At 43.3% G+C, this 72,089-nt stretch overlaps 1 protein-coding gene and 1 long non-coding RNA gene across 2 annotated transcripts; one reads left to right on the top strand and one right to left on the bottom strand.

Moving 5' to 3' along the window:
- Window positions 1-21,798: 21,798 nt before the first annotated feature.
- LOC121610719 (TGF-beta receptor type-2-like) lies at window positions 21,799-58,274 on the top strand. Its single transcript, XM_041942960.1, has 10 exons — window positions 21,799-22,047; window positions 30,732-30,876; window positions 30,992-31,185; window positions 43,409-43,707; window positions 43,814-44,062; window positions 44,248-44,361; window positions 44,969-45,106; window positions 47,509-47,650; window positions 55,541-55,668; window positions 57,110-58,274. Exons 1-10 carry the CDS (start codon window positions 21,963-21,965, stop codon window positions 57,368-57,370), a joined length of 1,755 nt encoding a protein of 584 aa, XP_041798894.1. The 5' UTR covers window positions 21,799-21,962; the 3' UTR covers window positions 57,371-58,274.
- Window positions 58,275-63,630: 5,356 nt separating this feature from the next.
- LOC121610697 lies at window positions 63,631-65,439 on the bottom strand. The gene is made up of 3 exons (XR_006007048.1): window positions 65,269-65,439; window positions 64,416-65,010; window positions 63,631-64,329 (listed from the first exon to the last, which is right to left on the bottom strand). It is a non-coding gene; the product is annotated as an uncharacterized LOC121610697 (long non-coding RNA).
- Between the last annotated feature and the right edge of the window lie 6,650 nt (window positions 65,440-72,089).

Below are 72,089 nucleotides of genomic sequence, written 5' to 3'. Positions count from 1 at the left end.
ACCTATCCTGGTTTCAGATTTGGTCACCCAAACCCCAGGTGTTATGATAAACCAAGCTTGCACAAGCACCAGACCCTAGAGGTGAATATACTCTGCCTACCTACAGCAGACTAGAAGGAAGTTACCCCCAGATGTCAGAAGTCTGAAAGCACACAGTTTTACTATTGCATTTCTAAATCTTGCTGATGCAATAAAACCCTCATCAGCAACAGTACAGTAAATAAGTTCAGGTCAGACCATCAGCTGAGTGATAGCAGGTTCTACCTAATTTCTGGTGTTAAGTTTCATATCATTTTGACATACAATGACACAGTAATCCTCTCTCATAAGAACACCTAAAAAACAGACAGAAATAATATTCTATAATGTTGTAAAAACCACATATTGAATCCTTCACACTGAGGGTGGAAATATGCTGAGATTTCAGATCTTGCAGACACTAAATGCTTTGCAAACACTTAATCACTGATATGTGTTAACCAGCACAGATGCATCTGTGTAATTGCTAATTAAATTATTTGTACAGGCTTGAGAATAGTTGCATCAAAAAGTGAAGGGGGGCTCTGAGGCTGCTTATGTACAGGGATGAGATTTCAGTGTTCCATGTCCTGTCCATGAGCATCCACATGTGGACATTACACCACTGACCAATGCAGTCAGCAGAAAAATCCTGTTTTGATGCCTCTGACTGGTGAGTCAAGTTCTGGCTTCAAACTCAGTGTCTCTCCCGGCATTCACGTCACACACCGGCTTGAGAAGAGGTTTGGCGTCATCATCGTCAAAATCCTACAATTGAAAACCTGCGCTCAGTGTACTCAACTTTCTCCCACCAGCAGGTCAGACATGTCTTCAGCAGTCACCTCAGGTGGGAGCTGTTTCTTCTACTCAAAAACTCACAAAGCAGTGCAGTCTTAGATTAACAAGAGTTGATGTGCCAGCAGATCTGCAAGGTGTGCGAACACCGTGATGGCCCTGTAGATGCCTCTGCCATGGAAATGTTCTATCTGTACATCACAATACAGAAGAAGATAAACTGTCAATGCACTAACAAAACGATTTCACAAGAATAGTACGTTGAACGATAGAGACAAGAGTGCTCAAACACAGTTGATCCTCCAGGCACAAATCAACACATGAGTGTGTTCAGGACTCTCAGATTCTCACTGCTGAGTCACTGAACTCAATGTTATAGAACTCTTTCTTTTTCTGTAACAACACAGAAAGATCAGCACGAACTCATGGTGTTATGTTATCTGAATGTATATAAATGACTCTAACAATGCAAATGCGTTCATACTCCCCACTGCAACAAAGCCAAACATAACACAAAGTGCATTTTTTGGTGAGTTCCTCCCAAGAAAAACAACAGTGTCGGTCACTTCAGCAAGTTCTCCAAACGTATGATGGGAGCAAAGGAGGGAGTCTTTCAGAGAGACAGAGTGTGTGTAGTGGGAGGTCGGGGTGGACGGATCAGACTTCAACACCGCAGACAGCTGCTTATTACTTGTTTCCCAACGAGAAACAACAAAATGTTTGTCCGTGTTTTTTTGACCACTATCGTTCCCCAACCGTCACCATGTGTTTATTATTAGAACCATAACAACCAAGGTCCCCTAACTTTAACAAAGTAAAAATTTTAACCCAAACCACAACGTCTAAACCTGACCAAGTTATTTTTGTGCCTAAACCAAACCAAATCTTAACCATCGCATTGTCACGTCATAAAACGCTTATTTTCCAGAAGTGATTTGACAAAGTTTTGGGAGGAACAGACAGTGATGTGGTCCTGCTGAGCATCACTTGTGTGTGTTCGCAATATTCACAGATTCTAGTTTTCTAGTTTCAATGTGGTCTACCACCAAATATCTCCATTCACCTCCAGAACAGGAATATTGATAAAGGATTGGCCAGCGTTGTACTGAGCCCTTTAAACATATCTGCATCCATGACAAATATTTCCTTTACTCGCAGAGTCCTGATCATTCTCATAACCTCTGGCTCAATAGAATTCCTTATGCTTTCAGCTGGCTCCATTGAATGAACTGGACAAATATTCACGCACTCAGCTGAAAAACATTGTGCAATGGTAGCTTCAGAATCAGTAAAGCACTGATTAACAGTGCATCATTCATCAGCGGAAGAAAAACAACTGTAAGTGAGCCACGAGTTCCCTAATCCTTGAAATACTGGCCTAAAAATAACTGAAGGCCCATGTACTGTACATGTCCTTGTGATCTTTCCACAGATTGTTTCACTGACGTGACTCATCAGCTTCTGATTTGTGATATTTTTGTTTGGACAGATGATCATGACATATCATCATATGAGCATGATTCCCAAGCATAAGCTTAGTCATTATTTAAAGCCTGTATTTCTGTGTTCATCTTAATTTGATTTACTTCAGCCACTGATGCAGACGTTGGGGCTTTCTCCTCATGTGTGTTCATGTACACAGATCTGCTGTGGGAGTCGAACTTCCTCTCCTTAGTATCTGACTGCTGATCATTTCAAGAACCGTCGACCATCCTGCCTCACTTTTGACTCCCTGTCTCAATATGTTGAATTGTGTAGGCAGACTTCTGCTGCTTGTGATCACCTTGCACCTTCATTTCAGCAAATCTAATCAGTTTTAAAATCTTATGTTCTATAGTGTGAAGAACAGATAGCTGGAGGAAAGACATGAGGAATGAGAAATGTATAAACCGATCAGGGCGTCAACTCTTCAAACTGGACAGGCCAGATAAGGTCAGTATGTTGGTAATACAACAAGCTGAAAAAGCAATACAACACATAATTTTACTGTAAAATATGAATGTGAAGAAAAATATTCTTTTTGTAGCAATTTTGAGTCGGCTAGTTACTACAGCCAGTTATCTCGTCGTCTTGGACTCAGCAGAGTCTAAAGCTGAGACACGTAATTGCTCCAGAGAGAAGTTGAGATCTTTGTGCTCTGCAGCAGCTTCAACAAAGACTTTCATCTGTCCCTGAGGAGTAAACTGTTGGTGCACACTATGATGGCACATCACAGCCTGGCCGTGCCTTAGTGTTTGTGCCACTGGTGGATGTAGCTTGAACCGTCTCTTATGCTGCCTCCTACACTTGCAAGGAAACTAATTGCAGAAATAGTCACCGTAATGCCCCCTTTTTCATTTGACCATCACAAATGTTTCCTGGATGACATGTTCTTCCATTACATAACAACACACACACTGTAGGTAATCACTGCAGCACCCAACGTGGATTATTCTGCCACTGAAAATAGTCCAAACAAACACTCCATTTCTTCTTTTTACTTGTCAAAAACTACACTTTTACTGTTTTGGGAAACTATGTATTAGTGACCCAAGACTTTTGTCATCAGATGGAAGGAATGAGCTGGAGGCTGAGGACCACAGACAGAAAGTATAAAGAGACAGACGAAAACATTGTTAGTTCTGGTCTTTTAATGCAGCCCAGTATCCCTGTTCATAATGTGCATGATGGTTTGGGGGTCGGGGTGGTGGATGGACGTGTAGCACTTCGGATTTTTACGCAGGAGGCTGAAGTTTGTGTCATAAATTTGCATTTATAAAACACAGTCTTTGCCTTACCGTGCCGCAGTTGCTTTGTGCAGATGTTGCAGAAAGAATTTAAAAAATGCTCTTGGTGGATAAACAGTAATTAGGGTTTTGCTGAAACATCTAACATCAACCATTGCAATAAGGTTGTTTTATGGGATTTGTTGACAGCAAGAAAAATATGACACGTAAAACAAGTAGAACCAGCTTTATCCTTTAACTTGTAGTTTGTAAAAACAAGAATGGTGTTTTGTGTTTTCTGTACTGCCATGAGATGTTGAAAAAAACGAGAACAGCCCAAGGAAAGGCATGCACTTGTTTAATACAGTAAGCACGATGTGCCTGTCATGAAAGTGCATTCAGCAATAAGCAACAGGTACAGAAGAATGTGATAAATAATGCAGAGAAACTTCAGAAAATAAGAAAACAGGAGAAAAACACCAAAAAACAAGCAAACAAAAAAAAAAAAACAATGATGAACCCTGGAATTATATATTCCCTTTCATATGAACTCTTCTTTTGAAGAAACTAAACACCAAGTCTCATCCAGAGCTCCCTCTCATCTTAAGATGCAGATGTTTAGGGCTGCATTCTTGTAAGAAAGCATATTAATGAACTGTCTGCACAAGTGATCTATTACAGTGTGTAGCATAACTCCTCTGATCTATTGTCCAAAATCGCTTGAGAAAATAAAATCAAAAGGCAAGGATAATTAAAGGCAAACTCAAATCCCATAAATTAAAGGGAAAAAAATCTAAATTATAACAATTGAATTCTACAAAATTGAAGGCAGCGTGAGAACAGCCTCCCTCTCTCATCTCCTGCCCTCTCTCCCCTCCCCTCTCAGGGGTTTAGTCTTGGCTGCAGGAGCAGAGCTGCAGAGGTTAGGAAGTAGATTAACAGCGGCAGCGGGGAAATCACAGGGCGGCACCGTGCACAGATCATGTTCTGCTGACTGATGAGCCCCTGCTTCCCTGCAGCTCCGCCAGTCTCTATTGATTGTTAAAAATCTGTGCAACATGCAGCACGCACGTCCTCCTTCCACGTCTGTGCAGTACGTCACTATAAAACCTTCTTACTGTAGCGTGTCTTTTGTGTTATTCTGTATCAGTACCTTCTTCATCTTTCTTCCTTCTGATCTGCACTTCCTATCTGAATTTCTTTCTTTCTTTCCGTCTCCAGTGGCATTTCTCTCACATCAAAACATCTCTTGATTTTCACTTAGCGCCATGTTAGCAGAGTGTTTGAGCAGATGCCTTTCTGTGTGTGTGTGTGTGTGTGTGTGTGTGTTTGTGCGTGAGCGTGTGTGATGGTTTTGCCAGCTGAGCACAGAGCGCTCCTGTCCTGCCAGCTTGAGAAATGAGAGGAAGCATTTTACAAGTCGTGTGGTTGTACTTCCATAACCTGACTCATGCTGTACATCTCAGCCTCTGCATCTGAATGCGCTGATTGTATGGCATTAAGAAAAAAAAAAATTTTACCCTCCAAACTGGATCCATCTTCATCTGTGAGGTGTGGAAATGGGACAACTGTGAATTATGGTCAAGCTCAGTTCTTCATCTTTCGCTTAATCTTCAAATCTGACTTTCAATTGAGAAATGATTGATTTCTAATTAACGATTAACAAGTGCACTAAGCCCATGTCTGACTCATTTATGGACGCAAACACAGCCAGTGTACAGACATTTGCTGTAGCTGGCTTGCAGACAATGTACATACCAACCCTATGAGCAGATATGTCCTTCACACTGAGACATGTCCAGCTCCTGCTCCTGGTACCGTACATGCTGGCTCATTGTCACGCTGCCACAGCTTACAGTGACACTTGCGTTGAGCCGACTCAGCGGTAATGTTGTTAGTTACACCTGTGTTTTTCCTACTGATACTACTCATACTATCTGCTGTGAAAAAGAGCGATTGATCAGCCTTAACTCCTGTTTATGATCTGCCGGTTACTAATTGACAGGCTGAGGTTCACTCAGGGAAAAATGAGACATCATCTGATGTAACCTGCTACCATCATCACACCCTTAACACATTCACACACTTTGCAAATCTGGGTCAGACTGGGAGTCTGACTGCACAGGGACTCCTCTTTAATGCCGGTGGTAAGTTTATTGCACATACACAAGCATATACACACACGTAGCAGTGCTTACATGTGCTTATTTGACTCTCCATAATGTCTGTCAGCTGTCTCTCTCTGTCTTTTTGTGTCCTCTCCCTGTTTGAAGCAGAGGCAGCTGGGATAACCAGGAGGACCAGGCTGGTCACACATGGTTAAGGTCTGTGTGTGTGTGAGAGAGAGAGAGTCTACATGTATGTACAGTATGTGCAAGCTTGTCCATTTGTCAGCACATGTGTGTGCGTACCGTATACTCTCTGGTCCATGAATCAAGCCTGAAAGCAGATCATTATCAGTCTTGCTCGTCCCTCCCATCAGGACTCACAGTCTAAGGACTCCAAACAGCAGAGGTGAAAGGCCAAACCTCTAAAAGCAAAGCTGAGCCGTGACATCTGATGTCTGAGGTACACCACAGACGCACATTCACACAGCCAGGGAGGAGGAGGAGGAGGAGGAGGAGGTGGTAACTGGGAGTCAAACAGCACACGGCGGCCAAACCGAGGCAGGAAGGGTTACAGTAAAAAGCACCAAAGAGACAGGAGGAGTCCAGGCTCAGTGCTGACTCTCATCTCTCGAACTTGCACAAGAACAAATGTGACCTTCCAGTAATTGCACGATCATTTCACCAGCAGTGTCAGTGTTCATTAGTTTGTACCCTGAAGATTAAAGTTACATCTGGTCAGAGACTGTGTGCACACATTCCAACAAGCTGATTAATCCTGGACTAGGGTTTACATCATAAAAGCAACAGCAATAACCAGAATCATGACTGTAATCATGATCAGAATCATATCTATAAGCACACATGGAACCCAGACCCAGAATTGCTTAATCATCCAGTTTCACTTTATCTGCAACAAATCTTCCTGCTTGGATTGTCGTTCTAAAGGATCATGCATTTACATTTTGCAGGGGAGATGACTTGAATTTGTGCTAATGTACTAATTTGTGCTAACATTGTGCTAATGCTCTGTGATAAATCAAAACAAGTTTTTTTTCTCACCAAGGATAAATGTTTAAAAACTTTTCTATTCTTTTGCAACTTTTTAATTGAGTGCTTACTTTATAATCAAAGCTTTGAGTGAATAGCCAACAGAAATATCACATAAAGTGAAGCCAGTAACCACTCAGATATTTTGCTGTAGCATGTTTTATTCTGCATCAAATGACAGTAAAGTCCAGAAAGTTTGCTGCAAATGAAGGGAATGTTATGTGTATAATATGCCCAACAGTCAACACTGGTTTCTTTAAACCATGAGCACGATCTTTCCCTAACTCCAACCGAGCAGTTTGTGTGCCAAAACCAAACCAAACCGAGTGGAAACTGATCAGAAAACAGCCATCTGAATAACTGTTGTAAGAGCTTTTTTAATGGTTTTGAAAGGCACTGGCAACGAAGGTATATGTAATATACCAATATACTGATGACTCCCAGAAATTCTGTTGATATACATAACATACATTCAGAGAGAAACACAGTGCCTCCCGATTTAGGTGATTGTTTCACATTATGAGGAAACAGTTTTGAAAAGTAAACAGCACCCCCACCATCCACCCCAACCACCTCCCTATGAATCTAGCAAAAAATAATAATCTTTCCAGGATGTTAAATCAATGCAACAATTATGTAACGTAGCTGACAAAACGAAGTATGGAAACATCATTTTTAGGAGGCAGGGTCGGATGTCGACATATAGTCTGCGGCTTGCATCAATCCCCTGATCACAGCCAGCGTTGATTTCTTTGAACTATGAACTATGTGTTAGGTATGAATACTGCTGTATGTAGCAATCTGGGAACAAATCATGACAATTGCTGAAACAATTTCTAAAGTCAGACACAGGAAGATTCCTGCAGTTCACTGAGCTTAGCTCTAACCTTCTCTCTAGGTTTTGCTTAACGAGGGCCTTGTTTCCTTTAATTTCCTTTAATTTCCTGTCCTTTCCTTTTCTCCAGTCTTCTTCTCTCCTTCTTCACTCTCACCTACACCCTCTGTCCGGCTCTCCCTCAAAGTGACCGAAAACTGCTTTGACAAGCGTACAGTTTCTCAGCCATTTCAATCCATTAAACTTAATGATAATAGACCTTCATTCTGCATCCAAGCTCTAGCTCCTCTCGCTCCCTATTTGTTATGAGTGATGTAGCGTTTGGCACTAAATGCTCTAATCTGTCTCCATCCAAAAGGCCCTGCTCTCCACGCAGCCTTTCCCAACAACGCCTCGCACTTTGTTGCTGACGTCTGTCTTTCCTGCGTCCGTGCCAGGAAAACCCAGATAAGTGATGAAGTAGAAAAGGAAATGCAGGAAGGACCAAAAGAGATTATGTGGAAAGGCTTTTCTCCTCACTGACGGGAAGCTCCTTGTTGTGAGTAATTAAACAATAAACTTGATTTTTATATGAGAAGTTTCCTCCATCTGACAAGCACAATGTAAAGTCTGGACTGCTGTTCCTTTATAATGGTCCAACATGATTTATTGACAACAATGCTTATGACCTTTGTACCCTGTAAATTTTGTGGGTTGTTAATGCACTATGAGGCAAGGATGATGCTCTGTGTGTGTGTGTGTGTGCGTGTGTGTGTGAGGGAGACACAGAGAGAGAGAGTTGATGGTATGAGCAGTGCAGTACAATGGAGGCACATTCCATTCTTGTGGGGGCTGGACGACTCCTGCAAGAACAAATGCTCGCCTTCTACACTGACACACACACACAGAAATGCAAACACATGCACAACCGCATGTGCACGCACTCCACATGCTCCTCCGCCCACTCTTATCAGCTGTTACTTGTTCCCATGCTCAAAAGGACGGCCTGGCACAAGGTGCAATTCATCACTGGGGCTAATATGGGAATGAGCCGGTGGCAGGACGACAATACAGGGTCGCAAAGCTGAGGAGTTATGAGGAACACACAAACAAATCAAAGTGCTTTACATGTGCATTGTCTGAAGACATCCTGCCGGCTCATCTGAGCCACCAAGAAGTCTCAGCGTCCCGGGCTCAAATCCAGAGTCCACTGCTGGATAAAGCATCAGTCTCTCGTTATTGTGAACGTCGCCATAGCAAGAAAAAGCCTTACCCAGAGTCTTAACATATGCCATATAAGTTCCTGAAAAACATTTAGGACGCGTGCAAAGTGCTAATCTGTTACTTGGAAGTCATCTTACAGGGCTGACAGTCATGGCAGAAACTCAGGATTGTCAGTATTGTATTTCAGGATGTTGTGTTGTGACACTCCCATTACAGGGTCTTAGTCACACTGTGACTTTGTAATCGCGGCTTTAAAACTGTGAAATGATCTGTGGCATTAAGTTAAAGGAAAAGTACGCCTTTACAACGTAGCTTTTCTTTTTTCCAGGCCAGGCAACAATCCTATTGGTTATCATGACGCTGCACTCACCAAAGTAATTGCTGAGATCTTGGAATGTGACGGCGTTTCTAAAAATAGGTTTGACGCTGCAAAAAAAAACAAGCAGTCACATGATCAGACTGGTTGTAAACAAGTTAACTGGAAGAGAAAACTTAGACAAACATTAAAATTATTACCCCAACTGTCTGTTGTAAACATCCATCAGAGTTTTCTTGTGCAACAGTGCAGATACCAAGAGGCTACTGTGTCCGCCAGGTTTATTTAACATCTGTGTGACTGTGTAATGGATGAGATCAAAGCTATAATTTAGCAGAATCACCCTTTAAGAAGAGTGTGTCTGGTTGGTGAAAAGGGCTGCAGGTTTGTCTGTGAGTCTCAGACAAACACATCCTGTCACAGACACATGAGTTCCTGTTATCCAGTAGGCCTAATTGCTATCTAGCTCTGATCCCAAAAAGATCCCATCAAAAAATTACAGAGGAAGACACGATGATCCCTGGATTACTTTTGAAGGTTTCTGTAGAGACAGCTGCTGGATTACAGTTAGCTGAGCTTTCCCCAGAAAGGCCCCTCAAACAGAATTTAAATGTGTGGTCACTTAACATAAGCCACGAGTCTGCAGGTCTCATTCCCACCATTTCGCTGCTACATTTCCCTCAGGTTCAGACAAGATGTAAACACATTATTAGTACCAAGAAGCTGCACCGAAATCTTTTCTGACATATTTAGAAGCATATCCGCTGTTATTCTCCATCCTCTTCACCTTCCTCTTCTGAGTTTCTCTTGTTTCTTGGCTTCAGGTCTTGCCCTTCCTGTCAGCAACATTCCATAGGGCATACCGAGCCGCTCCCCCTGCATATGATGGTTGTTGTTGAGAAAAGCGCTGCTTTCCCTGCACAAACACTACCAGCATACGGGGTATGAGGTGGAATCAAATGTTGTTTGTCTGTGGGAGGAAAAAAAAAGAAGCAAGAGTCAGGAGTCAGGGACAGCGTTTGAAAGCGAGTGTGTGTTGAACCGACCGTGATTATGTGGTAGTCTTACAGTAGCCTTGCTTCACATAGTTTCCCTGAAGTGATAAGCACAGACAACACGGGAACTCAGAGGTGACATCCTGCACCTTAGACCCCTTCAAGTTTCTCAAGATAATACTTCTGCTATCAGTGTGTGTTTGCCCTCCTGGCCTTCACCCACTGCCACCTCCAAACAGGACAATGGTGTAGTGTAGCATGGACAGGGTGGTCTCTGTGATAGCGCTGACCCCGATACACTCCACATTTCCACTTCCTCCACTGCTCCCAGACTATGCATCATTCTTACCATGTGACAGCTACACTGTCAGCTCCATATACAGTTTTCTCACTGGGGACCGTTTCGCTTTTTCCTGCCTCTGTCTGTCTGCCTGTCTGTCTATCTGTCTGTCTGTCCTTCTGTCTGTCTGTCTGTCTGTCTGTCCTTCTGTCTGCCTGTCTGTCTGTCTGCCTGTCTGCCTGTCTGTCTGTCTGTCTATCTGTCTGTCCTTCTGTCTGTCTGTCTGTCTGTCTGTCTGGATGTAAACACACCTTCCAGAAGATAATTTAAGTGTGCTGCTACTGAAGCCGAGGGACTTTTACACGTTTCTCTGTCACCATTCTATCAGCATCAGACTACACAGCCTTTATGTCTTTCTGGATTGTCACTTTGTCAGAATATTTGAATATCATGCTGCGACTTGCCAAAGAGACTTGTCAGACTAAACATTGAACCGTGACAATTAAGCTAATTGTGACAAGAAGGATCCTGTAAAATTCAGGATTGTGTTTAATGATGTCGTGTTTTTAAAATTCAAATCCCAACATCCAAATTCTCACTTTTTAATTATGATAATAATAGTAATAATATATAATAATATGAGGGCTGGAAGCAGACTTCCAGGGTCAAAATGTAGATTTTCACTGACAGAAGGCATTTCAGGTGTTCTAACTGCACGCTCTGTTGTCTTCCACTATGACATACTACACAGGATAAAACTGATCAAACTGTGAAATTGTCGTGTCTGGCGCTTATTTTCTTGGTGTCCCTAGTCTGTTGAACTGCATTACATTAACTTTAAAGAAGACTTTCAGTTCAGTTAGCCACAGGTCTCGAGGGACTGCATTGTTTGTTCGGTTGATCGGCTGGCCTGCCATGTGGTGCAGACCAAAATATCTCCACCGTTACAGGATTACCATTAAATTTTGGGTGGTCCCCTTTTTATCATCAGCTCAGAATTTTTATTTGTCCAATACTGTTTCTTAACGAAATACCTGCGTTTACCTTCGCATCAACCTTCGCTGTACTGATCAGTCTTCATAAACAAATGTTTGCACACCAGTAAGCTGAACTAAGATGGTGAATATGGTAAACATGATATATGCTAATATCAGCATTGCTGAAGGAAACACTGCACTCTGTAGACTCTAGTCTTGTTTGCCCTCCTAATTATGTGACCTTTTCAACACAATGGTTGCACATGTGAGACCGCACAACACCAAATCTGCCATAAGATTTCATTTGGATACTCGTGGTCCCCAAAGGATCAATTTAATTCTGGTGACTCCCTGACCTTTCTTCTGGCACTGCCATGCGGTCAAGTCTTCCACATTAAAAATCAAAATAAAAGCAGAGCGGTATGAAGTTCACTGAGTTCAAATTCATGCTCCACAGAGAATGAACCCTTTCCACGGCCTGCTGCGGCCTTTATTCTCTCACTGTCCTCAGCACAAAATGTCAGCTATGCACACAGTGTATCTCATGATGAAGAAGCACATTCATGCTCCCAAAGAGATAAACCCTCTGGATTTGAATGACTTCATGACCAGGAATGCTGGAATTGGAAATGCACGGAGTAAAAACCCTTTCACTGTTGTATTTCTCATTGAGCATTATGAGAGGAGCCAGTTCACGAAACAATGCTCGCTCCTCAGCGCTGCTGGGTGGAGGATTCCACTGGGTGGGAGAAGAATTAGGGGTGGGGGTGGAGGGTACTTCCCAAAGCATTAAGAACCGCTGAGTGAGTATATGATGAAAGGGTCTTGAGTTTCCAGTGGGGCCGATGTGAAATGAATGACCTCTATATTCTTAGCGAGAATGGCTCTTTTCTGGACTCAAAACAAGGCTGTGAACAATGGACAGAGAAGCAAAACATGAGGGGAAAAAAGACAGAAAAGCTAGCAGCGATGGCAAATGTCAGCTGAAAGTAATAAGAGTCCATTGTTGGATGGTAATGAGATCTATTGTTGTGCTGTCTTACATAAAATTACCACTAACACTTCTTCCAGTCAGCCATAAGGGATGTGGCAGATTGACGATGAGGCTATGATGGGAGAAGCTGTATGTAAACAAGCTGCTGTCAACAACAAATCATTCATTCACCCGTTTCTTCCTCTGTGCATTGTATTTTGGTTACTTGATGAACATTTCAGCCTCCAGCCATATGCTGCGACATTAGCTTTCCCTCAATCCGCGGGGCAGCAGGTGGGGAGGCACACACCAAACGGCTGCTTTCAATTAGTGGTGTGAATGTGTGTGTGTGCATGTGTGAGAGACTGGGGTTTACATGCACGGCCATTTTCGTAACCCCATGTGTCGTACTAATCGCCTCAGGGTGTGTAGATTAAACAGTGACACAAGTGTGTGTGTGTGTGCGTGTGTGTGTGTGTGTGTGTGTGTGTGTGTGTGTGTGTGTGGCCAATTTTTGTCGGAGTAATGGGGCTGCTGTAGCACCTCACATTAGGATAACAACACAGAGAAATGACTCTAAGCCTGCTGACTGTTTGGATTGTTTTTTTTTTTCTTTTATCAGTTAAACCCTCCCGCTCCCTGCTGTGTTCAAGATCAGGATGAAGACAAACTGCTCTCTATGACAATATGGCATGTGTGGGCTTGTATGCAGGGTGAAAGCAATATGTGTAAGTATGTGTCTACAGCATGGGCGGGGAACATGCGGCCGCCGGGCCATTCACGGCCTGCAAGACCATTTGATCCAGCCCAATTCATAAATACAAAACAAAATTGCTTATGAATATTAGATTCCATTTCTGCCCACAGATCCCCCTAAATCTTACATTTACTATACTATTTCCCTGTTTTATGATATCATATATTTAACATCTTTTGTGAAGATGTCTCTGAGGGCTCTTGGACATTGACTAAATGTTAACTGATTAATTAAAAAAGGATTGACCAGTTAATTGTCAACGATGACAATCGTTAAAAGCAGTAGCTCATTTTTCTATAGTATACTATTTAGTGATGTGCAAACCATTTGTTTTGTTATATGCTTAATTCGTATTTGTACTAATATTGTACACCATGTAGAGTTTTGATCATGAGGTGGACAGCAGGAGCAGCATTATTTGTCCACTAGCTACGACCCTAAGCAGCTTGAAAACAGACAGATCGATGGATGTTTGCTACTTATAAATATTTGCACAGACTTAAGTGAGTGCGCGTGTGTGTGTGTGTGTGTGTGCGTGTGCGTGTGTGTGTGATTGTGTGTGATAACATTATGAGGTTTGGTTTCTGTGTAAATTCTTTCAGTCGTGTCCACAGCTGTTCTCAACATTCCACACTGGAGTCTGCTGGACTTCCAGGAGCTGGTATACACACACACACACACACACACGCACACGCACACACACTCACACACACACACTACTGCATTGCACCACTATGCACAAAGGTCAGCTGTGTGCTTTGGCAGCCTAAGTTAAAGTAATACCAGTAATACTACGGTTTATCGTAAGTGTTTTGTTTTGTCATCCAACAGTAAAACACAGAGTGTCTATACTGGTGATTATCAACTGGTGGCCCACGGACCAAATCAGGCCCACCAAAGCTTCCCATCTAGACTGCAATTATTAGGAATTTAGAAAATGTTCACATTTATTTATTCACCAGCGGCAGAGGCCTAGGTCAACACCAACACCTGGTAATGAGCCAAAATGTCTGTAATTCATAGTTCACCTGTTCTACAGAATCAGAGTCTTTGTGCTCTGTGGACTGCTCGGTTCCCAGGCTGAACGTTCCCTGGAGCCGACAGCAGCGCACTGACGAAGGAATCACTAAACTCGTCTATTAGTGGCATCACTTGGGTTTATTTTCGTTGGCCAACTGTTGTATTGGGTCTCAAACTGAGTGGTTTTTTTTTTTTTTTTTTTTGAGATCAGGACTCATTCACTGCTTGTTGGACTGTGGGTTTGGTATCTAGTCCAGTATCTAATTTTCATTACGGATTTTCCATCATGTTTAGAGTCTGTTCACACTGATATACAGTCTAATAAAATTGACATTCGTTTTGTAAGAAAGTGAAAATATTAAACAGTAATAGGCTAATTAGGGCTAAATACATTTTAGTTTTTTTATTTGAAAGTGCAGCCCCCACACTGTCTGCTTAGAGAAGTTCTGGGCATTGGACAAATGTAGTTGAGGACCCCTATGTGGAGATCTGCAGTCTCCTCTCCCTTTATCCTTTTTGTGCTCCTGTGTTTTCCCTTCCTCTTGTCATCCATCAACCATGAAAATCCACCGTTTTTTCATGTATCCCGATTAAAATCTGTCACTTCCAGCCAGCAATAAAACAGTTTATTGTACATACTCCTGTACTGCATTAGAGTCTGTTAAAACCCTTGAAAATAATTCTTCATGAAGGACTATTTTTTATTTTTTTTATTCTTTTTTTTTTTATTCACTCTAGTAATCCCAAAGTGGGAAATTAGTCTTTGCATTTCACCCATCACTGATTTACTGAAACACACACATGCACATGCAGTGAGACACACAGGAGCAGTGGGCTGCCGCATCAGGCGCCCAGGGAGCATATTGGGGGGTTAAGTGCCTTGCTCAAGGGCACATCAGCAGGCTAATGGAGGGGGGGGGGGGGGGGGGGGGGGGGGGGTGAATACTCCACCACACCCGAGTTTCTCTGCCAGTCCGGTGGGGGGAATCGAACTGTTTTTTAAATTTTTTAAATGCTAGTGCTACAACTGTGTATTTGCATTAGCTGCTAACATACGTACCTGGCTTGAAAGCAGAGGTCAGAAAGTCGCTGCTTGTTGAGCAAGTTGTCATGGTGAGCAGTGATTACAACCTATAGGAATGCAGCTGTGTTGATAGAGAGAAGGAGAAAGAAAGGGGGCAGATCTGATTCACCTAAAAGCTGTTTCGGTGATGTGTGACAAATGTGTGTCTTGCTTCATGCCGATGCGGCAACCAGTGGGTGTAAGTGTGTGGGTCGCTGTATGTTTTGTGTCATGAGTTGGGCAAATAGGGACTTTACAGATCTGTCATATGCCGTACGGTTCAGCCCTCACGTTCACCACATCGATACCAAAAAACATTGCATGTTGGCTTTTACCTGGTTCTTTCTCCTGCCACAGAGCCGGCACTTTCACTTCACTTTCTTCTTCTTCTTGTCCCTTCAGCACCACAGAAAAGTGCTTGCTTAAAGATTGATGCCACACCCCTTCCCCTGCTTCAGAATTGTGGTCAGGACTAAACATAGTTTGAAGTGAATGTTTCCTATATCCCCTACAATGCAGCATGTAGCCTGACAACAAAGAGCAGGAAAGAGCCAGATACCAATGATAAATGTTCAAGTTATAATTGGACATTAATCTGTCAGATCAACTAGAACCTACTTAAAGCGTGCACTAATCTCTCCAAGTTTTCCTTTCCCCAGCCCTCACTGGGAAATCCCTTTGTTCACAACTTCACTTCAGTCAGCAGTTAGGAGAACAGCCCGCTGTCATGATGTCAGCCATAAAGCACTCTGAACACATAAACAAGAGCAGACAATGGCTGGAGTGAAGTCCAAGGACTCAGAAACTGTGACTGGCAGTGTTTCAGTCCAGACAAGTGTTAACATTTGGAATAAAAAAAAGAGAGTGTGCTGGTAAGTGTTCTGAAAGCTTTTGGCGAGCTCACCCACAGCTATTGCATAATGAGGCCTGATGAGGGAGAGCATCCATAATTTCACATTACCTCTAAAGAGTTTGCTCCATGTTGAGATCCTCGCTAGGTAATTAATTGGACAACAACATAAAATCATTTATAAACCATCACTGGGGGTTAACTACACTGACTGTTTCTGTATGACGGGTGCAGTTTAACAGCACTGTGAGCTGCAGTGAGGGAGAGAAGACAGGTGACAAGATGAAGGAAAAAGTCACCTTTTAAACATTCTGTTATTCATTTCCACATCCTGGAATTGTCATTAAAAATGGATGACCTCAATATAAATTCATCAGTCGGCTGCTGGATCCACCACTTTGGTCCTCACTGAAAAACCTCAGTATCTACTGGATGGATCGGCACAGCACTTGATAAACACACTCATGGCTCCCAGAGATGATCCTAATGACTTTAGTGATCCCCTGACTTTTCCTCTAGTGCCACCATGGGGTTCACGTCTTTATTTTGCAGTACTATTGGAAGGATAGTGATAATTGTGCAGGTCCTGGGTCGGGCCTTGGGTCCTCGGGTTCAGGTCTACCCATGAGGACCTCTGAGACAGAGAGAGGAATAGCTAAATGTTGTTAACAGGCCCCAGTGTTGGTAACGGGTCAAATTTTATGTATTGTTAATATAAAACTTAAACTTACAACTATAAAATGACCACTTGTCATGGGCCAACAGTGTTAAAACTATCTACTTCAATCAAGGCAATTTGACTCCTAATGGTTCACACGTTCTGATCATTGGGGTCAGCAGTTCTGTTCCACTCTACTTAAAACTTGTGCCGTGCTCAAATCATGCAAACAAACTCAAAGAAACAAAATGTCAGCAATCCATCAAATGCAGGTTTTTTATCTTCATGAAACTGAGGCTTTATTTGCAAATTCATGCAGCAAAAGAGCCTCAACCATGTTTGTATGTTTCAGCTGTCAGCAGGCAACTCAAGTTCATTCTGACGAGAGAAGCAGGAACAGAAACGAGAAGAACAAAGGTTTCTGTGGTCGCTTGGTCAGTCAAACCACTCTGGATGTCCGAAATTTGCAGTCTTTGGTTTGTCTTATCAAAATGAGAGTATGAGCCCTACTCATTCATTACATGGTCTTGGTTGCACAAGACTGGTCCACTCATTCAGCTCATGGTGGCTGACAGTGGCTGACGCTTCAGGGGTGAGAAACTAGAATGAACATCCATCACAGTTTACAGGCCGGCCTCTTTATTTCCATCAGTCCAGTGTAGGAGCTTCCATTTACTTTGCTGTCTGTACCATCATCCTCTCACAACCTGACTCTCTGATATTAAAGATCTTTCTTTTGTTGTAGTGCCTCAGTGCTTGAAAATCAAACAATAAAGTCAAACACTAAACATATCATTGTGAAGCATAATAAATGTGCTAAATTCAATACACACTAAAAGAAAAACATATTGAATAAATAAAGTTACAGTAATGGGGGATCACATTATGTTTTGGGGTTTAAGGACCTTTAATTGAATTATATGGTCTCTATGATCACACATATTGGAATTATTACTTGAATGACTGAAAATCAACTTACCTGCTGCTGCAATCATAGCTGTCAACAGACACCTGCAGTCTGATCTTTGGATAACGGTGTGAAACACTGTCAGGAGGCTCAGTCAAAGGACGCTGCCATGGTGACTGCCATGGAAGCTGTTTTGTGCGTTGACAAGTTTCATTGTGGTTGGTTGCTGTCAATATTAATTAATGAGAGCTGAAACTTTATAGTAAGTGTAGCTGCAGATAGCAACAATGCTACCAATGCCTTCGGCTCCCTTCGTCTGTCACATGACCATCAGCTTGCAGGTCGTTGTGGTCCCAGAGGAGTGTCCCATACAGTGACGAATTGTAAGTGATATTTTGGGAACACTTTGTCAAGATTTTACCTCAAATAAAGTGGTTTAAGTAATCTGCATATGAAGGCAACTGTTGGTTCAAAATGTCTTCATCTACTCTAAAGACCACTTTTTTTAAATCACCATCCAATATGCCTCATTAGAATAAAAAGAACTAGTGTTGCAGCACTTGAGAAAATGAACAATAGGGGAGTGCAAGGATGATTTTGTCCCAAAGCCAGTTCCCCGAAACATGGTGTATCTGTTTTCACGTCTCCCGGGGCAAAAGAAACAAAACAGACACCACATGAATCAAAATAAAATATTCTTTTAATAGCGCGCTCAGCCAACATGACATGAAAAAAAGTCTATCCCTTCTGTGTCCAAGTTTCCATTATGTGACACTCCCCTGGCAGAGAGCGCTTCACACAATGGACCAGAGAGCTGCAGGATGTTAACCATCACACACAGCGAGGACATGATGAACAACTAGACCTGATGGAGAATATAGAAAGTGTCACGAGATTTACTGAAGTCAGTCGACAGGTGTTTACCACCATACTCAGAGCGCATGGAGCTTGTTAGAGATGGACACACACACTGACACCTCCTATACATATGTATCATATCACTGTAGCTCCAGGGAATCTCTTTGGCACTAAACCCTCTTAATTTGGAACTTGGATGCATCCGGTAACACCCAGGATCTCAGTGTGCCAGTTCTGACTCCAGCTGATCCACATTTGGAAGCTTTTGGGAAATAAATTGCTCCCTGATTTCAGAATCTCTGACTGACAGCACAGTTATGACATAATATTGCAGCAACCCTGCCTACTCCCCTCCTTGAGCAATTCTAATCCATCATATTAGTCGGCGGTCACTGAGATTTACAGGGCACAGCACTGTATCATTTACCAATTCATGCATATAAGGAGATGCAGTGTGGTTGATAGTGATAGCATAAGGATTAAATGTTGGATTTTTTTTCCTGCTGCTATGTGTCCACATTATGTATTGTCATCCTTATGGTTCAGGGGTCAACTGTAGGTCCCTGAGACTGGAATCTATGAGGTTTTTAGGTCTTAGTATACCTAAAGTCGGTGCAAACTAAATTATTGTATGAAAAAAGATACTGTTTGGGTTCACAGGATTTGGTTTTATTTCCCACTTTTGGAGGACAGAGAGGATTTGAATGAGGCACAGCTTTGGTCTTCGTTTGGTCTCACCACCATGTTTACAGTAGACAGCATCTCAAATACAGCACAAGCCGTCAGACAGGTTTGAAACAGTTGTCTTAATCACTCTCTGTCTATACAAATGGAAAGATAAGGCTGCTGTTCTGTTCTGTTCTAAACACTGTGTGTGTGACACATCTTATTCTTCTGTGCCATGAGGCTGCACTGATGTCCAAAAACTGAAGTGCACATCAGTGTGCCAGACTGTTGTACTGGGTGATATGGTCCTTCATTAGCATGAGCACACACACACATACATACACACACTGTAGTTTATTTGTGTTCAGTCCTGCTGGAAATACTCACTAAAGCAGCAAGTGTCTATTCATCTCCAAATAGTCCCCAACAAAAATACATTTCTTCATGGGAAACTGTGTATTTGTGAGTCACTGGGAACTGCAAACTCATGAAGAGCGAAGAGTTAGTAATAGTACTTATTGAATATCTCTGACTCTCATAGGAGAATTACAGGACATGCCAATCATTTACTTGAGAACTCTGTTGGAAGTACCAAAAAAAAAAAAAAAAAAAAAAAAAGACTTCCCCTTTCTACTTATTAAAAAGGGATTTCTTTTTAAAATATAAGCCAAACTTATTTGTGGTCCCAGGCTATAAAACATATTCTACTACGGCTTCCATGTGGGACCCAAAAACAAACAGAGCTCCGACCCAATGGGCCTTGACCTGATGCTGAAGGAGCTGGACTCCAGAGGGCTGGTGAGGAGAGGGGTCAACGGGGGCTGTGGGACTCTAGAGAGTGTGTGGCTCAGTTCCAGTGTTGGTAGAGAGCGGCATGTCCAGACCTGCTGCCTCATCCGAGCAGGCAGACAGGCTCAGCTTTACTATCTGTCACTGGGCTCGGTTTCTGTGCTGCCATCAAAATACAGCTGAGATCACTGCCAGCAAGCTCGTCAATCACACTCAACACACACATGCCCCGAAACACACACACACGGAGGTAGGTGGTGTCCCAACTGCTCATAGCATGTACACTATCATTCCAGATAAAAGAAGACAATCAGCCCAACAAGCCTAATCGAAAGGATTGAATTGAATACTTAAAGACAATTAGACATCAGCATGACGTAGCAAAGCTTCTGTTACTACTGTTTTATGTAGCTTTGAGTTAAATCATCGAAAAATTCATTTGATTAAGTTTATTTCAAATCTTCCATAAAATGAGAGCTATGATTAATAACAACACTAGAAAAAAAATCATTCAACCGAAACAACAACAAATGCAAGAAATGCTAGGATCATGAGTCATAATCTCCCGAGAACAACCCTCCCACCTGTCACCCCGTAGACTTTACGCTTCTTTATGTTCTTTACAGTCTTTTTTCCAGAAAATTCTAATTTTTTTATTTCCGATACAATTTTCAATTTTATATCGTGACAACACTGTGGTTAAGGCGTGGTTAGGCTTAGTCACAAAAAACACTCAGTTAGGATTAGGAAAGCATGTTTTGGTTTAAAATGTCCAGTTCTGTCGCCACAAACTCAGCTTGAACAGTGCTGTAATGCTTGGCAGTCCTCTCACTAAGCTGTCACCATCGTTGCCTCCCCACAACCATGTTGGTCCGCACTGAAAAATCCCAACGACTATTTGCGTTGTGTAAAATAGATTGCCAAAAGCAATCTGACATCTAGAGCCACCATCAGGTCAAAAATGTCATTTGTCCAATCATTTTCTTAAGGATGAAATACCTGCAAAATTAATTAATTAATTCAATTTAATTATCCCAATTAGCCAATGTTAGCATGCGACCACACTAAACTCATGAACATTGTAAACATTTTACTTGATCAGAATGCTAACACTTTCATTGCGGGCCTGTTGCCACACTACTGTCAGCATTTAGGTCAAAGCACCACTGGGCCTATAAGCACTCTCCCGCAGTGTGTCAGCATTGCTGCAGACTGCAGGCCTCATCTTGTTTCTGTGCACCGCCTGCAACAAAATTCACAGAAAGAAACACTGAATTCTTCCATCTGTTTTAATCTACCGGCCTAAAGGTGTTCAAAGTCAAATATGCTGAATCTGAACACACGCATGCCTGCTGGAGTCAGCCCTCTGTAAGTTTTTTTTTATTCAGGAATGTCCCTTTCCTTCTATATCAATGAAACCCTCTAATTCCCTCAAGACCGTGGACATGGCCTCAGCGTGTTCAGTGTGACTGTATAGTGCTTGCTGGCCTGCGCTGCCAATAGTATAGAGCCTTTTTGATATTTTCATCATGTGTTACTGTTGTTTATAATATTTACAGAATCCATCAAATGTATTTTCTCACTCAAAATAGGCCCAGAGCTTATCTCCAATAAGTGATGAGTATATGTGGGCATGTCAGGAATGTTTGAAACGAATCATTCATGTGTGTTCAGCGTTTCCTCCAGCAGTCTGAGACTCCATTCACTGTAAGTCTACACTTCCAGAAAATCTGTACAAGCTCTGCCATATTTCAGAAAGCTGAAGTTTATGTAAATGTATACAGAGCTGTTTACTGTTCCCATTTGGATAGGTAATTACACACACACACACACACACACACACACAAACACACAGAAAGAGAGAGAGAGAGAGAGAGAGAGAGAGAGAGAGAGAGAGAGAGTCCTCCCTCCCTTCCTCCCTCCTCCGGTTTCCTGTCAGAGCAGTGTGTGTGTGTGTGTGTGTGTGTGTGTGTGGATGGTTCAGCAGTGACTCTCCAGCTGCTGAGCGGAGGGGAGCGCACAGCACGGCACAGCACAGCACAACACAGCACAGCAGACACAGACACAGACCTTCCTCCACCGGCCTCTCGTCTGTTTGACCTTTAATGTGAAGGAGAAACTTCAGGCGGAGGACTCAGAAACATGGAGGCTCAGCGCTGCTCCTTTTCTTTACGGGGAGCTCTATCTGTCCTTTTCTTGACGGTGCTGCTGGAGCGCGGGGCTGCCGGTGAGTTTCGCATTTTGTAAACTTTACCAACTCTCTGTCTGTGCTCGCCTGTGAGCCCACCACTCGGCTTACTGAAGCCGGTGTCTGTATCTGAACCCGGACTCCACAGCGGTGGTGCGCAGCCTGAGGAGCGGTGCTTCCAGCACGTTACGCACGGCTCTCCAGCCAGGCGCAACAGGTGACTCATACAGCGGCAGATCCAGCTTGTTGCTCTACAGGAGCTCACTGTGCAGCCTCGTGTTTTTATAGAGTGCATTAGAAAGATATCCTCCTCTACCAGATAAACTTTCATTATGAAACTCCAGATACACGACACGACTGCCACATAAGATCCAGAAAACTGCATGGCTGCATTACATCTGGTAGAGCTGACCATCTACAGACTGAGAGTTTTCAGCGCATCAGGGCTCAATTTAGACAGATTTGCTAACAATAACTGTTAGCTGTAACAGTTATTGTAACATGATAATAATATCATATGTTGTTATGAAGTGCAACTCATTACAGACAGATAAAAGCCCCTGAACAGAAAGGTTTCCACTGTTACTTCCCCTGAAGTGAAGACGCTCAGTTTGCTGGACTCCAGCAGGGCTCAGCCTGTGTAACCTGCTGCATCCTGTGGCTCTCTCTACATGCATCATGGTTATCTCAGATTAGATTTAGGGACTTTTGGAGTGTGAGGTCTAACTAAACTGGCTATTGAGTTGCACTGTGGGAACTGTAGCATCTAGTGTTTTTGGACACATGGTGTCAGATATGTTTAACCTCTACTGGTTGGAAGAAACCTCCTTATTTGTCAGAGTTTCATACAGTATGTTCTGTTTCCACTTGTTTCAAGGAATTATTGAAGCTACACGATGTGAAATATTCAAACCCAAGACTGCATGTTTTTATGGCTGCACGGCTCCATCAAATGGAAATATTTTACATGTCTTGTGAATCATTTTATACAAATTATTATACAAATTTGGCAAACATATTTAACATATATGGTATCTTCTTGCACTTGTCCTTTACACGGGTTTGAACCATGTTAACTGCACAGTGTGAGTTTGGATTGAGTAAAGGATAGTGGAAAGGTGTTTTGGGGGTAATGTGTTCCCATGTAAGTGTTTACAGTGGCAGTCTGACTTTCCCTCCATTACACTATAATCCAATGTGTTAACAGTGACACTTTAACAGACTTGGCCACTTTCCATCTGTCATACCGTAACACCTCCCTGTCAGTAAACCACAGAAACTTCCCCGCTCTTGCTGACAGGTGGGACGATTGAGCGCAGCGCTCAAATGAAATGAAAATTCTGCCAGAGTTGCAGCGAACATGCACATCGTGTGTTCCGTCCTCCTTCCCTTCTCCCCTCTTCTTCTTCTCCCCCTCTCTATGCTGTTTGTTCCTGCCCTCCGCCCACACTGGGGCCTATTTTGAACCTGGAAATCCCACATACCAGAGGGACTGTGTGGTCCTGCTGCACTGTATGTGTCACAAATAGACATGCACACCAACACACACATGCACATGAAGACATACAAACTTCCACCCACACGCCCCCATGCTCTCCACTCATACACATGACTACACACGCACTCCCTGTTATTCTGACTTCTCCAGAGCACCTCGGCCCGGAGGAAGCTCCTCGCCGCTCTCCCAGCACCGGAGCAGCTTGACATTGTGGTTATCCAAACACCCGGGCCGGACTCTGTTGTTTTTATCTTTTCTTTCTTTGTTTTCTTTCAATTGGTGTGGATAACCATCCGCTCGGCGGGCTGTGCAGGAAGGTTCCTTCTTCCTTCCTTTCCAGGGAATTGTCACGGTGTCTGGGCAGAGGCCGCCGCCTGCTTGCACATTTCTCAATCCTTGTGCGTAACCAAGATAGTGCCGAACACGAGCGATTTGGAGAGTGCCAATCAAAAATCAATGTTGAAAGCAAAACGGCGTGTATGAATGTATTCTCCTGTTCAGTCCCTCAAAGCCCTGATTCCTGCTGTGTTTACACTGGCTTTACTGGGCTTCAGTGAGCAGAAGAGGAGAGGGGGGGGAGAGGGGGTCGCCCACTTTAACCTCGTTTAAAGTGTCCTCCTTTGATTTTTACCATATTAGTCAACTTCCCCTCATGCTCTCCCCTCTCAACACGTTTTGCTGACTCTCCGGCTAAAAAGAAGAGGGAGGGATGGAGGCAGAGGTGGCAGAGGGAGAGAGGAAACCCGAGAGAGCTCAGGGAGGAAGATGGAGACGGGAGGAATGAGAGGATTACAGCCAAGTTGGAGCGAGGTGGATTAAGAGGGAGTTGTAGAGGTGGGAGGATAACTTTCAGGAGCAGAGGGGGAGAGCTGAGCCGCCTGCTGTGGCAGTTATGTAGCCCTGCGCAGCCTCTTGCCAGTTGTCTCCCCTCATTTCAGCAACAGGACTCGACGGAAAAGAAGAAGGATTCCGCAGAGATATTTTCAATTAGTATCTGCAGAAAAGCGTCATGTGTTTTAGGGGTTTTATAGGCTTAGATCTGGAGGAACCTTAGCTACACACAGGGATCTGTCCTCATTAAACAATTACACTCTCTACATCGGGATGCCTGGAAGAACACTTTCACTCTGACACTCAACCTACTGTTTAAAGTCTTAAAGTTTAAAGAATGGCAGAGACACACACGTCTCCATCATCATGATTAATATCACACTCAGCTGGCACAGCCTGGATATCTTCACTAATTACTGCCTGTTTACTGTCAGTCGCACCTACTGTATAGCTGCTCAGCTTCAGTGTTTATATGGGAAAATACATTTTATGGTGTAATTAAATCGAAAATTAAAATATTTAGCATTCAGGGGGTCCTAGGTGTTGATAAGTTGGTCTGAATTTCTGTATTTACAACTGCCCACTTTAAACCAGTGAGAGGAGCGCAGGCATAAAACACAAAACCAGAAATCTCTCATGAAAAATCCAGAACTGCTTTAACTTGTGCACGTGCTCATGTAGGATCCCATCGTCGTTCACACTAAGAAGCTGGTGCAGAAAACTGGTTTTCAGTACCTTTAAAGTGACACTGCCTGCCTGCTGTCCAGATTTTTCCCCTTTTCCGTTTACATTTGAGCAGTTTGGAGCAGTCTTTCCTGTATATGGATGATAAACTGCAGTCAAGTTTCCTGCCTGTCCCCCCGTCCACTGTGAGCTCACATCCTCAGCGGTTTGGAAAAAGAGAGAAAGGGGAAGAGAGGAGAAGAGGGGAGGAAACAGAGAGAGGTATTTCAGCTGATGGGACGAGGTGTTTCAGGGCCGGTATGCATAGTTCTGCTTCACATAAGCTCCAGAAAAAGTTTGCTTTGGAATTTTGCTATGTCTTCTTTGTGCTTTCCACAAAATAAGCAAATTAGATATGACAGTGTTGGTGTCATATCTAACTCTGGTAGGTAGAATTGTTACCTTTGGACAGAGCCAGGCTAGCTGTTTCCCTCTGCTTCCAGTCATTATGCTAAGCTAAGACAACAGTCCCCTGTTTAACACTGACAGCAAGAAAGCAATGTGTTGAGTATTTCTTCACATGGCATAAGTATGGGTTTTTACAAGTCAGTTTCATGTCCTGTCAGGTGATAGAATTCATCAAGTAATGATAAAATAATTTTGAACATTTTTTTTAATCATGTTGCTATCAGAAAAAAACACCAACAAAGTACATACAGGATTGTTATTTGTCATTTCAAGACCCTGCTTTGTTGTTGCGTACTGGAGCTACTGGAACTGCATCTTCATCCCCATCATGTTGGCACTTATCTAGACTTTCTCTGGTGATAACAAAATGAATCACAGGCGTTTATCAAGCTTATTCATTGATCTGACAGCCAGCCAGGAGCAGGCCACAGTAGCATGATTTCCCTGCTGCAGTAACAGGAGCACAAAGAAATCTCACATTTCAATTACAGCCCCTTCAGGAGCCATCGAGAGCACGGTAATGACAGTCCACACTTTCCTCCTCCACTTTCCTGTGACGCACTGAGGTCACTTGTGTTTTCACACTATAATTCCTACACATGAACCAGCAGCAGGAAAAGTGCAGCGGTAATAAAAGGGAAAGTCAAAGCGCTTTAGCAGCTGGAACAATGATCCACATACCGCTGCAGACCTTCATGCACAGTTACCCTTTAACTTTCTAACAACGGCACAATCTGCTGGAACTTCAAAGTAAGGGGTGTGAAGCTGCAGCCTCTAACTATCTAAGATCAACAGCACTGTTAATTTATCATAAATACAGAGTAGTAAGTAAACTGGGACATTTAGGGTGGTGTTTTTCTTTTGCTTTGGTTTACCCTTTGAATCGTTTGATGCAAAATTCACATCCCTTTTGCTCAGACTCATAACACAGTCAAGTCCTAACACTAGGCATTCACTGGAATCAGCAGAGCGTGTTCGAATGATAGCTGTTTGTCATGGACGTCCACAAGGCTGCTTTTTCTTACTATCAAAAGAAATCCAAGTGAGCATCCATGGTGAGAGTGAGAGCTGCTACTCGTTAATACAGCATGGCTTAAATGGTGCAGAGTCACCAAACTGTGATCAGAATAACCCACCTCAGACTGAAAAACTGGGCTGACGTTTGACCTTCAAACTATATTTATCAGTGACATCAACAAAAGTTACAGCTCTGTTTCAAACACACGGACAAAAGACTGATATTATTCCCACTCTTAGAGATAAAGCAACAAATTTTATTTTCTAAAAATGGTGATCTCTTTAAAAGACAAGTGTGCTAAAGTCAGCACTTAAAAGGCAGGAAAGAGTTAATCTCCTACCAGCAAACTGGCCAGCATTCAAAAGCAGACGTTTAATGAGCTCTTAATGTGTAATCAGTATTGCACAACAGTATAATAAAGATTAATCAACACCATGAAAGACTTACTGAGCTCACTGGCTGCACAGAGTGTAACCCTGCCCCCGTTACTCATTCAGATTCACTGAGACTCTGCGGCACTTCGCTGCACTAAATCAGCACGTTTTATTTGCCTCTGGGGTTGTGAGTGGGTGTTGGTGCTACGCTATTTCACGCTCTCTGTCCTGCCCCAAACTTCACTCTGTGTGACGGAATGGGTCTTCAAAGTGTATTAACTGTGCTTCCTGTTGAATGAATAATCCAGGCTATGCGCACTATGATCAGGTGTCACACCAACACACACGCCCACCCACATAAACACACACCGCTAGAGTTTGACGGTGTGAGGGAGGGTAATGAGAATTCATGTGAGTCACACTTGAAGTCCTCCTCTGGTCTGGTTTCACAGTTCACCTCTGCAGACGTGCTGCCATGTCAGTTGATTTAGCGATAGCACGGGCTGCATTTCATGCAGATGCTGTGTCTATGCCTTGGATTTCAGATGCATGACAGCTGAGACGTCCTCTCTCTTTACTCTGTAATCTGTAGAGCAGTTCAAAGGTGTGTGAGTGTGTACTTTACCTGTATCTGTGGACCAGATATTTATCAGAACTGTTTGACATGGTAGTGGTAGTTACTGAGGTACAAAAGAGTTAGTTGACTCTATGGGAACTAGTAATGGAGCATAGCATTAGTTCAGGCAGAGAGCAGATTGGCATCGGCTGCTTCATTCATGCTTCACAATCACTGGCTCAGTCATTAGCTCTGCAGCTATCAGCTGTTCAGCTGATGTACAGCATGGCCATTATTTAGCAACTTGACACTTCTCATCATTACTCCGCTGATAGGTTATGCCAATGCTCCCTCCACCATCCCATAACTGGCATTTAAAGTTCACGTATGTTTGTTCAGGGGGAATTAGTTGATGCTTCCTTCCCCTCCCTGAAAGAGAAAAGCCTTTTTCATGACATCAAACAGTGCAGCCGTTAGCTATCAATGGTCAGTTCCCTAACACAGTGCTTCTGACCCACATGTTACTGAGGTAATATTTCATTTAGTGTTGCTCATGCTTGTACAGGTTCTTTAATTACTAATCCTGCACCACAGGAATTTTTCTATTACTGAGATATTTCAGTTTAAACCCCCCCTCTAGTCATAAAACATGTATCGAAGCAAACAATGAAGATGTGATATTAGGTGAAGTGTTCAGTAGAGCGTCGTATGCCAGTAAAAAAAAAACGAGTTAAACATCACCTCGCAATTCTTAAAAATACTGATGGCTAAAAATCCAGCCCTACAACAAGCTGCGAGCATCTTTTCCCATAAGGCTGAGACCATTGCCGGTTAAACGCCACCAGCTTCAGGGACTGAGGCTGGGCAAGTAATGCAAGATATAAAGGCAACTGCTACACTGACATTGTTTAGAGAGAGCTCTTTTTGAAGAAGTTCAAAAAGATAACATAAGAAAAGTGTCAGTGAGAGAAACAACTACCATGAGGATGATGTGTAGCAGTGTGCTGGTAAAATTTAATGGAGCAGGTCAGGAGCGTTTTTTTCAGAAACGCCAAATAAAGAAACACTGAGCCCCTCACTGCTGTTCATCTAGCTGATATACAGGGTTCAGAGCTGGAAGGAATTCAGTGTGCTGCTCAGTGAAGCTGAACCAGGGCAGATGCTTAAACTCAGACCTCCCAGCTGAAGTAGGGTTTCTCCAACTCTAAAACCACCCTGCTGCACCACCTGCGGACGGTGAAGTCAGCTTTATGTGAACTGCGTGTGGAGAAACCTTCTATTCCCTCACAGATTCAAAAATGTATTTTTTAAATGGCACAGTTAAGCTCTGTAACGTTCAGGCTAACGTGGCTCCTTACACAGCCTCTCCTAGGCCGGCACTCAGGGGCCTTGGAGTCAGACGGGCAGGTCTGAACAGGTCACAGAACAGAGGGAGATCAGAGAGACGCAGATGGCTCAAGTCACGCTAAAGAGAATGACAGGGATAAGATTGTACTGATTACCCCGCCAGCACAGGCAGCACACGACCCAGTGTACCGCATGTAATACCCTCCAGTCAGTCAGGGCGGTGATATCAAACGATGTAACCATATCTCAGGCCTGATTATTCCTTCACTAAGAGGCTCGGGACCGTGAATCCTGATTTCGGCTCTAACCTGTTCATCATGAAAAGAACATCCGGTAAATGAGAAACATGGTCATGTGGAGTCATGGCCTCTTCTTCGTCCGTGCCAGTCTTTATAAATAGCCCCGTTAATCATGTTTCTTCAATCATTTGTTAGATGGATTTGACATCACATTTCACAAGTTTGTCTGTTCATATTCTACTTCCAGAAAATCTACAGCATTCACAACAGATCAGAAAACACTCACATCCTGTCTTTGATGCACGCTTGAATTAAAAAAAGATGGAACCTGATTTATTGCTTCTTTCAGGAAATCCCTTTTGCGTCGCCTTTTTGAGGTCATTTTAAAGGATTCCTTGAGGTTTGGGGTTACGTACAGTATCTCAAGTGATGTGATCTAAGAAATTGCTGTAGCTCGGCACAGGCTGCCTATTGATTCAGCTGTGGTCGTCTGTGTTGATCGTTTAGTGTGGTCGTGGCCTATTTTTCTGTGGCTCGGTGGTTTTCCTTAGGATCCATGCGGCTCGTTGGAGGTGGCTGATCTGTGAACAGTGCAGCCCATGTGTTGTGCAGTATGTGGTTTACAGTAACTTTGTGCTTAACTTGGATGTTAGAGCTGGGGGCCTGAGACTTGGACTTGAATCAGACTAAAGTCACAGAAAGGAAGATTTGAAACTAAACTTAACTCAATATTTAACATTAATAGATGTAGTGTGGAAGGTGATGCTCATAGAGAAGAAAAATATCCCTGGACTATCTCGCTCATACCCTACAGAGCTTTTTAGTGAAATACTTTTCACTGGAATTGGTGGAGACCAAACCAGAGCTAAAACAACAGAGAACTCTAACTCTCTATGGCATCATGGCTGGTGAATACAGGCAACAGGGCGAGGACCCAAACACAGACAACAGCAGGCCGACAGGATGAGCACAAAAATGAGGTCTAAAGGAAGGACTGCCTTCCTGGTGTTGACCCTGAGCAAACAAATCCAGAGAGGCAGGGCAGGAGTGCATGCAGGTGATAAACAGGCAGACAGGTACCAGGAAAAAAACAGGAACAGATAAGATAAAACTGCAAACGGCTAGAACTGTAACACAGGAGGCACATTTGAAAGACTGGCAGAGGAACAATGGATCTGGGCCGGTACACTGTGTCTATGAGTGACTGATGAAGGAATGAGCCAAAGGTGGGGAAGCTCAGGTGAGGGCAGTGAGGTGATTGCAGGGCAGATGCAAGGATCTGGAGTGAAAGGAGAAAAGTCAGAGGTTGTCTGGTGGTAAAGAATAACACTCAAGGGGCCTGGGAAAGCGGAGGTGTGGCTGAAGAGGGGCAGGGAGGCAGAATGAGCAGGAATGTGCACAACTGAGGCGGACATTGTGACACACACAGACTAAAATCGTCTTCTGAAAGCACACCAGATGCTAATGATGAAGGAGGTGGTGGGAGCTAAATTGCATTTTTGTACTGCAGCGCAGAAAAAGTCACATATGCTTCCATCACTACATATTTAATATTTGATATTTGTTTTCATATTACACAATTGATTCATTAACCAATATAATTTTTCTGATTTAAGCCAGGGCAAGAATCAGAGAACTTGCACTGGAATTGCTGTGCTTTCAGTGTGAAAACGTTACTTGTCTGAAACGTGAAACCAACCTGATGGGTGCTTCTGTGTGTGTTTGACAGGTATGCCCCCTTTTTACCACATGAAACAGCTTTGTAAGTTCTGTGATGTGGAGCTTTCCTCCTGTAGTGGTACAGGGACCTGCATGTCCAACTGCACCATCACATCCATCTGTGTGGACTCCAGCGAGGTCTGTGTCGCTATCTGGTACGTACCTGCGAGCAGGAAACTGCCTTCATCAGTTTGATGGGATTAACTAGACTCTTAATGTTAAGCTCTTAATGTTTACACATTTGCCACATTCTGTCCGTCTGTCTGTCAGGAGGAAGAATGAGACGGGCTTCTCCATAGAAACTCTCTGTCACAACCCGTCCAATCCACTGTACGGCGTTATGCTGGACGACTACAACAGCTCCACCTGTGTGATGAAGGAGAAGAACACAACGAGTGGGATGGCTCACTTCTGTTCCTGCACTGACGAGGAAGAGTGCAACGATGCACTGTTTTTCTCACCCAGTGAGTACATGAAACTAACACCCTGAAATGAAGTTCAAGCTGCATATATTAATTGCAAGTATGGATCAAATGACGTGTGCAGTGTGAGAGGTGTCAGATCTAGTGATGAACCCACAGATAATCATCTCTACAGCTCCCTGCAGCACTATGGAGCGTTGTAGCATCTTTCAGCTCATTGTTTTAGTTTCGTGGCACACGGTTTTATTGCTTTGGACCAGTCTCTTCAATGGAAAAAGCTCTGATAAATGTACTGTACAGCTGGTGAACATAGAGAAGCTTTTAGCTGATAAACAGCCAAATATTTCTGTTCGGAGTTGACCAAAAATGAGCTAAAAGGGTATGAACACTGGCTGTACTGTATCATCAGGTAGCTACAAACAGGATTCCAACTGAATGCTGATGTGGACCAAGTGGACAAATCAAGCCTTGCTTTAAAGGATCAGGCACCCAAACTACTCGCATGGAACGACCAGAGCAGCAATGTGTTGCTTTGTGGTATTTTGAGGGTATTTGTTGAAAACCTTGTGCAATTTGCCCATCTCATCCTTTAAAATATGATCACCTATTTATATCTGTTCTGAACATTTGATGTGACTGTGCACAGAAAGGAAACAGACATCATGTCAGCCACACCCACTTTCAGCTCACTCATACTGAAATTTTGCCATTGTTCACACATCCAGTATAGCATATCTGGTCAACCAGCTATAAACTCAGCAGGTTGTGTGTTCAGACAACTGTGCGGTTTTTGATAAGCTGCGCAACTGTAACATTTGTTTAGCAGAGCGACGCTTATCCTCATACAGTATGTCAACTGTGAATGAGAAAGCAAGTTCTCGTCTCTGTTGTTCTTTGCCTCTCCATTTCCTCTGTGTTTAACTGGCTGTATATTACCGCTGCTTTCTTTCATTTATCAGTCAGCCATCTCTCTGTTGTTGTCTTCTCACCCCCTCCTACTTCTTTTACTTTCTCTCCGACCACAGACAAGGGCGCTCTGTGTGTATTTTGGCATGTGAAGCCGTTCACATACATTTCAGAAGTCGTGGGTGTCCCATTATGGTCGCTACTGTCTTATAGAGAGTGCATCGTCATCGCAAACAGGAAGTGAAAATGTGGCGTTTTGCATCACATGTAAACAACGTTTGGGGAATCCTCAGTGTGGTCGCGGGCCCACAGCTGTGTGCGCTCTAAACTGTGTGCTTGGCTGCTGTGCTGAGAAGAAAAATTGGGTGTATGTCTCAGCGTTCGTGCGTGTGTGTGTGTGTGTGCATGCGCGCATGCGGACGTGTGTTGTTGTATAGGCCAGCCATGCTGGAGAGCTCAGACATATGGTTTCCTGTCTGTGTTTAACTCAAATCAGAAACATCTCCAGCACATGGCGAACAGGACTCATGGACTCAGGCCTCATGGACACAGAACACCTCTGCAGTGAATGACAGTAAGGTAGACTGAGTCTGCTGCTGTGGGGCAGCTAATTCATCTCCTCCTATGCTACAGTCAAAAAGGTGGATTAGACTTTTCTTCTTCCCGCCACGCTGTTCAAACTGTGACTGTTATCTGCTCTAAGCTGCAAACAGACTATCCTTCAACTGGGGTAGCTGTTTCCTGTTACCTGAGGTTGGGTTTTGAGAATCTGTATTGTAATTCTTCAGTGCTGTGAGCTTGACAACTGACATCCCACAAAGTCAGTGGGAGTCCCAGGAGTCACCTCCAGTGTATTCAGATATCTCAAAATCTGACAAAACAATATCAAAGCTATCACGCCCCAAACTGCTGGTGGTAACTATGATTTGTCATTTTTGAACTTTTAATTTCTACAAATAGTTAAATAGACGCTAATAGTAAGTAAATATAGGCTAAACTACGTAAGTTGCCCCTTTGTTCCCTATACTGCCCTGTATTATTGCCACGTTCATTCATTTAAGATCTCTTGGTTGCTTTTCTTCCTTGTGGCAATGCCTCACAATCATGAATGCAGCCACCAAATCGTCCTCATCAAAGCACATTTCAAAGAATCTTTGTGCTACAGTTATTTGGTAAGCTTGTGTTGCCAATTGAGCACAACCTCGCTGGCATGGTTTCACCCGCAAACAGCGATTATGAGAGCAGGAACTTAGTGATAATTTAAATACGCAAGGTCGTGACTAGTACTGATAGACAGACAGAAAACATGCTGGAATTCTGACTTTGTTATGTAAAGCACAGTAAGTGAGCAGGTACTCACTGTCACCCACTCCTGTTGACTGCTGCAATGCAACTTGACATCCACCCATCACGTGCATTGTTTCTCAGCAACATCCGACATGTGCACGTCGTGAGTGGGTAAACTAACATGCCTGCATGATTACTGAAGAGGCAGAATCAGAAATCTATGAGTGAGTTTTTCAAAAGCAAGCAGACTAAACGTGATGAGCATGCCGCTGATCCAGATTCTACGTGTACCTCCGCCCTCGGCCATGAAACCTGATGGGCTTCAGTCTCAAACTGTTGCTAGTCCGACCTTGGCGCTGTGCCAAGCTGCGGCTTCCTGCCCTCCTCCCCTCGAGCCTGTGTTCAAGTGAGTGCTGCAGGGATCTCACAAAGCCTCATCAGCCAAACCACCCTGCTGTGTTGAAGACAACCAAAGAGGTACAGGGGACTGGATCTTCACAAGGAGCGAGCTCAGTTCAGTATCAGTGGTTTAGCATTTTCACAGGCTGACATTGTTTGAAACAAGAGGAAAACGTTACTGCGTGCAGTGTCGCTGCTGTGCAAACGAAGGCCTGAGCATTAATAAAAAACAGGAAGCTGCTTTTCAAAACTGGAAACATGCTTTGCTGACATCCAGGAGGACACAAGCAGCAAACATCACAGCGTGTGGATCAGTTTCAGATGTCTGTGTCACAGCAACCCAGCATCACTACACAGCTGGACACTCAGTTACAAGAGAACCAGAGGGGCAGTGGAGAGATGCTACTGAAACAGCTGACTCTCAGTTTTCTGATGGGCCAAGGTGTTGCCATAGATGGCAACGACCCCCAGTTCAGTAACCTTTGTGAGCTAAGTGATTTGAGATGTATTGGACATTGTGCAACAGGTGACAGAGCTGACCAAGCAATCCCCCAAACAAAACCATGCACCCTAGTCTTTAAAAACTAAACAAAACCCGAACCAGAAAACCTGCGAACACTGTCCAATAAACTGGACAGTGACAACTGGCACTTTAAAGTCAGTCATTGGCAGAAGGTTGCCGTGATGAATGTGGTCAGAAAGCTCAGGGTGTTCCAGCCATGTTTGAAAACTTCAGTACCTATTTCAGTGTGCGCCTTGTCCATCCAAGACATTACAGACCACTGACACAATGCTGCAGTCACTCAAACACAAGATTTTATTGTGCGGCAGAGGTCAGATGTTGTATTTGACAACTTTTTCAAGTCAGTGATTGAGGCCTTCAAGTATTTGACAGAGAGGCCCAGTTTGCCAAGGCAACAGAGAGGCTTGGGAGAGGCATTAGACTTGCTGAATAGTGAACTACGTCTCCTTTTGGTCAGAAAGACTTTGAGATAGTGGTGGACAGAGGCCTCTGGGAACAGGCGACTCCCCCATCTTCTATAGCGTACTTACACTCAAAGGATTTTGACTTTGATGTTCTGCGCGCGCAGTGGACGATGTCGTCATCAGTAAGACATCAACAATTCAAGCCAAGCCTAAAAACATCAAGACTCAGAAGCGAAGCGATGAATGCCATGGCCAAAGAACTGCAGCCAGAGGCGCACAGAGTGTTTGAAGCTGTTTTCCATGATGCCAGTCCCGACAGCTTCAGCCGACAGGTCTTTCTCAACACTTCACTGTATTAATACATACCTGCGTTTAACTACGACACAGAGAAGGCTGAACGACCTGATGTGCAGCCGTATAAACACGACGCCCTGACACAAGTGGACACGACTGCCATTGCAGAAGAATTTATCCTGCAAAATGAGCGACACAGACTAGTCTTTACATGACCTACATTTTACTGGCACTTTTGTGTCGGCTGTCTCAAGTGTGTGGATATTGACCTCCTGAGTGCTGACTCGTGATGATAATGACGAGTATGGTACCTTTATCTGTTAAAAGGCTTGATCTGTTGTGTGTGAACCTTAGTGTTGGATCAGAAAGGTTAATGCACGTTCATCATGCACCTGGTGTCTGATGTCAGACTAAAAAAGCCTGAGAACTGAAATCATGAGCACTTCATACTAAATTTTGCAAGTGATGAGCACAGCAGTTTCCTAATCCATCCTTGTGTCTGCTGGTCTGTATCTCTCACTGAAACACACACACACACACACACACACACACACACACACACACACACACACACACACACAGAGCCGTAGGGGTAAGGGTTGTGGTTCCTTCCTCCCATTGAGGACGCATGCAGCAGGAAGTCCTTGTTTGTTTATTGGACCACTGCCATGGCTTATTCCTCTACAAATGCCTCACATTGTTCTTCCCCAGCATTACATTCTTATGACGTGCCTGCGATAGTGTTTGTGCATGTGGTCTACTGCTTTAGAGCCACACTCGGCGATTCTCATGTGAGCGAGTGTGTTTGTGCATCCAAACGTGCTACAAATGTCACCGTGAGGAAGTGCACACTGTGATCCCACCGCAGCAAACAGCTGGACAGCTCAGTGGAAGCCTGGCAGACAGTAATCAGGGAGATGTGTGCCTCGTTATCACCGTCTCAATGTGGTGAGATGATGAAACTGCAGATCAGCAGATCAGAGCCGCTGTTTATCTGAGCCGCTCAAAGTCAAATGACATAACGAATGAAAGGGGCACGATGTTTTAAGCTTTCTCACTTTCTGCTTTCTGGCTTAGCTATCGTGATGTGACATGCAGTTTGGCAAAATGAAGTCTTAAGGCTACAAATCAGTATCAGTATTAAAAATGGGTGAAATGACTGTGCACTGTTAAAGGTGTTGTAGTGACAAGCACCTTATGACTAACATGTATTTTTTTGTTAGGTCTTGGGTCAGGGAAGATTTTGGTGCAGACATTGTCATTATGTGACCAATGATAAAGCACTTTAGCTTTTTGGCACAGAACCCATTAACTTTCTGGTGTAGAGACAAAATCCCTGCTTATCATGGTGTAAATCTTCCTCGGACAAATCTTCTAGCTACATCCACAATGTTGAGTTTGTTTTTTACTTTTTTCAGCGCTCCTCTAACAAACTTTCATTTGCCATATATGTTTACTATAGTTGGCTGACCTTGACCTGCCAGTGACAGTTGCAATCACATTTAGGTGACAGATTTGTGCTCACATCTACTCTGAGTGACACAATCAGATAGAAATTCTCCTTTGGGTAGAACTAATCATTCCTAAAGGTTTAATTTGGCATTTCGTTGTGGACGGTAAGAATAAAAAATATTTGTCTCAGCAAAACAAAGACAAAATTTTGATGCCTTTTCAAATCTAACCAGATTAATGTGAGCATACTACTTTTGAATCCTCTTTTTGACTTCCTGCATTCTCCCGGTCATTGTGCCAAGAACGTAAAAAGTGATCAGAAGTGATCCTTCTCGCTCTAAGAGACCTGGACCTCTGTGACATGCCATTTGTTTCTAATTAAGATCCTGTAAAGATGATTTGGAGCAGACTAACGCCGCCTCTCAGCCAGTGTCAGTTCCACATGTGTTTTGGAGCTTGTGAACTAGTTTCAGTGGGAAGGGAGGCATTGATAGTAAATACTGCCTTGTCATAGTAACATGCTATTTGTTTTAGTGCTGTATTTACGGCTGTGCTCTTGTGAAAGTTGGTTTTACATGCTTGGAGCCACGCTGTGTGAGGAATGAGATGAAGGTAGAACTAATTCATTCCTGACATGGATGCCTTTACTCGTACAGTCTGTGTTTTTGCACAGATGTCATCTGATCTCCTCCAAGTAATTTCACGGGTTATTTGGGCGTCCCTCGTAATGAAAGAAGCCTTCCTCATGACATGAAGTGGGGATTTTTGCTGTCAGGGACATGTGTGTGTGTTTCTATTTTGATAATAAAGAAGAACAACAAGAGCTAAATATAAATAAAGGAAAAAATCAATTAGAAAGACCTCCTGATACAGCTGGCAAGGAGGAAGAGGAGAAGAAGACGGATATGAAACTATATAGGAAAAAGTGGCTCTGCATGTTCCAAGATCTGTTTTTTTATTCTGGTTTTTTACAGTTCCTCCTTCACTGTGGAATCTTGGCTTATCTTCAGTGAGTACATCAGTCTTTTACTCACACAGCAAACCGCTTTATAGAAAAATGACTCAAGCAGGCCATCTATGAGATGCATAAAAAGAAAAAGAACAAGGGCAGCGTGAGGCAAAAAAAAACTGTTGGCGGGGACATGGAGATGGGGTGAGGAAGTAGATGTGGAGACAGAAACTGAGCGACAGAGAGATGTTGGAGGGAGGGGATGGCGAGCTGGAGAGATATGAACCGTGTGTCTGAAGCAGTCTGGGTTTTAAAGGCAGCGCTGTTACCATAACAAGTAAATAGTGAGTGAGAGATTCAGTTTTAGTCAGTGTCACCAGCATCCCTGTGGCTGGATTCCTCCACGCTCCCCCATAATATGATACCCCGCTGGATAAAGGGGGTTTATTTATATACATTTAGGAGGGTCAAAACTTTGCAGGGTAAGATGGTCAACAACTTGAAACTTTTTTAATATGAGGTTCATGTTGTGAAAGAGAACCCATACACAATGCAAACACAACTTAAAGGAACTTAAGAGCTTTTTGGTGCACTGTGCAGAGAGTATAACCAAAAAAAGATTATATGACAGCTCTATTAACGCTGCATTATTGGATTTTCTTGGCTGCTGGTACAGTGGAAGAACATGAAAATCTCATAAGGTCGCTATGGTGAGCATATTACCTAATTACACATCCAAAAGACATGAATAGACATAAGAGCAACAGTGAAGTTGACAATGAGTTAAAAGATGCAAAAGCACTCTGTAGAGCTGAGGGCAAGTGAAGAGTCAGGTGATTACTGTGGTCTAATTTACTTTAAGGAACATTAAATTATTATAGCAAAGAACTTTACTTTGGTTCTACAAGAAGTGGCAGATATGCACTCGCTCCCAGCTCTCACAAATAGTTTTCATATTGAATAACAGAATTTAACCTCAGGGCACCAACCGTTGACAAGGAAAAGCTGAATTAACTGAGTGTCAACCTGAAGGTTGCTGCAGAGACTGCAATACTTCATACACACACACACACATAAGCAGGTTCTTTATAAATGAAAGCTTTGTGACTATTAGCCACGCACTACACAAACACAACAACTACTAACACACACACACACACACACACACACACTGAGGGTGCCTTGTGTGTGTTGCATCTTAGTATTACCTTTCCTGTAATTACAAGCTGTGATCAATTTTCTGGGTAAACGTGTGCACTTTAAGAATTTAAACACACCATCTAAGCTGCAGTGAGGACATAATGAATCTATCATACGCAGCATTATAACATCAAATGACCTTTAGACGTATGTTTGAGGTTAAGAAAAAGCAGACATCAATTCAAAATCCCTCATTAGAGTTGAAGTACGAGCCCACACTAATGAAGCTGTTTGTCAAATTATCAGCAATGTTTGTGTCAATTACAACAGAATGGTGATGCATGCTTTATAGAAACAGTATACACTGTGTTTCTTCACATGTGGAAACAGTTGCTGTTAGCTCTGGGGTTGTTGTCCCTGCATCCAAAATCAGCATGTTGGAACAAAACTTTATACTTTCCTTTTGTGTATTTAATGATTATTTAGTTGAGTATTGAGCTCCACGTTGCAAAGGCAGTTTCTTTGTCCTTGATGAAGTCATGGAGTATTGGTCTGTGAAAGCAGGTCATAAATTAATGAAAAGGATTAAGTTCTCTCCTCTGTTGGCGCTCAGCATTCCTGCGGTCATCCTCTGTAAATCTTACAGGCCTCTTTTTTGACCCAGAGCCCATGTGGACACACCTTCAGGGAGGGTTAGTTCTTTCATCAACAAAAGGCACTAAATGTCCATCAGTATCCATGTTGATTCACGCTACATTATTGTTTGTCACTAAAGAAGATATCAATTCAGATTTAAATGCTGAGCTTTTAATTTAAGAATCCATGTAGCATGAGAAATGATTTTATTTTTCTCATAGAGTGAGTACGTGTAAAGCCTCTTTTTACTATTCACCTTTATGTAGTTCATGATTTACTTTATGAGAAATCAAAGTGCCACAAAGGGGATCGTAGAGCTGCCATAGCAGCCTCTTATCTGCACACGGCTGATCATCATAAAGCTATCAACTGCTAGACATGACATCATCCTTAACCTGTTAACTGTTATCGTCTCACTTCTACAGCTGGCTGGCGGCAGGTGTGCTGCAGGGATGGGCAACACAGTGGCAAAATCTGAATCTCACTGATCTACAGCTTTCATTTATCCGTGGAATGACCAAATCAGGGATGAAATATCACATCGGAAAGTAACCCCTGGCTCTGAGTGAAAGTTTTTGATCAAGTCAACATGAACGCTGACATTTAAAGCCTCATTAGGAGTGCTGACAAAGTGGCACAGCGAAGGCCTCGGTGAAGTTGGAAGTGTGCTTCAACCTCCTCAGTGTTTCTAGTGGTTTCCATCTTTCCACCCCATCACCTGTTTTAAACATGAAATCATGTCTGGTTCTGTCACTTTCTGAGGAAAAAGCTTCCTCCAACTCACAACTTTGCTATTCACCAAACAGTGTGAGGAGCCAAGTAATTAGCAACTGGTTCGAGCATTCAGAGTGTGAGTCAGAGATGGCAGCATTTGAAATCCCAGCATTCATATCCTGAAGCATAGACACACACACACACACACACACAATCTGGTTTCTATCATTTTTAGGGACATTACATAGACTTACAATCATTTCCTGGAGACTTACCCTAACCATTACCCTAACCTTAGCCTAACCCTAACCTTAACCCAAGTCTTCATCCTAAAATTTTTTAATTTACATCATGGGGACCTGCATTTTGTCGCCATAAGGAAGACCAGTCCCCACAATGTGACTGTAATGAGATTTATGTCCCCACAACAGAAGGAATACATAATATACACACACACACACACACACACAGATGACGTGTGTAAGTGTAAGCCAGCGGCAAAGATCCCTCTATTAGTCCGAATGATGTGTCAAACCTCATTGAACACTGCGTGAGAACACTCTGGCATCCTGATTGGAAAAGGCAACATGAGTCCTATTACCAGTTTGTCTTGGCACCGTCTAACCGATTGGTTGTGTTTCTGCCTCGAATACACACACTTACACAGTCATGGCAGAGAGACAGCCAGGAAATAAGCCTAAAACCTCAAAAACCTCCAAGCAATCTTCAAACCCTTACAGCGCACACACTCGTACAGACACATGGAATTTGACAAGCAGTGTCTGACTGTCTGGTCGCCTTTTTTTGCAGCCCACTTTACTACCCGACTTTTGAAGTTGTCTCGTATCTAAAAATTTCTTTGTGTGCTTAGTATTTTGGATTTATTGCCTCAGCGGCTTTGCCCCAAGCTTTTTCAGAAAGATTTACCGCTTTACGATCACACACACAACCACAAAATGAAGACATTATTCATCCCACTGTGAATATTTTTACCTTTCATGACCACACAGCACCCCAGTACATGATGGATTCAAAGGCAATCGCCTCTTTAAAGAGAAAGCATTTAAAGCATGCCAATCAGACGTACTTTACAGTTAATGAGGCTGTCTGTTCAAAACAGCTAATGTGCTCTGTGATCATAACGATTGCAGCGCACGTTCTGATACAGATTAGATCAAGTATCGACGTGACGAAGAATGTTAAGAGTGTTTAATTGTTTGTTAACACAGTAGCTCAGTCTTTGCTTCTTCGTGGTGAGGTTGCAAATTAAGCTTCCAGCCATGTTGCCTCATCAATGCCTGCAAATATCTGTCAAGCCACAAAACTGACAAAATGCAGAAAGTGGTCAGACAGTTCAAACTGACTGTGCAGTTTTGTGTCAAACGTCAGCTGCAGCTACGTGGCTAACTGAAAACCCTGGTGCTGAGTGTGTTCAGCTACCAGAGCTCTCAGGTGAGCCACACAGTCCTCCAGATTGCTGCACAGGTGTTAAACAGACACACACACACACACACTAACAGTTATTCCACTAACAGTATTATTTATTGATGTACTTAATTATACTTTTATCTTGTCAGATAATCTTTGATACATTTTTAGAGCTTCAGAGCGCTACAAGTATCTAAATGCAAAATAGATGAGGGTGGTGCAACTTCCTCGATGGTCAGTCCTTGGTTTGAGCTCCTCCAGCCTGCCAGTGTGGCAGCTTCACTCAGGAGGGTAATGTTAGGCTGAGTGAGACACTCTTTGAAAAGATGCCCAGCGAGAGCAGACCAGGCCGGGCCGGGCCAAGCCGAGGCAGACAGGCTTTCAACTGTTTTCTCCCAGCCGCTGGAGCTCTGCGGGTTGGCCGCCGTTCTGTCCGGGCTGGCAGTCACAGTCAGAGGAGGTAGTTAATGCTACAGCTCATGAAGCTGCGACGGCTGCTCACACTGTTGGCAGTGTCCACTGTGGGCCTGTCGACTGAGTACGCAGTCAGCTCCCTGCTGAGACCACAAACTTGAAGATACAGACCCATATGTATGTCTATATATATGTTATAGAAAGTCATTGTTATGATGGCGAGAACAGGATTGACAGTACGCCATGGAGCGGGGAACAGCATGTTGTTTTCATAGCACAGGCCTCACCAGTGACTTCCCTGTGGTGGGCTGTATTGGGTTTGTCTGTTACTGTACGAGTGGTGGGAGGAAATTGCTGCTTGCTGCTGTTGCACAAACTAAACTGTGTGGCCTTCAAAGACCTGCCTTCACACCACCACCTTCTCTTTCTTTGTGGAAATGGTGGACTGTTTTTACAGAGTGCTTTCAATACTTTGTGAAAGAGGGCAGGACAATATTCCCATCAGCAGTAGATACAATATCATTATAACCAAAGTCATAGCAGTGACAGTGCTTTGTTTAGCTCTGAAACCATGGACCGGGACTTAACGCAGAATTTCTTGAGAGGAATGATTAGAGCTGAGTTATTAACTAATGACTCCAGGACTTGCAAGTTTTTTGTTCAGACTATTTTTGTCACCATCTTGCAGTGGGACTACATGCTTGATGTTTTCCTGACTAGAGGGACAATTCCAGTAGAAATGGAGATTAAATAGATGTGTATTTTTTTCAGCAATGAATGGGGCACATAACTGTCAAAAAATGTGGGTCTAGTTTATCTTTTAGAGTTTGTCTAGTTTTTTTTATAGTTTGTCTCCCTGACAGCAGAGGAAGTGAAGCTCGTAGGGTGTGCTGAGGGTCTAAGGAGGGCACATGGGCCAGAGCAGATCCTGGATGCACCATGTCAAACTGATTCCCAGCAGCAGCAAAATGTGTGTTGAAAACATCTCCAGTGATTGAAGGAATACATGTAGATTTTTGTTCTATTTTTGTTTATTGTTTTCCAAAATTTGAACAGCTTTGTAAAAGAGCTAGAGATCATGTGCGATAAGTGGCCTGCGCTTCTCTCGAGGAGGATGTGCTTTTATATCTGAGCAGTCTAAATGTCAGAAAGTGGTGGAAAGTTCACCACTGATACTTGAATATCATTCAACTGAATTCTGTAAGGAACCAGAGGCTTTGATCTTGTTGTTTGTGTTCTTCAACAGCGCTTTTTATCCATGTTGCTGGTTTCAAAAACCACTGCATCGGCCCACCTTAGCTTCAGGGAAAGCACTGCACATGCCGCTGCCCCTCATGACAGCAAAGTGTCATGACTCATGTTTGCGGCTTTCACCACAATCAGCACACGCTATATTATGAACCTTGTCACCTCTTCACTGACTTTTACGATTTTAGTTCAAAGGCAGTCTTAATGTCACCAAGAACCCACAAGCAGTTTAACTCTTAGATCTGGAAATTTTGTAACTTGGTATCAGCTAAATACAATTCTGGCTTGTCATTAATGCTGTAGGGTTTACCCTCCACTATGTCACGGTTTGTGCATACTGTAGGTGTTGATCTAATTCACTTCAGTAGGAGTTTTATTTGTGATCTAACATAGCTCTTAGCCTCATGGTTTTACACACAGCATATACTCTCCACCTATTTATTCACCTCCTTCTGTCTTCTTCTTCTCCAGTTGTGGATCCGACTCCGGACGATCCGTTGGTATCTGTGATTCTGGTGAGCCTGCTTCCCCTGCTGGTGATGGGGATTGTGGTAGTGGGAATGTTCTACTGGTACCGAGCCTATCGGCAACGCATGCTCAACCAGGAATGGGAGAGCAGCATTAAGAAGCGCAAGCCAAAAGCCGGTGGGCTGGACTGCAGCGATGCGTGCGCCATCATGATGGACGACGATAGGTCAGACAGCAGCTCGACGCACGCCAACAGCCTGAACCACAACACTGAGCCGCTGCCTATAGAGCTGGATCTGCTGGTATACAGACCTACAAGTATTTTAGAGTTGGTTTGCGGAGCTATTCTGCACCAAGCCATCCTAGCCTAAATTCTAACTAAAATCCCAACTTTTGATCCTGTCCCAGGTTGGAAAGGGTCGCTTCGCCCAGGTGTACAAGGCTAAGCTGAAGCAGACCACCTCCGATCAGTTTGAAACAGTGGCTGTGAAGATCTTCCCCGATGAAGAGTACGCCTCCTGGAAGAATGAGAAGGACATCTTCTCCAATACAGATCTCCGACACGAGAACATCCTCCACTTCCTGACAGCCGAGGAGAGGAAGGTGGAGAAGCAGTACTGGCTCATCACTGCCTTCCACTCAAGAGGAAACCTACAGGTGAGGCTGCCACTGTCAGCTATCCCAACACGAGTGTAGCAGCATGACTCCATGCTGTAAATTGCAATTCCCACAGTAAATAGTCTTTTTTCATTGAGAAAGTTTCAGGATGAACCTGTTTGAAATTCTCCAGCCATTCCTCCTTTTCACAATGCTACCAATCCCATCTGTCCTCTAATCTCCAGGAGCACCTGACGCGTAATGTGATCAGCTGGGAGGAGCTGCAGGTGCTGGGAAGTTCTCTGGCCCGGGGCGTCGCCCACCTCCACAGTGACCGCCTCCCCTGTGGACGCCCTAAGGTAGGACAATATGAATATGTTGCTGTTGACAAACAGACTACCAGAGCTAAATAGAGCAAAATATATATAGAGAGAAACAAGACACTTCACATCCAGTATTTATTTAATGGGCTAGACAAAAAGCCTAAAGCCTCACTGGTAACCCTTACAGTTTAATGAATGCGGGCAGTGTGTGACAGAACAAACATGCTGGCAGTTTGCTGTAAAACTTGTAGCTAGAGGGAAGAATGTGGAGTACTTGGGATCGTCGTCTGTTAGACCATCGATATCGACAAGCAACTGTGTGGAAATCCAGTCAGTAAGTTTCCTGATCTTAAGGCAAAGTTGAATTTGAAGATGTTGCTAGAAGAAGGCTTGTCGAGTGTCTCAACTGCTCATTTAATTTCATGGCAACCTGCCCACATGATTACAATATTCTGTGTCTAAAAACCAAAAGTTTTGTGTGTTGGTAATAGAGGAAAGGTCAAGGGGTCTCATTTTGATCAAAACCACACCTGTGCCACGCACATATATAGGTTTTTTTTGCACTTGCAGGTTTACATATGCTTTTTAAATTGACACCTAAGTAGAAGTGTTTTTGACGCCCATACTTTGATTGTGCCTAAAGGTGGCCATAGTCCACCGAGACCTGAAGAGCTCCAACATCCTGGTGAAGAACGACCTGACATGCTGCCTGTGTGACTTTGGGCTGGGACTCCGTCTGGACAGCAGCCTGTCTGTGGATGACCTTGCCAACAGTGGACAGGTTGGTTGAAAAGCCTCTTCTAAATACTTTTCTTTCTCATTATGTGACTTCATAGTCTTCCTTTTTTGATCAAGCATTTTATCCAGAGACTGAGTTTATATATGGTTTAGTCCTGTGATTGACAACCTATTCCACGATCAATCTGAGGGGCCATTTAATGATTCATGAGAGAGTTGCAAGATAAAAAGGTTGGGAACCACTGGTTTAATCTAAATAATGTATTTTATAAGAGAATCATGTTTTTAGTGCAAAGCTAAATTTAGTGATGTAAAAAGTGTAATATTTCCCTTTGACATGCAGTGGATTAGCAGTATAAAGCAGCAGAACGTTGAAACTTACAGTGGTTACAAACCTAAGCTGCAGCTGCAAGAAGCTGTGCGGTTTGAAGAAGTGCATTATCTGCTGTTGTGGACATTCTCTCTGTTTGCCATCAAAGCCCTGCATTAACACAGCTTTGGTGAGATATGAGCGTGCTGTGTTTGTTTTGCTTTCCTCTCTGTAAGTCTGTGTGTGTGTTCGTGTGTCTTTTGCTCACAGAAGAAATGTGACAGAGACAGACAGGCAATCACAGGATGGGGGGAGAGGTAAAGGCTTTGTTGTGACATGCACGCTCCTCAAGGCAGTTCTCACCTCATTCCCAAGCTCTTTCCCAGTCTGTCAGTGGGATTCTGTCCTTCTTGTTTATGATTTATGATTAACTGGCTAGAAATGCACCAGAGACAGGTGAGAGGGTATGGGCGAACATGATAAACAGACATTTGTGACCACCGCACATTCTCAACTCTACTCACACATATGTATACAAACACATGCATATACAATTCATGCAAACACAGAAAAACCTGGGCTGTGACTCACATCACCACTTTCCTCGGTCAGTAGCAGAATGTCCAGTGACAGAGTCTGTGGCATTGTTTTATCCATTCAAATGCTCAAACTATGATCTGCAGCAGTCACGAAGTGTTCCATTCACAACTGGAAGCTGGAAATTCCCAGCTGGCAGGTTGTAATTATAACCTCTGTGTGTGTGTGTTCATGCAGTCCAGCTTGGAAAAACCTATGAAGAAACATCAGCAGCCACTAAGTTTTTTTGCAAAAAAAAAGTGCTCCACACACAACAGCAGATACTATGTAAGCAATATTTTGCAAACATAGTCAGCATGCTCGTTCGGGTTTGTGTGTTTAACCACAAAGATGTTTTGATAGAGTTAAACTTATGCAATGCTGAGAACCAGGCTTAAGAGTAATTTGAGCGTTATTGAAACAGTGGCGACTGAGATGTTGTGCCGCATATACACATTAGTTTACTACTTCTCTAATTCTGACATGAGGGATCGTTATGTAGCAGCTTCGTGGTCAGAAAGTGCTGGAGCGCAGTAGCATCAGGCACCATTATGCAAATGAAAACTGATTCATGCAAAAAGTCATTACAGGCTGCTGAGTCTTTCTCTGCTATACTTTGTCACATCATCAGCTGTTTCCTGCTAGGACAGGACCAGCAGTATGCAAGCAGCATCTTGGCCTTTTGACTTGGAATGACTTGAATGATGTCCTCCCTAAGCCCAAAGTTGGAGCCAGTGTGTGATTACATTAGAAATAAAACCCACAACAGGTGCATGTGTAAAGCATGCAGAACTTACTGGTCCTGACTCAGGACTTGGATTGGAATTTGTAGACCATAACTTGGACATGACTTGGATTTAATGGTACTGACTCGGGACCTACTGGTCTTTAGTTGGGACTCAATTTGAGACTTGTTAATCTTAACTTTGGACAAACTTGCATTGACTTTGGTTTTTACTTGTTATTTTTTGGTCTTGACTTGGGACTTGACTGAGGACTTGATGGTCTTCACTTGCAACTTCAGAGTCAACACTTGGGACTTACCTTTGACTCGCAAAACAGTGTGTTTTTGCTACCTCTGGTTGTGCAGAACTCCCATCAAGACTTTACAAGGAACTGTAGAGCACAGAGAGACTGCAACACAACAGCAACATGGAAACATTCACAGTATAATTTTAGATGCCGCATCATGTATGATGTATCATCAAGTATGCTTAACTGTGCTCAGTGCAGTAGCTTATGAACAGGTGAATAACCAGAAAATAAAATAGGTCACCAGAGTAGTTGTGTATCTTGTTCGATATCCAGTAATAAATGCAGCCAGGAGGTGAGTCAGGTTTATTGTCACCGAGCCCAACGGTAACAGCAAGACATCACAAGCCAGACAATGAGAGAGGGCGAACATAACCTGCTGACTGATATAGTGTTTAATGTGTGAGTGTTGTGCCAGAAGAGAGTGAGATGCAGTCATCCTGTTATTTTCTATTTCCCTGGTTAAACAGCTGAAACAGTGTGTGTTTGTACTTGTGTTGACCCCTCCTGATGTCTCTGTACTGCAGGTGGGCACGGCGCGCTACATGGCTCCGGAGGTCCTGGAGGCCCGACTGAATCTGGAGAACATCGAGTCCTTCAAACAGACCGACATTTACTCCATGGCCCTGGTGCTTTGGGAGATGACGTCGAGATGTGAAGCTATTGGAGGTCAGTGCACGTTCAGTAATTACCGGTATCGGGCTTCGAGAAGTATGATGCTGCGTGACACACAAGCATGCGCTCACACACTGAACTAAACAAATCCTGCTGAGGTTAAGCGTCAACCACTGGAAGAACTCAACAGTGACAGTACATCAGGAGTTCTGGGTTATCACAACAAGCTCAGCAGGCGAGCCGATTGGCTGGGAGTGATGTCATCATGTCCTCACATGTAGCAGTGGAGGCAGCATGTGAAGGCTCAACCTATACTCAACTCAGTATACTGTATACCACTAGTGTAATATCAACACATATAACACAGCAGTTTAAGAAATACACAACCAACATTTATGATATTTGTAGGTTTTGTTCTTTTATTAAATCCTTGTGCAAGAAAAATAGTCTTCATCGGTGGTCTGTCTCTGATTTATAAATGTTAGTACTAACTTGTCAATAATAAAATTAACCATTCATGCATAACAATGAATTCGACAAAGGTCGCTGTAGCACATCAAGCCTTTTTTAATGTCCTGCCACATCTGGGCTGTGGTTGGCTAGTTCAAGTGACCCTGACAAGCACACACTGACAAGCTGCACATGTTGGCATCCGGTATAACTCTATAGCCAGCTAGCTAGAGCCAAACCTTACTTATCTAATGCCTACTGTCTTCTGTCTTTCCTCTTAAACTGGGAAACCTTTAGCTGAACTGGGATCACTGGGCTCAATAGGCTGCTCTCCCTCCACTCCGCTGCCAGTGTCAACTGAGTTCAGGCTCACTGGGATCAGATAATTGACTTGGAGGAGTGCCAAAATGAATAATGAATCATTTCAAAACATTTGGCTGCATCAGCCTCGAGGGACTTCAACCACTTCTCTCTCAGCTTTTCGGCACCACCTTTACGTTTTTTCTCTTTTTGTTTGTCCATCTTGCTCAACTCCACTTTCTCTCCTAATTACACCACCTAATGGGATGGAGAAAGGGGCAGAACCCAGGTAAGGTTAGAATGGACTGCACCAAAAGTAACTGGCTGGGTGAGAGAAGCTGACAAATGCAATACCCAGCCGCAGTGGGCCAGTCGGCCACACAGTGCCCGGTTATTTTTATTACAGTGGGAGCTGGGATTATTTAAAAACATGTAAATTTTGCGTTGCATCGGCTCCAGTTGTCAACCAGTCAGATGACCAGTCCCTCACTGTTAATGTTAACTTATCTCATCTAAGGAGACGAGGGTTTCGGTTGTATTTCAGTTACAAAACAAATGCAAATATTCCAAGAAAACTTTGACAAGAAAAAAGTGTTAAACTATCTTGTCTGTTGTCTGACTGTTGTTTTTGGCTGCTTTGCTACAGACTAGATGATACCTTTGGATAAGATTTACAGGGCTCAAGGTCTTACCAACTTTAGTATTTTCCCAAATTAGTCAGTATTTCACACTATCATAGCAATCAAAGGCCCATTGATCAGAACTTTAAGATGGAAGGGAAAGATATGCTGATGTGTTTGCTTTATTAAAACAAACATGATTAACTGAATGTGTGAGTAATTGTAGACATCCAGTCTAGGCAAAAAAAGATCACACAGACAGCTCTAATGCAAGATGTTTGAATATTTGTGCATTTTCTGCTTGTAGCATGAAGGGACTACAACTCTATAATCACTATAAAGCTGAACCTTGACCTTGAAGATGTGGGTTATTTATATTAGTTAGATACGGTACCCTCAGTACTTTTATGTGTGCATTTTAGAGAAAGCTTTTTTTCTCTTCTCTACATCCAAATTATCATACATATATTTGACAGTGCATACTGTACTGCAATCTGAGAGTCCATATACACCCACTGACAACATGTACTGACAGCGTGTACCTTAGGTGTGCTTGTGTGTCTGTGACCTACATAGTGCAGACAGGAGGTCCTGGCTACTGTTTCCTGTTATGCAGTGACTGGGGGTTTGTGTGTCAACAGGGAGTCTGACGGTCGTGTCTGTCAGACTGCACCTCGACCTCAGCTCCAGGTCTGCAGCAGGAATCTGAGGAATGTCTGATATGTGAGGGAGACAATCTGAGCTCTGCTGTTGCCCTTCTTTGGGCAGGGAATCAGGGAGAGCAGAAGTGATACTGTACCTGTTTCAGCTGGCTGTGCCTGTCCATGCTCATGAAGCTTAGAAATCCACACAAGAATAGGATAGTTTTCATCCTCACGTGTCTGTGCTCCAGCTCACTGTCTGTCTGGATGCTGCAAACACACGTTTGTATTTCTATTGTGAGGACCCTCACTGACAAAATGCATACAACCTACGTGTCCTTTCTTAAACTACACTGTGGCTATGGGCTCCTGGATTTCCCCCTACTCATACAGTATCCATGAGGAAGTGCGCAAGACATATTCACAGCGCAAACTGACCATGCCTCTTCCGCTTCCCACACAGTTAAATCTGATTGAACTCCAGGGGTAATGACAGTAAATAGTCTGACAAAACACTGTATATAATTTCAATGACAAGCTAAACAATGTTACAGGGAAGCAGTGTTTCACAAAGTCAGCAAACACATGGACAGTTCATTTTAGGAACACACCCCACAGGATGGATACAAATTGGATATTTTTTCCCATGTTAAAACAAAATGTGACAGCACTACTAAATGCTCAGATTATTTCCAGTCTATCCTCATACATAGAGATGGGATTTATGGCTCTTTGAGGGGAGCCGGATCTTGGTGAGCCAATTCCTTTCAAAGAGCCTTTCAAAAAAACTGGCTTATTTGGCTCATTTTTATATTTATTAAGTTTTAAGAAGGCAGTCTGGCCTTAACTCGTTTTATCTTGGAAATGGGAGGAATGAATTTAGATATCCCACCAATATGAGTTTAAATTATTCTGAAATATTGATTATAACGTTATTTGACATGTGTGGATTAGATTTTAAAGTCTAATCTGGATTAATTGTAAATATTCCACAGGGTGGCGCCACATCACTCTGCTTTGACAGTGCTTTGCTTTTTGTTGTTCCTGGCGCACTCACGTGAACGCAGCGTGCACAAGGTGGCGTGATGCTATTTGCATATCTAATAAGCACCGCGCAGCTGGGCAGCGCTCCTCCCCATGTAACTCGGAAAAAAAAGAACGGTTCCCAGCTGCGACTCGGTTCCCATCGTTCATGTTAACGAGCCGTTCAAAAGTAACCAGTTCGTTCGTGAACGTCACAACACTACTCATACAATGCTGTCAAACATCACTAGCTGTGAAGAGATCCCTTCTTAATGCTCACCCAATGTAAAAGAAGTGGACACAAAATCCAGAGTCCTTGTTCCATACAAATGCATTCTAAGATTCAACCAAAATTACTGTGAGGCTCCGTTAGCCAAACAGAGAGGATATCTTTGCAGGTTACAGTCTGTTTTCGAGCAACCAATCACTCTGTCACAGTTTGGTGTGTGAGTATTTGATTAACATAATCTTGAAAAATCCAAACCTATCTTCCAACCCTAAAACCCAGACTTAACAGTCAATCTTTTGGACAGGACAAAATGTCCTCATTTTCCGAAAAATGTCCTCAGTCATGGCAAAAGAAGTACACACACTCATACACACACACACACACACACACACACTCAAAAACGTTTCTGTTTCCTCTGACCTACTCTCCAGGGAGTAGAGAGGGAGTCTCTTCGGTCCACCTCCTTCCCTCCGCCTGCTGGGCTTTTCCAGACAGCCTGAGACATTTAGAACTAGACAGTCACATTCCGACATGTGTGTGTTTATTTCAGAGAGAGAGGTACATAGAAACAAGACGAGAGGGATGAAGGTATGAGACAGATGCCCTTATCAAGCTCTGTGTCTATGTCTCAATCCGGGATTGTGTGTGTGTGTGTGTGTGTCCTCTGTCTCCACCCCAACAGAGGACAGAATAGTGGATGGAAATACTACCCTGCGCTGGCCTTGTTGTTGTGGTCAGTTATAGTACATTCTCCGTGTGTCTCTGAGCATTTTATTTACATATCCTGAATTAGCCTGCAGGGCGCGGCAGGGCCTGCATGTTCTGTCTGAGCTGAGGGTTATGCAGGGTAATGGAGCGGGGCGAAGAGTTTTGCACTGTGCCAGGCAGGAGGCTTGTGGTCCATGAAGGGAGACAGCCTTTGGCAACAGCTGGTGAGGGGGTGACGATCTGTCCCTCGGCCTCTGCCTCATCCACATTTCAGAGGAAAAAGAAGAGTTTGATATTTTGAGAAATCATTCACGCTGCTGCAGAGAAGGACATGAGATGATAGATACCTCTCTCATCTGTGTTTGAAGTCTGGAGTTGAGGCCGGGGGGGAACTTAGTTTAGCTTAGCACGGGCAAATCGCTGGCTTGGCTCTGTCAAAAGTTCAGAGTATGTGCACCAGTGGATCTAAAGCTTCTTAATTAACGTGTTGTAACAGAAAAGCCAAGGGACAGGAACTTGCTGTATTTCCAGGCGCAGCGACTTCCTGCTGTCTTGCATTTGCAGATGTGCTGAACGACCAGATAAACTGTTGTTTGCAAACAACATTTGTGCTTGAATACGGTTGAGACAAATGTTAATTTGTGAGCAATAGACGTCTTGTAGGTGTATTTCTCAACCTTGTAGAAAGCCAAGCTAGCTGTTTCCCCCTGCTTTCAGTCTTTGCTAAGATGGCAAAGTTAGCATTGTAATTCACGCACACACTGATATTGTTCTTCTTCATCTCGATCTCCACAAGAAATTATTGAAATACTCCTGCTAAATGTATCTTATTTTATGTTATTCTACATAAGTTTTTTTTTTTTTATGGGGACAATGCACAATAATCGACATCAGTGTGTCAGTATTAGCTAAATGGCTAATCTGTTGTCTGATGCTAGTCTCTTTATAGTGTAATTTCATAGCCAAAATAAATCATATGAGAAAAGCAAAGTAACAAAAAAACGCTCCGTAAGGAGGATAAGAAAAGAACAACAATGGCTATATAAAAATTACTGAAGAAAAAACGCCCCTGAAGGAGGACGAAAACAAACGGCTATGAAGAGGACTAAGAAACTCACCAGCAAAACTATTGAAACAAAAATTCACTCCTAAAACACAAGACAAAAAACCCAAGACGAGACAAACGTCACCACGGTGTGACAGCATGAAAGCAAATAAACAGAGCTAAGACATCAAGCACTATGTATAGTAGACAACATACAATGAAGCAATTGACAATTAAAGCATGACACCATATAATCAGACGATGGTGTGAAAACAACACAAGGGGTGCAAACAGGAAACTAAGCAAATGAGAGCAGACAGGACAAGCACGCAGATAGTACGCACGATAACGGATTCACAAGTTTACGCATGAAGGAGTGGAAATAGTGGAGTCACTCATGTTGCCATCAACTTTGCTGAGTCATTTTCAGGCCTGGACGCAAACGGAACTAGATTCACCTGCTTGCAGCCCTTTCTGTAGCCTCTTAAAACTCAATTAAAAACACCTTTAACTTTCACAGCGCTCCAATGTGCTAGCCATAAACTTGCTGCACCAGTTTAACCCCTCATTAAGGGTGTAGTTCAGCAGTTTGCTTTTTGTGATGTAGTCAGTACTGCATTGATGTGGGATCAGTCTCATGTTATACGCCTGTTTAGACACTTCAGCCTCTTGAACGCCAAACATGGAGTCAGACAGTGGAGCCAGCCTCAGAGATTTCTGCTGACCTCCCAGCCACAAAGGTTTCAGACAGATAATCTGAAAAGGAAACTGTCGTAAACCGCTTTCTGCCCCTTTAGATTTGATATACCAGGGCTTTAGCCCGAGCCCCAGACAGCGAGGGGAAAGTGAGACTGAGGCTCTGGTTGCAGTCTCTTGTGAAATCTGTTCTCAAACCACGGCTGAAATTCTTCTCATAGCTTTCAAATGTCCTGAGCTGCCGTAGGGAAGCAGGGCGCACTTCTCGTATAGAGTGCAGTGATACTCTCATGTCTGCTTAGTTCTCTGCCGTCCCAGACATCGTTCAGAAACATGAGAATAAGTGTATAGGAGCCAAAACGTCATCAGAGCGTGAAATGAGACCTTTTCCACTCAGTCACGCCTTGATGTTTAGAAAGTGCTCCACCTCTTTTTATTTCTGTTTTGAACTTTCTCATTTTAGGTCGGCTTGTTCTCCACTGTTCTGTGTTTCAGCTGTATCCAGTCCAGGAAAATTTATACCAGCTCCGCAGCAGGAGATCTAAACAGCAGAGAGCTGACGACAATACCAGCCCTGGCATAAATAACCTCCAGGGGAATGGGCCGGGCCCGGCTGGGTCCTGTTTTAAAATACTAAAACGGGGGAAGTTCCACATGTCAAAAACAGGAAGTGTGGGCCTGTAGAGTAAGCTTCTCTGTACACAGTCCCAATCCCAGTCCTCCAACTTCCTGTCCGGGGGTTCCACTCCAGCCTTCCCACTTCCTGTGTTTGAGGACACAGAAGCAGAGACTAAAAAGAAAAAAACTTTTCCTAGATTTCATCCTACCAACAAGGCCGCGGAGCCAGATTATGGACAGTCTGAAGACTGCTGAGCAGATGACCTCAGTTCTGTGTCCATTTAGTCGGACATTTAGTTGGTTAGAGATCCAAAGCTTTGACAGACCTGCTGTGTGTAGTTCTGGTTGCTAAGCCATGATTGTCGCTTTTTCAGTTCCGGTCCGACTGGGCAGCGTCCATCTGGTGATGAAGACCGTGTGATATGGATGAAATTTCCAGAACAGCAACTAAATGAACCATGTGGTCAGATTATGGCTGTTTCAAAGGCCAAGAAGGAACTTTGAAGCTCAGTTTGAAGACTGCTTGTGGAAGTTACATTTGATTGGAAGACAATTCAGAATTCCACTATCAAGGTATCAGTGGGTGAGAACACCGATGGAAAGGCAGATTTCTAGTGGATGGTGATTTACATTTACATTGAATATTAAATTAATTTTAGTGTACATGCGCAGAGAAAAGCTGCCAAATACATCACACCCAAAAAAGTACACCTCGGTGAATAATACTCAACAGGTTGTGAAATACAGGACGCAGGAAGTGTTGAATGTAAGAACAAGAGGAGGGGCATATAACAAGGTGCTTACACTGTTTGTTAAATATGCGTGTCATATTCTGGCTGAGTAAAGGAAGATGACTGTGCAGCAACTAGTGTCTCATTTCACAGTAACTCTGAGATCCTGAGAGCCTTCTCTGTGGAGCTGAAGACAGACTGCAGCTGTTGTGAGTTCAGTTTCATGAGGTCTGGACCCAGTCCCAGAACTTTGTTTTTCATTTTTCACGGTTTCTACGTCGTGCTCCCTCTTTTCCCTGCTAGTTCTTAGACATGAAGGAGTAAAAAAAAAAAAAAAAAAGACAGACTGTGATTTTGGTGTCCTATACTGTCTGAGGTTGCGACTAATTGCTTGTTAGTGGATGCTGATTTGTTGTTTTTAGAAAGAATCATTGTTCAGGAGCCAGAGTGAGCGTTTTCCCTCCCATGGAGACATCATAAAAGACATTTCCTTTCCTACTGCTGTTATTGGTGCCAGTGTGCATGTTGAGAGCTCTGGTGAACCAGCTCAGTGGTTTGGGCTGGAATGACCTCATACCAGGATGCTTTTACACCTTCTAATCACATTAACTCAGTCGGCCACCTGCTTCACCCCGTCTTCCTCTGTGACATCTTGTCTTCACTGTGTCATAAACCATGCCACGAAATGTGCACTCGTTTTGTGTTCATGTTGAAGTCGGCCAACTCAGCTACATCTTGTTATCATCACGTCCTTGCGAGGAAGTGTGACAGAAACACGATGGCACGGACAACATGACGCAAAGAAAGTCTGTTTTCTTCACTTGAGAGTCAGGTGACGATCTGCATTCCATGTCTGATCTGTGGGTTGTGTTTATGTTTGCAGAGGTGAAGGACTATGAGCCTGCATATGGCTCTAAAGTACGAGAGCACCCCTGTGTGGAGAGTATGAAGGACAACGTACTGCGAGACAGAGGAAGACCCGAGATCCTCGACACCTGGCTCCGGCATCAGGTCAGACATACACTGTGCTCCTGTACCAGAATCACATTTACATACATTACACAGCACGGATATGTACCATTAATGACTATTCCCTATTCATTTAGTACTTATTTCTTTTTACATGGACAAAGCGTACTCATCAACATCATTGTATATGTGGCAGTGTTGGCCAAAAGGCTAATCTCCAGCTGTTGTCACTTCTTGAAGAAAAGAAACCAACCTGAATTCAGTGTTTTGCTGCTGTTTGCATTTAAATGGTAGATGATCTGAACACATACTGAGTGAAGTGGTTCAGACTTCATGGGATGAATCTTGATAATCTTCTAAATGCATGAGCATAGACAATGTAATTATGTAACATCATCATTCTAACTGCAGTAAATGTTCAACATCTTACATAGAAACATGCATTTTGACTTTATTTCTTGGACAAACATTCTCTAATATAGAATAGATTAATTAGCAGAGGAGCACCAGAAGGCAGTCATATCACTTGTTTTTTCAACAGTCCTCTCAGCCAAATCATACATAAGTGTGCTGAGAAATAGATGGATGGTGTGAATTGACTTGCCTCAGGTCAGTTGAATGAAAAAAGACTCAGATCGATGGTGGATGGGTAAGCCTTTAAATAGCAAGAAATTGGCAATTAAAATATTCTGAAATTTACTGTGCAACATATAAGGCCAAAAAACTGCTCGCTCTGCAGGCTAATGACCGTGTGACTGATATATTATCATATATGCCATTATGCTGTCGATTGTTCATACTGATGCATCAATGCACAGCATAGCTTTTTACTGTTGTAGCTGGTCAAAGATACAGAACTTTTAACTATTTTATATAGAATTTAGTCCAGTGGTTTCCAACCTTGGGGTTGGGCCCCCTCCAAACAGCCAGAAGATGAATCAAGGGGATATGAGATGATCAGTCGGAGATTTTTTTGTCCAATCTTTGCTTTTTTGCAAGGGGTCACAAGCTGAAAAGGTTGGGAACCACTAGTTTAATCTTAAAGAAAGTATCGTATTTATAAGCATGTTTTATGTTTTATTATCATGAAACCTTGCTGATAAATAACTGGTAATTCTATTTGTTAGATCAAAAAAGCACAATATTCGACTCTGACATGTAATGTAGTAGAATTATAAAGCTGCATAAAATGGAAATATTCAAGTAAAGTACAAGTACCTATAAATTGTAGGCAGTAACGTATTAAGAGGAAACAGATGGCGAAATGGCAGAAAACCCACTAACAACATTACCACTATGGAAACAACCAGGGTGTTGGGCTGTATGATGATCCTCTGTCAACATGTATGGGCCAGCAGAGGACTGTAGTAGCACAGGTGGTTATGTGTAAATTGTTATATCACATTAGAATAAATATGCGGTTGGTTGAGAAGACGCATTTAATGTGGAGTCTTACATCCCTGCTCTCTTCCTCCCTCTACAGGGCGTGGCAGTGATCTGCGCCACCATCATGGAATGCTGGGACCACGACCCAGAGGCCCGACTCACCGCCCACTGCGTCGCCGAACGCATCTCCGAGCTGGAGGACGAGATGGACAAACTGTCCAGCCGCAGCTCCTCAGCAGAGAAGATCCCCGAGGAGCTGAAGATCCCCACAGAGGTGGAGATCCCGGAGGAGATGGTGAAAATCACAGAGATACAGGACATCATAGCTGTGGACTGCTCCGTGAGCGACGAGAAGTGAGAGGAAGCTCTGCATTTTCAAGGACTCAGAGGGAGACTTTTCAACAGCGGCACTTATTCTGCTTGGATGGGACTGAGGAGAGAAATCTCAACACCGATGTTCAGGAGCTGAGCTCCTGCTTCCCAGGACTTTGAGCCGAGTCACAGTGTCATATCTTATTCTAGCCCAGCAACGAGGAACTCTGGGTGATGCTTTTGGACTTCACCACTTCTACAATGTAACAACTTGCCTTAATCAGCTGAAAAGCAGAAAGCCAAAGTTAACTGGAAGCTTCCAAAGATGTGCTGAGACAGTATTTTGTTAAGAGTCAGACAGGCTTCTCTCTCTTTATGACATATAACAGGGCAATAAGTGTTAAACCAAAGACATTTGATGTGCACTTTACCACATAATACTTTTGCATTACAGATGTTTGTCATTTTCATACGTAACATGTCAGAGTTAAGGGGAGTTTTTGCCTAAAAGTGCCTTTGTGTCCGACTTTGAGCCAGCAGAGATGTCGCCTTAACACTAATGATGCTGTGGACTCCATCCTCAACAGCAGGAATCCAGAGGAATGTGTGTGTGTGTGCGTGCGTGTGTACTTGTGTGTGGACATTCGTGTGTGTATCCATGTTGTTTTTACCCAGCTATTCTTAAACCTTGTTTGCCAGATAAACAAGCACAATGTATATAGAGACAATAACTGTACATAAGAGACAAATAAGCCAAAAAGGGAAAGTAATCCTACTACTTATCTTTGAATGCAGAGATGTATTTTTAAACCATTTTGTATGTTTTCTGTCTGTATCAACAGGAAACTGAAGAGAGTGCCAAAGATCTTTTACCCGGCCTTACATACATTATGTGTTATATGTAAAATATTGTAAATCTTTTATGAATTAAAGATATTTCTGTATACTGAGATTCTGTTCTTGCTCCATCTGTAATCCGACCAAACCTGGGAGCTAGATTTGAGATACTACAGACTGTTAGGTCTGCAGTACATTTTCTTTGTCATTCAACAGCTTCATCATTCATATAAATATCACATATGTTTCTTTTCTGCCTTTAGATTAGCAAATTAGCTAAGCGGTTACATAATTTCTCTCTGCCACCCTCTAGTGTATGTTTAAAGGTGTTATTAAGATGTAGGAAGGCACTGAGTTATTTGGGGGCAGCAGACCAATATTGATACACACACACACACACACACACACACATATATATATATATATATATATATATATATATAGTTTGGTGCAGGGCAGGGTGGACTGAGCATTCATTGGAGCTTTTTGCTGAACAAAGCTGCTGCTGCTGCTGCTGGAAGCCATGCTGACGAGAGCACTGAACCAAACAGTAAAGCTATGGGCTGGAAAACCAAAACAATTAGCTTCAAGGCGGTAAAAAGCTTTCTCGGAGCTGAGGCAGACTGCAGGGTCTGGTGATATTTTCTCTGTGGGTCGCTCACTACAAGCAACTCCTTTCACATGACAGACGTTTTTTTCCGTTTTTCATATGAAAATGTTGATTAGTGCAGCTTTAAAAGAGCTCTGGAGGTGTTTAAAGCTGTTTTATTCTGCTCTTGTCTCTTTAGAGAGTTCTCACTCTAAGGGTAATTATTCAATGGTTGATAAGGCTTGGTCTTGTTCTGTAACTATTATGAACTTCCAGTCCTGCTTTTGCTTTCCCTGCATTGTCTTCATCTGTCTTGCATTAGCTTTATCCCATTTTGCTAATTCCTCCGCTCATTTTGCTTCTCCCTCCTTATTTATATTCTCTTTTCAAACCCTGCCTCAGTCTTTTTTACCTTCTTTTCCCTTTCTCTTCACACTTCATCTACTTTTTCTGCTTTTTCTACCTCACTCGTTTTATTCTGCACCACCCGTGCCTGCTGTCCACATGTTGTCCAAATACCAGAAATAATGCTAGAATCATTTGCTGGTAAGAAATCAAACTTTATTCTAAAAACGCTGTATGGGGTGAGGTCAGGGTCAAGAGGGAGTGCTACACTCAGCAAATAACAGATAACAACTGCCTGTATGTCTCATTCTCATGAAGGCAATGTCTCAGGAACGCCGGAAGGAAATTCAGTCTTCAAATTTAGCGCAAATGTTCACTTGGACTCAGAGATGAACTGATGTTGGTGGTCAAAGGTCAAGGTCACTGTGACCTCCATCCCATTCCCGTGAACAGGATATCACAGGAACACCGTGAGGGAATTTCTGGCGCAAGGTCACTGTGACCCCACAAAACATGTTTTTGACCATAACTCAAGAATTCATACGTTAATTATGACACAATTCCACACAAACGTCTCGCAGGAGACAATGACGACATGAGGACATTTTACATCCAGAAGGTCAAAGGTCAACTTCACTGTGGCATCATAATGTTCTAGAAAGACTCCTTTATGGCCATAACAACACCATAGCTCAGGAGCGGCATGGGAGATTGTGTCTGAACAAAGTTTTTATTTTGTCAATATTATTTTCAGCTGATGTCACAATTAGGGGGAGGGTGTGCATCCATACTGCAAGTCCTTCATTCCTCTGAGAAAACCCTACAACAACATACAGCATCTGTGACTGAAAGCAGGCACCGGCCTGCAGCACTGCTGAGGATCAATGGAGCAGACTAGGCCTTTTACTGAGTGTGTTGTGTGGAAGTTTTTGTAGTGGAATGAGCAGTGAATCAGACAGTGTGTGTCTGTATGTATGTATTTGTGTGTTTGTGTGTGTGTGTGTGTGTGTGTGTGTGTGTGTGTGTGTGTGGTGCAGACATTCCTCTGCAGACCAGAGTTTGTACCAGAGCAATGTAATGACAGGTCTGCTGGGCCCACGGACCAGCTCTGGTATAGGGAAATGGGAGCAGAGTGTAGGTTACCACATCACATGTTCTCTCTCTCTCGCTCTCTCTCGCTCTCTCTCTCTCACACACACATACGTTCTCCTCCCTCTCTCTGGCTCTCTCCCTTGTTCTTTCCATCTTAAAGCCCAGTTCTCCTCATGGCAGTCTTTGTTGGTGTATTCCTGGCATCACTGACTCTCCTCAGGGGCAAACATCCTGTGTCCAGAATTAACTCCTGGCCTCTTTTCCATTCTTTTATAGGCCTCAGTAGCGTGGCAGTGTTTTGTATATATTCCAGAGGCCTCTCCCTGACTTCTCTCCGTGTTGGGATCACCAGTCTGGATCACCCAGCCTTCCACAGTCACTGTTTTTGCAGATTATTTACAGGTGTGATGCACCTGCCTGGCATAGACAGAGGATATGGGATTACAGCTTCATTTTTCCACCCAGCATTGAGCAAATGTAACACAGGGACCCAAAATAATGTGGCCACATCCAAGTTAGATTTTCAGGTCCCTTCGGGTTGCAATCACTGCAACAATTACTGCCATGGTATTATTTTACTGGAGTGTGCCGGGAAACAAATGTTCTCTATTCCTAAATGACTTCCACTCATTTCCCACTCAATACCCCATGACTGCTTAGTTGAGAGAAAGAGCACGTCTGCCCTCTAGTGGACAAAGCTCAACCAACAATCAGGTTTTCTGTTCTTCTGTGCAGCACATTGATTTTCAGAGAAAATGATGCCTCTGTGTTTCAGTCAGTAAGTACTGCTCAAAAGGAGGCTCTCGCCTCTGGGTTGGCATCTTAAACATGCTACAGCTTTTCACAAAGTGAAATAGACAAAACAATAGACAAACCTTTGCTTTAGTCTGGTTGATTGGAATTTGCTAATTTACTGAACTGCTTAGGGTTGTTTGAACTTGCAAATCTATTTCAGCTTACAGTAACTTATATTAAGTGGCTGTTTGTTTGTGTCAAAGGGAAACATGACAACCAATTAACATCCAAACAATGTCATACTTATTGGTGCTCACCTGACACAATAAAAGTGAAACGGCAGGATGTAATCAACGATGACATTCACATCGTCAATATTTGAACAAACCAAGACTTACTCAACCATAAATTGACAATTTAAAACGCCATAAAACTGAAGACACAGACAGTGGAGGGCCACAAAAAGAAACTCTTTAACTGCACATATGCACAATATTACCTGTCAACATTAAAACTGACAATAGCAAAAGAAGAAATGGAAACATCAATATTGTGCATTTTGTAGCTGCACCACTCAGTATATGAACATAAACAGGAGAGAGCAGACTTCATCTAAAACCTGTCTGCCTGTACAGACGTCAACCAATTCTGACTGACCCGTTCAAACTGCTGTGAGACAAAATGTAGATATAGAAATTCTAAACTATTTCAGCTATCCATTTATTAAATAATGTGTAAAACATAAAAATATGAACTTCAAAAACGTCCATTTTTAGAGCTGATAAACTTCCATGAAATGAGCCATCAGAGTTCAGGGTTACGTGGTTTTCAGTAGTCTGCTACTTAAACCATGCACAAGTGAGAGAGATGTTTATCCACTGATGCTCATGAGGACCTCTGAAAGACTTTGTACAGTCTATGTACCTCAGTTCCTCAGTCTGCTCATTTGGTGATGCACAAAACAGAAACGTCACAAACAATTCTAACGTTACATCGCCTCTTACATGGTTTTCTGGAGGAGTCTGTTTCTTAAACCAAGCACAAGTGAGGAACACTGTCCTCCACCCATGTCATGAGGACCTTCTGGATGACTTTGAATGTTTCCTCCAGGTTCCTTTGGATAGTCTATGTTGAGGGCAAAAACAAGACCCATCAGCATGGCAATGGTGCTGAGGAAGTCCTTCAGCTCAGACAGGATCACTGCTTCCACAAGGATGTCCTGTCCATCTTTCACCATGACAATGCCAACTTTCATCCCCTCGGTAATTCTGTCCTCATGTTCTGTGGATTACACAAGAATTTAAAGAAAGCAACGTAGCTTTTACCATTTTTTTGTTCTAGCAGTTTGTAGTCTCTCTCTCTCTCTCTCTCACACACACACACACACACACAAAAGCACTTCAACACTTATAATGTTATGTGAAAGCCCTGCTATTATCACCTGACAGTGAAGTGAGTTCCATCTGCTGATGAAGATCAAACCTGGTGCCATGAATCAGTTGTTAGTTATTAAAGCTGGACAGATCTCTTCAGAGCAACACATTTTTGTCTGGCATCTACACAAAACGAGTCTTACTAAGCATGTTGGGTGTTTGTATCACTCTTCAGGACCTACACACCATTTAAACTAATTGACAACTGTCATAAAGATATAAAGTAAACAATGCTTTACTCCCTCTGGCCTGCAAAATGCGAACAACAAATGTGGGAGGCATGGAAGAACAACTAACAGCTGTACACTTATGCCATCATCATAGGCCTGTTCAGGGTCACTGTGCCACTTCTTGCCTAGTACAGCTCAAGGAATCTGGCCAGATACTGGTCCAGCCCAGTGAAGAGGGAGCATTAGTGCTTAAACTGGACATTCTGAGAGTGTTTTCAGCTGTGAAAACACACTTCACCTAACGAGCCACTTTGCCACAACGTTGCTGATCAGGTAGTCAGCATTGCAGACCATCTGAAATTATAAGATGTAGACTATTAAACCAATCAATGCACATCACAAGCAATGCACAGTGTTCATTAATGTCAGGAAGTCATGTTCACCTAAACATTAATGCTGTGAAAGGATTTCCTGTTCACAAAATCTCCCTCATGGGGGGATTTTATTTTGATATGGTTGCAGTCAAGTGCACCAATGACAGTGGGGAAACCTGCAACATAAAGCAATGACTGTTAACACTTGTCCTGTAATTTGTAGTTTCTCTTAGCTGCAATGCTATAAAAATCCTTTTTGATGTCACGGAGCCCTCAGTGACCAGGGAAGGAGATGAAGACACCTGAAAGTGATTCAATAGCCAGGTACACACTACGCACCGTACGGCAAATTGAGGCCTTGTTCAGGTTTTCAGCATCCCCCACCGAGTACAGGAAGCCTCCACTTGCAAAACACCGCAAGGCCACACACACCATTTGCTCAACACTCAGCGCATGGCTCCGTGCTGTGTGGTGTTGGATCCTGGGACCCAGCAGTCTGCACAGATAGCGGATGCCATCTGCAGAAAACCAATATCTTTCATAGAGGTGGTCATCAGGGAAGGCCAATGGGTCCGCCCTGTCCCTGAAGACTCTCTCCAGCCTGAAGGCTCTCCTGAGCACACGTGCTTCTTCATCCACAACCTCTTGCAGAAATGGGCATGCCATCATTAGAGCAGGAAGGAACACACCATTTTGGGCCTTCATACAGGCTATTGGATAGCTAGATTTAATGAGAAATACCTTTGCACCTTCACAAGCTACAAATGGTTATCCAATCAGGATACCTGCTGCCTTAAAGAATAGATAATTGATTAAAATGCCCCCTGTCTGACTTTCAAACTGCTCAACTTCTGCCATGAAGTGTTTTGATATCTGGGAAATAGCATTTCAGGTACATTATGTGCCTTTCTTCTTGTCTTAAAACAGCCAGTCTTTGGTGTGTGACTTCCAACCAATCAGACCACTTGGGGCTACCATAGAGATGACACTAGGCATTATGTCACAGACTGGAATTACAATCTGCAATCCTAGTCATTTAATCTTTTTATTAAGATTCGTCATCTTCTTGGAGCTGGTAAGGAAAGGAGAATAATGATTAATACATTGTGTTACAGTCAGCATACAGTCTGCACTGAAGGTAAAACTATTTTCTTTTTTATTTCGAGGTCCAATTTTCTGAGTTTCTTCCTTTTGAGTTCAGATTCCAATGAGAGGTCTTCAATTTGTTTTTTTTATATTCAATGTCCAGATCTGCCAGCTTTATTTGCTGTCTAAGATGTGTGGCATATAACTGCCTGATAGCTTGTGAGTTCTGAAAATACATAACAATTAGCACAGCAATTAGCGGGAATTTTACATTTTGAGAATGCACTTCCATTAATACTCACTATGTTGCACGGCTGGCTTTCACCCTGTACAGCATCTGGGTCCTGTGACAGAAATGACATTTTGTGTGGGCACCAGATGATGACTTCTCACCATTGTAGACTGAATGAGTACTTCCACTTTACGATACCTCAAGCCTTCTTGAATCAAGAGAGTTCGTCACCTCATCAAAGTCGTCTGCTGCTGCTCCACTGGTGCCTTCACCCTGTCATATCTAAAAGGGATTCATATTGAAACTACTAGATGAGACATGCAGGCCTACAGTAGGCCTTTGATGGAGTACTCACTGGATCATCATCTTCTTCTGGTATTTGTGACCCCAGTGTTGGAGGCTCCAACAGTGAAGCGATGTTTCCAGACACTGCAAGGTAAACTAAAGTCAGATAGTCCAGATGGATTCAATATGAATGGTTATATGTCCCATGTAAAGATGGAAGAATGCACCTTTGATGAAGAGGGAGGCATCTTCTTGGGAGGGACACATATTTGATTCTAAGGCTCTGTCCTCAGCTGGGGTTAGGTCAGCTAGTGGTGACCCACCACCCGTGCCTTGCTTGTGGGTTTTTTTTTTTAAATTGCTACATAAGTACTGACAATATGTGAGCAGGCACCCTCTGGGTACAAAGTATGTACATGCATAATATTTGTCAGGACCGTTCTGCAGGATGTTCTTGTACTTTATCTTGACTTGCTGCCAAGTTCGTTTGGGCCCAGTCATGTTTAATCTGAAAATAATAAATTAAATTAAAAAATGAACAAAGGACACACACACACATAATGAATGAAACAACAGAGGAGCATGAGGAGCAAATACGGAGCTGCATTTACATGATTTCACTCACATCTGCAGTCAGTTTCACTGGCAGTTCCAGCTGTTTCATAATCTGAATACAACTACGTCTTTGGGGATGTTAATAAACTATTTGGATTGTAATTGTGATGGTTTCAGTGGAGTAGTGAGTGTGTGTTTGTGCAATACTTACGCATTCAGGCGATCTGCAATACTTTGCCACGCTTTCTGTCGTTGTTTTATTGCAGTGGCGGTGTTTCCTTTTTTTTTATTTGGTCTTTGACCTCTTCATACGCCTCCATAATTATCTCCTGCTCCAGCGGGGAGAAGTACGCTGCACGAGATGCCATGGTGAATCAGTGAATCTGTGATTGATTGCGGGCCCTATTTGAGGAGCTGTGTGCTGCAACTTATCCAGGATTGGTTTCACCTGGCTTGATGAATCCGTGTCTACTTATCCTGGCTTGGCGTTTGTGCAACCAATTAAGCCTGAACTCTGTTGTTTTGGATTGGTTGAGCCAGGCTCAATAACTTATCCTGGTGTCTGAATCCTACTTTTGTGCAACAGGCCCCAGTTCCTGAGCGTCACTGTCAAAAAACAAACAAAAAAACAGCAAAGACAAACAAACAAAGACTGATGTGCGCGAGCATGGGCTCTCTCAGCTTTGTTAAATTTTATAAATCTACTCACAAAATGTCAAGAAACAAATATTCTTACACGGTCTTACTTAGCCTACCTTGTGAAATCATCATAAAACACTTAAACGCGGCAGAAAGTGAATAACACTCATGAAAGCGTCTCAGTTTTGCCTTGTTCCTACAGTTACAAACTCTGGTTTGGTCGAAATAAATCCTTACTTTACAGAATTAACCGTGAAAATATTCCAGCTCTAGCAAACTTTAACTCGCTGTTTCTGGCTGCCTCTCTGCTGTTAGCTAATGGATGCTAATGTGCTAATACGGTTAGCTCGTCCAGTGGTCATTCAACTATGGAAAATAAAATGACAAAAATCGCCCAAAACGCCAAATCCAGTCAGCCATGGACTCAGCCAATCGCCCAATCCTGATACACTAACATGGTATGTATGATATTTAACGTGAAACACAAGTTTTGCCAAACGTTAAGGTTCAATTTCAATTCAATTTGATTTCACTCACCTCCAAAACAGTCAGATACAAAGATAATGAACAGATGAGCACGAACTCGACCGTCAACTGTCCACGATGCACTTCATAGCCCTGCCCGGAAATAAATCATCAGTCATTTGCATTACTGACATAGAATAATATGCTCAAATTTAATTGTCCGTGCATGTGGTCCGGCCATGGCGTCCATAATAAGCACGTAATACAACCTGCCCTTCATTTGACAACAGAGGAGGAAGGACTGAGCGATAAAACCTGACAACAGACTTCAGTGTGGTCCGATCGGAGAGATTCGGTTGATGTCGGGTTTGTGGACCATTTGAGATCGGCTGGGCTCGGGAAGCTTGCTCGGTAAAAATCGTCATGTCTGGTTTGGAGCCGCAAGCAGCCGCTCTGCAGTTGAAACTCGATACAGCTGTACGATTTCTCCAATGTGATGTTCATTTCCCTGTGAAGCAGGAATCCTCCTCTGGCCCTCCACTCAGATTGTGCTGCTCAGTCAGAGATCCCATTTTTTATCATCACTTCTGACTTGTTCAAGTAAATGAGTTGCAGTGGGTTGACTTGCCGGGGACATCTCTCTCCAGAAGGGGGCAGTATAGGAACATTTAAAGAAGTGAATGCTTTTCCTCTCCGTTACAAAATGAGTAGGTTCATATTGTCAGTCTATAATTTTAAGATGTATTATGTAAGAGATAACCTGATTACTCTACATGATCCCTTTCTAGAACACAGCTCACTACTAAAGCATTCAATAATGTGGCACATAGGAATCAAAACATATTTTATTGATTTAAAATTACCAAGCAAAAGTAGCCTTCCCCGCCCATTAATGATAATTGATATTGAATTGGACATTCAGTGAATGGCGGGTCTTTAGGGATGTTGATGTTTTCTCTTTGTCTCCTTCCACCATGCCTTGGACTCCACCTGGAAACACAATTGCGACAGGGGGGGCACTCACTCACATCTTGCACGTTGTTGGGCATTTGACCTGTTTGAACACCCCGTTGCTGGATGTGAAATAGGGACTTTTAATCATGTCAAATGTGGACAAGTGACAAGTATCCCAGACCTGAGAGAGAAGTAGCTGGCGAAAGAGTTTGGTTTACTGTCATTATCTTGTAATGACAGATAAAAGCAATGTATGAGGTTTACTTGATGTCAACATTATTTCATGGTAATGAAACCCAACTCTCCATTATGTTCACAGACTTTTCCCATGAGTGCATGAGGCTCTGAATGTAAAAAAACAGAAGGTATATGTAAAAGCAGCTGCCTGAGGATCTTCCCTCTCTGTCAGGTGATGATGATGATGATGGCGAGCATCTGTATGAAAGTGTGAGTGAGAGGCCAGGCTCTGATCTTAGTTAACAGCAGGACAGCGGGCCTGCAGCACTCCTCTCCCCCAGCTTTCTGACACTGATTCAGCTCCATCTGAGTGTAATTCAGGTCTTTCCTGTCTCTAAAATAAAAAATACAAGTGAACAGCTCTTATGACCCTCCTTTTGAACATTTGGCATCAGGCCTCAACAACATCCTGAAAACATCCTCAGAATGTTGCAGTGCCACTGTTTTTTCTTTGTCATCCTGTAATCTAATGTCCTCTGAACATTACATGTTCTCTGAACATTAGATTAAAACATTTTCTTTAAAGCATTTTTAGAACTTGTAAGTAACGTTTGCCAATGTTGTGGCCATGTTCCTTGCTGGCTGGGATGAAATGTCCTTTGCTGTTTTAGGAAGAAACGCGCTTGGCCTGTTCCTCATGGAAGAGGGACGCGTTTAGACGGTAAACCCTCAGAAGGAAAACTTTTACAAGAAATCTGAAATGAGGCTCATTTAACTGATGTTTATAGAGCCGTGAAGCCTCTCGGAACCGATTTTACCAGGTCTGACTCCAGAAGTAAAACACGCTTTGATGGAATATATGTGTCTTCAAACTGTACAGTATATCATTATGGCACAATCCTAAACAATTTTTCGCATCATCTTTTAGTTAAATCATCTGTTTTCTCTGCCTCAGTGAACAGAGGATCCTGGAAACTAAAGTCAACAACGACCTAATCACAGAATTAAGACAAGAAATACATGGAAGAATTCAATCAAAAGTTTTAGAAAAATCCCATGTGAAATTATGGAGAATAATAAAACATAGGATAAAACATGCATTTAAATTTAAATGTAAGGAATTCAATAAACTTAAAAATAAAATGCATGATTCATTAATAAATCAGTATATTAGTAGAAAGCAAATGAAAAATAGATCTGCAGCAACTGAGGAAACAATGAGAGGTTTAAAATCACAAATAGATAACTTTAATAATGAACTATTACATCATATTCACAAACAATCACAATCAGATGACAGAGGAAACCTCGTTCATGCTATCAAATCAGGACACAGGCGACTCCAAAGTAATTTCATGAAAGGCATAAGAAGGAAAGGATGGAAATAATAAAAAATTAAAGTTATTAGAGAACTATGTTCCAGTGCCCGCAGGAAAATTCATACAGACACAGACTCTGTGAACATCTGACAAAAAGAGGAGGAAATACGTGAGGGATAATGTAGAGTGAGCAGGTTCCTATGGAGAAATGAACCCTGTCAGGATGAGAAAGAATCCCGACACAAAGTAATGATTAAAACATGTTTTATAGATTTAAAATGAGCCGACTCTCTTCTGTCACCGCTCTCACTGCGCAGCGGCTCTGAAGCGCATCAACCACCTCTCACTGTGCGCAGGCCTGCAGGCAAAACTTACCTCTTTACACTTATTTAGCGTGATTAAATTAAGCATTAATTAACCATGTCAAATGAGGAGAAGTGACGGGATATCCCAGACCTGAGAGAGACGTAGCGGGCCACAGAGTTTGGTTTACCGCTATTATTTTGTACTGAGGGATAAAAGGCCCGCAGCAGCTGATTTCTGCGTTCAGCGTCCTACAATAAAAAATCTGTCTCCAGTTTTGTCTCCACTAAGCAGTCTTTTAACAGGTTGATCTCCCATGCTGTGTTTTTCTTGCTGTTGTTTCGTGTCTATCCGCTTCAATCTGGTCAATCTCAGTGTCCTCAAGTCGCTTGTGCCTTAATATCGCTTCAACGTCGGTCCAGAGTTGTTCTTTACTTTTCTCGTCTTTTTGATGGGGACATTCTCAGCCACAAGCCAAGTGCTTTGTCCTCTCCAAACAAATTAAAAGTAATGTCCGCAAAATTGTACATATTTTGCCATTAAGGGATTGCCCCTTTAGTCTATGACCGTTGCTACGGCCATGCCTAGCTACGGTTGCTAAGACACCACTAGACATGCGTTGTTGGGGGCGGGGTTTAGCGGCTGCTGCTTTGAAGTCCGACGTCACTGATCAGCTGAAGGAATTGAATGTTGCATTGGTACTAGACCATCATGAATGAATAGGAATAGGAATAGGCAGAGTTTTATTTAGTTCAGTTTTTGGAAAACATTCACATAGTTGCATTTAAAGGAACCCCCATCTGCAAGCTTGAAGCTATAACAAAAGACTCAAAAAGAAGGTTTAATTTCATTCGTGGTTGTCAGAAAACATTCACGTCATTCCAATGGCACTAACGAATTTTCAGAGAAAGACCGGGTTGTCCAGATATCCAAAAGAAATGAATGTAGAGTCACGGCACACCGCACTCACTGTGCAGGGAGACAGTCATGTGCAGTCATGGCTCACCCCATTCACTGAAGGGATAGTCAGTTATGTGAAAGCATGGCTCACTGCACTCAGTGAGCAGAAAAACAGCGATGTGGAGTCAGGGCACACTGCACTCAGTGAGCAGGAAGACAGCGATGTGCAGTCACGGCACACCGCACTCAGTGAGCAGGAAGACAGCGATGTGCAGTCACGGCACACCGCACTCAGTGAGCAGGAAGACAGCGATGTGCAGTCATGGCACACCGCACTCACTGAGCAGGAAGACAGTGATGTGGACCACGACGACAGCGATGTGGAGTCATGGCACACCGCACTCAGTGAGCAGAAAGACAGCGATGTGGAGTCATGGCACACCGCACTCAGTGAGCAGAAAGACAGCGATGTGGAGTCATGGCACACCGCACTAAGTGAGCAGGAAGACAGTGATGTGGACCACGACGACAGCGATGTGGAGTCATGGCACACCGCACTCACTGAGCAGGAAGACAGTGATGTGGAGTCATGGCACACCGCACTCAATGAGCAGGAAGACAGCGAGTTGGAGTCATGGCACACCGCACTCAGTGAGCAGAAAGACAGCGAAGTGGAGTCATGGCACACCGCACTAAGTGAGCAGGAAGACAGTGATGTGGACCACGACGACAGCGATGTGGAGTCATGGCACACCGCACTCACTGAGCAGGAAGACAGTGATGTGGAGTCATGGCACACCGCACTCAGTGAGCAGGAAGACAGCGAGTTGGAGTCATGGCACACCGCACTCAGTGAGCAGAAAGACAGCGATGTGGAGTCATGGCACACTGCACTCAGTGAGCAGAAAGACAGCGAGTTGGAGTCATGGCACACCGCACTCAGTGAGCAGAAAGACAGCGATGTGGAGTCATGGCACACCGCACTCACTGAGACGGAAGACAGCGATTTGGAGTCATGGCACACCGCACTCAGTGAGCAGGAAGACAGCGAGTTGGAGTCATGGCACACCGCACTCAGTGAGCAGAAAGACAGCGATGTGGAGTCATGGCACACCGCACTCAGTGAGCAGAAAGACAGCGATGTGGAGTCATGGCACACCGCACTCACTGAGACGGAAGACAGCGATTTGGAGTCATGGCACACCGCACTCACTGAGCAGGAAGACAGCGATTTGGAGTCATGGCACACCGCACTAAGTGAGCAGGAAGACAGTGATGTGGACCACGATGACAGCGATGTGGAGTCATGGCACACCGCACTCACTGAGCAAATAGACAGCGATGTGCAGTCATGTCACACTGCACTCAGTGAGCAGAAAGGCAGTGATGTGGAGTCATGGCTCACCCCATTCATTGAGGGGAAAGTCAGTTATGTGGAGGCATGGCTCATTGCACTCACTAAGCAGAAAAACAGTAATTTGGAGTCAGGGCAGACTGCACTCACTGAGCAGGAAGACTGGGATGTGGAGTCATGGCACACCGCACTCAGTGAGCAGGAAGACGGCGATGTGGAGTCATGGCACACCGCACTCAGTGAGCAGGAAGACGGCGATGTGGAGTCATGGCACACTGCACTCAGTGAGCAGAAAGGCAGTGATGTGGATTCATGGCACACCGCACTCAGTGAGCAGAAAGGCAGTGATGTGGATCACGACAACAGCGATGTGGAGTCATGGCACACCGCACACACTGAGCAGGAAGACAGCGATGTGGAGTCATGGCACACTGCACTCAGTGAGCAGAAAGGCAGTGATGTGGAGTCATGGCACACCGCACTCAGTGAGCAGGAACACAGTGATGTGGAGTCATGGCTCACCCCATTCATTGAGGGGAAAGTCAGTTATGTGGAGGCATGGCTCATTGCACTCACTAAGCAGAAAAACAGTAATTTGGAGTCAGGGCACACTGCACTCACTGAGCAGGAAAACAGCGATGTGGAGTCATGGCACACCGCACTCACTGAGCAAAAAGACAGCGATGTGCAGTCATGGCACACCGCACTCAGTGAGCAGGAAGACAGCGATGTGGAGTCATGGCACACTGCACTCAGTGAGCAGAAAGGCAGCGATGTGGATTCATGGCACACTGCACACACTGAGCAGGAAGACAGCGATGTGGAGTCATGGCACACCGCACTCAGTGAGCAGAAAGGCAGTGATGTGGAGTCATGGCACACCGCACTCAGTGAGCAGGAACACAGTGATGTGGAGTCATG

Source organism: Chelmon rostratus, chromosome 8, assembly GCF_017976325.1.
Source record: "Chelmon rostratus isolate fCheRos1 chromosome 8, fCheRos1.pri, whole genome shotgun sequence".
In the NCBI taxonomy this organism is placed as follows: Eukaryota; Metazoa; Chordata; class Actinopteri; order Chaetodontiformes; family Chaetodontidae; genus Chelmon; species Chelmon rostratus.
This window is presented reverse-complemented; position numbering and strand designations above follow the sequence as displayed.

Coding starts and splice junctions, on each gene's coding strand:
- LOC121610719 (XM_041942960.1), top strand. CDS start 21,963: ATGGAGGCTCAGCGCTGCTCCTTTTCTTTACGGGGAGCTCTATCTGTC. Junction 22,048..30,731: donor GCTGGAGCGCGGGGCTGCCG/GTGAGTTTCGCA, acceptor TGTGTTTGACAG/GTATGCCCCCTTTTTACCAC. Junction 30,877..30,991: donor GAGGTCTGTGTCGCTATCTG/GTACGTACCTGC, acceptor TCTGTCTGTCAG/GAGGAAGAATGAGACGGGCT.